At 34.3% G+C, this 71,688-nt stretch overlaps 5 protein-coding genes across 12 annotated transcripts; 3 read left to right on the top strand and 2 right to left on the bottom strand.

The window, feature by feature from the left end:
* The first annotated feature begins 23,074 nt into the window (after positions 1-23,074).
* On the top strand, positions 23,075-29,177 carry LOC112764918 (uncharacterized). 3 transcript variants are annotated; one of them, XM_072223278.1, is made up of 5 exons: positions 23,108-23,688; positions 23,819-24,891; positions 25,719-25,858; positions 26,443-26,540; positions 28,334-29,177. In XM_072223278.1, the coding sequence occupies exons 3-5, from the start codon at positions 25,742-25,744 to the stop codon at positions 28,902-28,904; spliced, it is 786 nt and encodes a 261-aa protein (XP_072079379.1). In that variant the 5' UTR covers positions 23,108-23,688; positions 23,819-24,891; positions 25,719-25,741; the 3' UTR covers positions 28,905-29,177. The 3 variants fall into 3 exon arrangements, with proteins under 3 accessions (XP_025666531.1, XP_072079379.1, XP_025666532.1); XM_025810747.3 differs by having other exon boundaries at positions 23,819-23,874; XM_025810746.3 differs by lacking the exon at positions 23,819-24,891 and having other exon boundaries at positions 23,075-23,688.
* A 7,087-nt stretch (positions 29,178-36,264) lies between these two features.
* LOC112762461 (3-isopropylmalate dehydrogenase, chloroplastic) lies at positions 36,265-39,920 on the top strand. Of its 2 annotated transcripts, none has more exons than XM_029294336.2 (5): positions 36,265-36,973; positions 37,052-37,127; positions 37,230-37,318; positions 38,655-39,057; positions 39,134-39,920. In XM_029294336.2, exons 1-4 carry the CDS (start codon positions 36,590-36,592, stop codon positions 38,679-38,681), a joined length of 576 nt encoding a protein of 191 aa, XP_029150169.1. In that variant the 5' UTR covers positions 36,265-36,589; the 3' UTR covers positions 38,682-39,057; positions 39,134-39,920. The 2 variants fall into 2 exon arrangements, with proteins under 2 accessions (XP_029150169.1, XP_029150167.1); XM_029294334.2 differs by having other exon boundaries at positions 36,462-36,973; positions 37,252-37,318.
* A 1,226-nt stretch (positions 39,921-41,146) lies between these two features.
* LOC112762459 (protein DECREASED SIZE EXCLUSION LIMIT 1) lies at positions 41,147-47,003 on the bottom strand. 5 transcript variants are annotated; one of them, XM_025808293.3, is made up of 15 exons: positions 46,798-47,003; positions 44,768-44,843; positions 44,478-44,608; positions 44,348-44,410; positions 44,198-44,269; positions 44,056-44,112; positions 43,747-43,895; positions 43,284-43,342; positions 43,109-43,199; positions 42,703-42,769; positions 42,348-42,430; positions 42,173-42,264; positions 41,758-41,864; positions 41,493-41,556; positions 41,147-41,383 (listed from the first exon to the last, which is right to left on the bottom strand). In XM_025808293.3, exons 1-15 carry the CDS (start codon positions 46,821-46,823, stop codon positions 41,285-41,287), a joined length of 1,236 nt encoding a protein of 411 aa, XP_025664078.1. In that variant the 5' UTR covers positions 46,824-47,003; the 3' UTR covers positions 41,147-41,284. The 5 variants fall into 5 exon arrangements, with proteins under 5 accessions (XP_025664078.1, XP_025664077.1, XP_072079380.1 ...); XM_025808292.3 differs by having other exon boundaries at positions 43,284-43,369; XM_072223279.1 differs by having other exon boundaries at positions 44,768-44,848; positions 46,798-46,942.
* A 558-nt stretch (positions 47,004-47,561) lies between these two features.
* On the top strand, positions 47,562-50,864 carry LOC112762460 (probable 1-acylglycerol-3-phosphate O-acyltransferase). The gene is made up of 10 exons (XM_025808297.3): positions 47,562-47,701; positions 47,783-47,941; positions 48,281-48,517; positions 48,830-48,876; positions 49,015-49,133; positions 49,239-49,399; positions 49,645-49,754; positions 49,848-49,947; positions 50,360-50,483; positions 50,564-50,864. Exons 2-10 carry the CDS (start codon positions 47,802-47,804, stop codon positions 50,687-50,689), a joined length of 1,164 nt encoding a protein of 387 aa, XP_025664082.1. The 5' UTR covers positions 47,562-47,701; positions 47,783-47,801; the 3' UTR covers positions 50,690-50,864.
* Positions 50,865-53,139: 2,275 nt separating this feature from the next.
* LOC112766710 (uncharacterized) lies at positions 53,140-56,993 on the bottom strand. Its single transcript, XM_025812603.3, has one exon. The coding sequence runs from the start codon at positions 56,819-56,821 to the stop codon at positions 53,390-53,392; it is 3,432 nt and encodes a 1,143-aa protein (XP_025668388.1). The 5' UTR covers positions 56,822-56,993; the 3' UTR covers positions 53,140-53,389.
* Positions 56,994-71,688: the final 14,695 nt, after the last annotated feature.

Below are 71,688 nucleotides of genomic sequence, written 5' to 3' on the forward strand. Positions count from 1 at the left end.
TATTTAACTAGAGTTTGTTTTGAGGTATTAGAAATAAAAATTAGAAGACTAAAATTTAATATTATGTTATTGACTTAGAAATAGATATTAAAATTTTAATTTCTATTTTTAAAATTTTAGTATTTTAGTATCTCTAAAAAGTAGAAATATAAGGTAATGTTTGTTTTGAAGTACTGAAATAGAGACTGAAAAACTGAGACTCAGTATCATATTTGTTAGTTCAGAGACTAATACTAAAATTTCTATCTCTTTCTCTAAAATTTCAATATTTCATTATTTTCAAAAAGTGGAGACACAGGAGACTAAAATTTTTAGAGATGGAGACTGAAACTTTAATAATATTTTATATCTAAAATACCCTCATTTCAATTAATTAATTCCAATTTTATTCTTTGTGCAGATTAAATTAGAGTTTCATTCTTGTTTCAATTTCTGTCTCCCATTTTGCACCAAACAGAATACTAAGATTTATTTCATTCTCTGTCTCTTAGTCTCTGTCTCTCAATCTCAACCTTTTCGTCTCAATCTTTCCATCAAACGCTACCTAAATGACTGATTTTTTTGAATGGAGACTGAAACTTTAATAACATTTTATACCTAAAATACTCTCATTTCAATTAATTAATTTTAACTTTATTCTTTGTATAAATTAAATTAGAGTTTCATTCTTATTTCAGTTTTTGTCTTTCACTTTAGACCAAATACAATACAAAAATTTATTTCAGTCTCTATCTCCCAGTTTCAGTTTCTCAATCTCTATCTCTTTTCCAAACGCTAGCTTAAAAATAGAAATAAGTCAAGTCAGGCCAGAATTCACTTTTAAAAATCTAGGATTTAATAAAATATATTGGCTTAAACTAACCTATAACCTGATATAATTTTTTTAATAAATACTAAGTTTGGTCAGTTATTAAATTTGGCCTGACTTAAAGTTTGTTAACAAATTTGAATTTTTGTAATAAATAAATAAATAAATAATACCAATATACAATATTAAAAATATCAATTAAATGATTTATATATAATTAAAAAAACAAATAATTTAATAGATAAAAATATTATAAAAGACACGAGTTCAAACTCTTATTATTAAATTTTTATTGGTATTATAAAATTTTATATATCTTTACAGGTTTAGGCTGACCTGATAAGTCTAACAAACTATTTTGTAAGCTTAGACTTGGTCTATTAAAGAATTTATACTTTTTAAATAGTCTGAACCTGGATTTATTTATTTTATCAGGCCAGGCCAAACAGGCCAAGTACATGCAAGTTGTAGGTTTATGACAAACTGTCTGACTTTTTTTCACTTTTATTCACATTTATCTCACTGAGGTGAATTTTCTCTATTTTTTTCAATAGTTTGATAAAAATGTTATTTGCATATTAAAATTAACTATTAAAATCAATTATAAAATATTTATATATAAATATATATAATTTAATTCATTTTTAATATGCATTTTATATTTTAACGCATATTCTGTTCTTAGTGACTAATTAGCTGATTTTAGTATTCAATAAACATAGTTTGATAAAGTATAATTTTATATTATTTAATATTTTTCCTTCCATATTTTCTGTCGGTCCATAGTATAAAGTAAGTTATCGAAAAGAATTAAGAAAATACATTGCCAACTTTTTTACCTCACAGTCATCAAACAACCATTGTTGGCTGCCGCTACTGCCATGCCGAAACTCTAATCCACGAGATTATTGGCGGCGCTAATGACTCCTCTGTCGAGCTCTACAACACCATCGTCCAGTTCTGCTACAACCAAAAATTTCTTTTCAGCCTCTCCTTCGACGTCTATAAGAAGATGTTTAAGTAAGAGAATTTCAAACCCACTCTTAAAATATATTCTCTTTTATTCAATTCACTTCTTAAAAAGTTTAATAAGTTTAATGTTTGTTAAGTTTACTTGTATTTTGTGAGGTTCATGACTAAGCAAATGTTTAATTTTATGGTTAGAAGTACAATTTTAACGAAAAATTTAAGCTGCTTTTGTTGTGAATTGGTAGATACATTTAGTTGTGAATTAGAATATGCTTGTTTTAATTTTAGAAGAAATTATTTTCAAAGTTAATAACAGGACGTAAACTTTAAGGTTGCGTTTATTTTTGGAGACAAGACAGAACATGACACTAAGACAGAGACACTAAAAATTATTTTTTTGTGTATTGTGTTTGCATATGATGGACAAGACACTAATATAATGTCTTGTATTATGTTTGGATAGATATGAACAGAACTATGATATTATACGAAATGACTAAAATAGCCATGTGATTCTAAATTTTTTACATCAAGTACAAATTAATTTAATAAAAAATAAGAGTAAGTAAGAGTACAGAAAATTACAAGAAGAATTGGTCAATGAACCAATAAGATAAAAATGGTATTAAAGTAACAAAATTAATAATAAATAAAGTAACATAAAGTAGAAGAGTGAATTAAGTCTCCATTAATACCGCATGCCATAGAGAAGAGAATGAACGATAAAAAAGAATAAATTAATTATCCAGTCAAGTAAGAAATTCTACCAAAAAACGAGAGTATCTGAAAAAAAAGAACGCAGAGAAAGAAGAACTACGATGTAGAGAATAAGCTAAAATTAGGAAAAACAAGGAGGGATAATAGTAGAATAATAAAAAATATCTATGGATAGAAAAGAAAAAAATTTTGATAAAAAAATTCGTGTCCACCTTCTCAAATCCCGTGTCCATCATTGTACTTCGTAAAAGAGTAGACACAAAAATATAAAATATTATCCTGAAGACAATGTGTTTTGTATCCATATCTCTGCCTCAAAACACGTTTTAAACATTCGTTATTCATGTTTATGTGTCCTGTCTTCGAAAACAAATGCTACCTAAAGGATGGATTTTATTTAGGATTTTGAAAATAAAATTTATCTATGTTATTATATATTTTGAGAATTTCTATAGGAAACATATTTTTTTTTCTTGATCTGATACAAAACATAAAAAGAAAAAGACAAAAAATCTCTAGCTCTCCCGCATTACCAAGTGAACGGATAGTTTTTTTTTTTTTGATTAAATAGAAAAGAAAGGAAAAAAAAAACAGAGACAAAACCAAATTAGTTGGCTATGTTCATATCTAAATCTATTAGATGTTGAAACTCACTCCATGGTTGACTTCAATTCCAGTGAATGTTCACGCCAGAAGCAGCTACTCTAGCCATACAATCTGCAGCACTATTTGCATTCCTCGGATTTAAAAGAATAGATACTCTCCAATTCCAATTCATAACCTCCTGTATATGCTTTGCCAAATTCCATTATGGAATATCCTTACCAAGCATTCTTTGGTTTACCAAGAAAAGAGCTTCTAAACAGTCTGTTTCACAAATAACCTCACAAAATTCACTATTCCAAGCTAGAAGTAAACCTCTCCAAATTGCATACAATTCAACAAAAAGAACACTGCACACTTCGACTTTCCCAGTGCAACCTTTCAACCAACATCCATCAGAATTGCGAATGATACAACCAAAACCATTATAGCCAAAATAAGCAAAACAACTAGCATCACAATTTAATTTAACAGAATGAATTGAAGGTGAAACCCAATGCAAAAAAAGCGAAGGAGGAGACAAAGATTGATGCATAGCAAAAATAGTGTGGAACTCCCTTATTGAACTACGAATCAAACTCAACACTTTACTAGCACTCTAAGAGTCATATGTACTAAATAAGTCATGATTCTTGCTTCTCAAAATCCACCAGATGGTCAAAAAAAAAGAAAAATATTTTCACTCCTTGTACCTCTGTAGACCCAATCAAAATAAATCCGAGTTATCTGAATACAGGCCTAAAAGGTTCCAGACCTCCTTGTGTAAGACCCAGAATCTTTGAAAAGTCTTATTATGATCAAGTCTCAAATCATATAGTTATTTATAGCCTTAATTTCGGAAATCATTTTATTAAAGATAATTAAGGCAAGTTGTGATTTATTTAATTTGAGACAAGTTATGATTTATTATCCAATTTTATAATTATTGGATTATTTCCTATATTCAAATTATAAAGTCAATAGTTGTGAAATAATAAGGATTTTATATGATTTGGACTAGATAATTAATATTTTAAATATTAATACTGCTACTTTGGAAAAATAAAGGGGTTTAATTATATTATTTCTAATTATTTTGATTTGGGCATTTTATGGAAAATAATTTGTGAAATTGATGAGCAAATAGTATTTTCTATATACATCTAGTGTTGGATTTAATTTGGGTTTCAATTACTATATTATTCTCAATTTTATGTGAACTTACTATATTGCCCCTAACCCTAATTTACACACACACCCTCCAACCTATTAACCTAGCCGCCGAAAAATCCCCTTCCCCCAAACCCAGCAGCCACACCTCTACATGTTTCCCTCTCACCCTCTCAGCGATGCCACACACACAGAAGCATGAAAGAAAGAAATGGGAAATCAGGAATGGAGACTGATCCAGAAGGAGAGAAGGAGAGGGGTAAGGGCTTAGCGCCGCCGGCTGGGTACTGCCGCCGTGACCGCCAGACTGCCGCACGCAAGGAGCGCTGCCATCGAAGCTGCCCCGTTCATCCCTGCCCGGTCGCGATTCTGCCACCCATCACCCCATTCTGTCGCTGGAGATCTCGGAGCCGCTGCTCGTTGCGTCGTCCTAGTCGCCGCCACTGCTTCCATGTCTTCCAACGGCGCTGCTATCGCCACCATGAGTCGCGGCCAAAGAGGAAGCGTTGCAGCAACTGAATCCCGAGAGGGACACGTTCACGAGACGGGAGAGAGAGCTGCGGGGAGAGGGAGGCCGTGCCTCCCGTCGCGCGTGTCACTGCACAAGGACCGCTGCTGATCCGTGCTGTGCGAAGCCAACGGCGCTGTTCCTGCCGCCGTTAGCGCCGTCGGGGTTTCGGCCATCACCGTCGTTGAGGGAACTCACCGGAGTCGTTGGAGGTTGTCACCGCTCTTTGTGGTTCTGTGTTGAGTTGTGCCGGTAAGCCTTTGCGGCCGGAAAATGCCCTTGCTGCCGTCGCCGGAAAACTCTGCCGGTAAGGGTCTTGTCATTAGCCTCCGTCCTTTTGAATTCCGAGAATATTATGGTCACTGCATGTTGGTTTCAGTTATCGTGATCAGAATTCGTCGCCGCTGCCGCTTGAGGTGGCTGCCGGGCTGCCGCCAAACCGGTTCGGAGACTGCCGCTGCTTCGGTTCAGCCGTTCCTTTTTCGGTTCGGTAAGCGTTTAGATTTGAAAGCCTTTTAGTTACCGTTCTGTTATCATACGCTGAGGTTTGTGGCGTTAATTGCTATAGGATTGAGTTTCGGTTGTTGTATGTTGCGATTCGAGTTGTTGAGACTGTTGCGAAAGTGGCTTGGAGCTGAGGTTTTGGTTGCCGTCAGTTCGGGTTGAGGCGGAAAGGACTTGATGAGGCGTTTGGGTTATGGAATTGCGTTTTGAGGTAGGGGCGCTTTCCAAAAACTGTGTTTTATGTATTGGAATTATTACATATGGATACTGGTGCGAGATATTGTGTATTTGGTGATTGTATCTGCCTTATGTATTATTTGATTGACTCGAATGACTATGGATGTTGGTTTGGTTGAATTGTGGTGCGGCTTTGTGAAATGTAATGTCTGAAGTTGATTCTTTAAAGATTTGAAATATGAGTTTAATCCGTTGAGGATTAGTTTGAATTGAGTCAATTATTTTGATGATGTGAAAGATAGAATATTCTTGAAAGTCAGCCTGGGTCGCTTTAATTGATTTGGTTTTGATAAATGATTTAATGCTGAACCGATTCTTTAAAGCTTTGAAAATGAGTTAAATCGGTTGATATTGAGTTGATTTTGAAATGGTTTTCTTGAGATATGCCACTGAGGCAACTATTGGATTTAGTTTGCTTTTGAATTGATTTCTGGTTTTGAGCTGTTGAAAAGGAAGGAGAAACGGTTTAGTTGGGACCCGAACCGGGTGGCAAAAGTCCAAGTTTTAGGGGAGGTGCTGCCGAAATTTCTGCAAAATCCTAGTCGTGTTTGAAAAGTTATTTAAAAAAAATGGCTGGAATTGGGAAATTGTATTATGTGATTTATTAAGAGAATAATTATGTTTTCAAGCTTAATTTATTTAATGAACTTTATGCGTTGAGTTCGGCCCATTTAGAAATGAACTATTTTTACCGTTTGAATCACTGAAGGAAAGAATGATGCTCTACTATTGATTTCAATATAAAAAGGGTCTTTTAGTGATTTCAAAGGAATCTGGACTTTTGATTGAGTAATTAAGCTTGAGGCATTTTGGAAGAGTTATAAAAATGGGTTCCAAAAAGAAACCTGAAAGTGGTTTGATTCAAATGAACCGGTTCTGTTTCAAATGAGTTTATTTTTGGACCGGGTTGGAACTTGTGATTTTGTATGGTCGGTTTCATAATAAATTCAGTTTTATTTACTTGGACCGAGAATCTATGATTTTAAGGAATTGATATAAGCTGACCTTCCCTAAGGACTTGGGACTCTGCCAAGGAACGTTTATTATAAAATCCCATTATTGGATGGGTGATTTTGAATATCTCAAAGAGGCTTTTAACTTACCATGATTATGGAAGTTTTGGAAAGAGGATGCCGAGAGTGGCATTGTTTTAAAAGGGGAATTTACCTTGAGTAAAAGTGGCTTATGAGCCTGAGATAATTTGAGAAATGAGATCTTTAAAGCCAAGGCTGAAAAGAGTTGAAACTTGATTTCAAAGTAAAATGAATTGAGAAAATGATTTATGGCTTAAATGCCGATTTCATGAATTTGATGATTTTGAATGTGGAAGTGCTGTTTTGTTGAGAGCCGGAATGGCTGTGTATGTTTATACATATTGATTGGTTCTGGATTGAACCGTGAGCCAGAATGGCTGTGTATGATATGAATATTGGCTGGTTCTGGAATGAACCGTGAGCCGGATGGCTGAGATGGATGTTGATCCATGGATGAGATTGATTGCATGTTTATGCTGAATCATTGATAAATGAGAATGTTGCACTTCCACTATCGGAGATAAGAGTTTCCCTGGGAGGAAGCAGTGGCTAGCCACCACGTGCTCCAGGTTGAGACTCGAAGCTCTTTTGACCCTATGTCGTAAGTGTGGCCGGGCACTGTGAAAGCCCGGATGAGCTCGCCCCCGTAAATATTCACCAGTGAGGGTGATGGATATGGATCATGATTATGATCAAGTTTATGATGAGTATAACTCGAGTTGGGGATGCACGACAGAGGGACAGTCCAATGGTTAGCTACCAGGACTTGTCGGGTTGGCTCTATAACCGACAGATGATATCATCAGCCACTAGGGACAGGCATGCATCATATGCATTTGTGTGACATTGGTTGGGTGTGCATATTATACTTGGTTTGCCTATGTGATTAATTGCTAACTGTTCTACTTGTAATAACTGTTTGTTTGTGTTTGAACTTCCTATCTGTGTTTGCATCTGGGACTCTGTTGGACTGTGGTGATTGGTTGATGGTTGGATTGTTTGGGCCTAGGGCCGTGGTTGGAATGAGATGAACCGATGGTTGATTTCGGTTTTGTGTTTCTGGTTTGGAATAAAATATGAAAGGCTATTTTGTTCAGTATAGATAAACCATTTTGAAAGGCTTTTGAGTTTTTGAGAATTGAATGGTTCCTCTTTTAGAAAGGATTCCCGACTTTACTTTTATTGGAAACTGTTGTTTTTGAAAAGAGGCAAAAGACGGTTATTAATCACTGATGCAGTTATCTTCAAGTATCCTATTACAGTAATTCCTAAAAACCCTCTACTGAGAACCCTTTCGAGGATGATGTTCTCACCCCCCTACATTTTTCCCCTTTCAGGATATGGCGCTGAAGTTACGAAGAGCTTATTTAATTGTTGTTGTGATGCTCTGTATTGTTTTAGTTATGGTTTATTGTACCCTCGCCTTTATCTTGATATAATCTGTAAGAGGGATAGGAATTGTATTGGTTAATGCTTGTAAAGTTATTTATATATATTTATGTATATATATATGGATGTACTCTTTATGAGTTTTTGTAAGTTGTATGGTATTTATGGATGTACGTTATCGAACGAAAGTATTTTTTGGAAACGGTATTGCGGTTTAAAGTTTTAAACAGGTTCATATTTTAGTATTAAATAATGTAAGTGTCGTCGTAATGTCCGAGCTATCAGAGTCGCGCAGCCGGAAGTGTGAACTTTGGTAGTTAGGGTGTTACATTATGGTATCAGAGCAGTCCTTCCTGTAGAGCCTGAGGAATGGACCAACTATGCTTCAGTTGCATACTCTGAGCGTTTGTCATGTATTAGGTCTTGTCGAATGACGAGAATTAGAGCTTAATGCACATGACAGTCTATTGATTAACGCTGTTAGTCTTGCATTGCATAATTCTTGGTATTAAGTTTGGCCGGCTTAATACTAGTGAATTATGTATATGAAAGCACTGATGGCTTATCATAGATGAAATCCGAGTTTTGAGTAAAGCGAATCGCGGGTTTTGGAAAAGTTAGAAACTTTTTCTCGAGGCTATTCAGTTGTGTGTCTTGAATTCTGTTCGAGTCGACCTGTTCTTTTATATCCTAACTTGAAGTTCTTGTTTGCTAGTCCTTTTTGAAAAGTAGTTTGATTTTTCAACTCTATTCCTCTATCCATATGCATTCTTGTTTGACCTTAAGTGCATATGCTGGTTTAAGATCCTTGTTGCATCTATCTTTCTCTATTTGAGTTCTTCTTGATTCAAGTATTCTTTGATATAGTCTTGAACTTGTCTTAATGTGCTGTGACTTTTAACTCTGGGTTCCGAGTTCATTTTTAGAGAACTTGTTGATTCAGTTTTCCTCTTATTTGACAGTGATTACAGCTAATTTTGAGATTTTTATAAAAATTGCTGTTGACTAGATATACACTTATCTATATGTGGAACTTTGGAGATTTCTTATACAGTTTAACAACTATTTATTTCTAATACATCACCTGTACTTTTACTGGTTTGCGGAACTGCATTTACTTGAAATACAATTTGACTTTCTAGTAATTTTACTATAGTGCCAACGCACATCTTCATTTGATTGTGTATTTGGGGTATTTTTCAAAATTCTGGAAAGAAAGGGAATTTCTCGCTTTTATCCCAGTTGAGTTTCATTTGATAAACCTTACTTAATTTATTTTGATTTGACCCTGATTTAGCATACTACATGGTTTACGCCATTGTTGTTCTTTTGAAAATGTTGGACTCATAGCTTTCTTCTTATGAACGGACTCGTTCCTTCTTAAGCTTTTCACCTCTATGAATGTCATACGTGACCCTGTTTTTAACTAATCTTTTACATCTTGTGAACATTACCATTGATCTTGGTTTGTCCTCTCTTGTGAATCTCATTCCTTATGTGGGTCAGTTTAATTCGTTTCAAAATAGTGCATCGTTTATCCTCTCATTATCTCTACCAGAGTTTTTAGTCAAAGATTTATTCTTGAGAAACTACTAATGATTAAGTTGCCTTTTTCTATAACTTTTGTATTCTTTTGGATCAATTGAAAGCTTGTTTGATGTCTCATACCTATTGGATCTTGTTTGAACTACTTTGATTTAAGATTCCTTCTTGTGTGGCTTGACTCCTTTTAAGTACAATGCTAATTTTCTTGAATATTCTTCTGAGATGGTGATTTCAAGAACCCTTTTGGAGTCTTGTTTTGAACTTTTTAAAGAAGTTTTGAATTCTCCTTGACGAAATATTAAACGGAATTTACTTTCTGTTGTTTGATTGAGATTAAAACCATTGTCCAATTTTGACGAAATTAATTTAAAGTTGGCATGCGCCATTTTAAATGAAGTTTTGGAAAGCTTCCTTGTTTAGTGGAAACCGGTTTGTTTGTAACACACCACTTACTTCCTTACCAGATTGTGTGCAAATTTTTACCTTGGAGTTTCTTTTCTAAAAGGAGTTTAATTTTCTCTTTCATCCTTGCTACGGATGTTATACACGCTTGTTTGAATATGAACTTTGAGAATTTTTGAACAAGCCTTTGATTTCTCTCCCGAGTTTTATGAACTGCTTTTGGTTAAGTTGTGCATCTAATTATCTCTCTAAAATATTTGAAGAAATATTTTAGCTCTTAGCCAAACTTGTGTGCATTTTGTTTTTAAAACTCTACATGATCTACTTCAACATGAAATTGTATTGAAGTAAAGTCACATTTATGCTTTTGCTACTCTCTTGAAGAATGTTTGTTGCTCAACTTTTCTTTTAGACTGCGAGGTGATTTTCCTGCAAGTTTTCGATTCTTTTATGAACAATGTATTTGGAAGTATTTTTAATCATGCTCTTGAGATCTGTGAGCTTTGCCTTGGGTTTGAAATATCCTCTTCTGTAAACCTCATGCTTCCTCGACTCAGCTTGAGTTTGCTTCAAAACAGTGCGCTGAATTTTTTTCTTATTGGTCCTGTTGGATTTCTTTGATACAAGGGTTATCTTTGAAGTTGTCAATCGATTTATTTCTAGCAAACTTCATTGGTTGAGTGTCTTTGTTTACCTGGATTGGATACATTTTCCCAAATCTATGAGTATTACTCTTGGCATATGTCTTTCCTTTCTGAATCTGGTATCCTTCTGAGTAGACTCGAGAATTGTTTTGATATCACGTGCGACTTGTAGACATAGTAACGCGATGCGTTAGTTCTTTAAGACGTGATATGGGTATACGGAAGTTGAAGCGGTAGGTGTGTAACGTTATGATGAATTGTGGGTGTTTTGTCCCTTGCAAACGAGCTTGCGGGTGTTAGGCTTATGATTGGCTATGAGGTTGTAAAGTGCTTGATGGAGTTGGAAAGTTGAAACTTTGAGGTTGATATGAGATTAGTGTGCAGATGCTAAGCACGTCGTTTTAACCCCATCATGTTTTATAGCCTTTGATGCTTTGCCCTACTATCACATGATTGACCCATGTTATCTTTTGCATTGAGCCTACCTTGTAACGTTTGCTTTGCAATCACACCCCTGCCTTTGTACCCTTATGCATATGACAATCAAAGTATTTGAAAATCGTATATATGTTTATATGATGAGATATTTTTGCTTCTTCCTTAAATGTGTTCAAGGGTGAACTGTTATGGAATTTCTTTCATTTTGTATCAATTTTCGAGGGCGAAAATTTTTATAAGATGGGTAGAATGTAAGACCCAGAATCTTTGAAAAGTCTTATTATGATCAAGTCTCAAATCATATAGTTATTTATAGCCTTAATTTCGGAAATCATTTTATTAAAGATAATTAAGGCAAGTTGTGATTTATTTAATTTGAGACAAGTTATGATTTATTATCCAATTTTATAATTATTGGATTATTTCCTATATTCAAATTATAAAGTCAATAGTTGTGAAATAATAAGGATTTTATATGATTTGGACTAGATAATTAATATTTTAAATATTAATACTGCTACTTTGGAAAAATAAAGGGGTTTAATTATATTATTTCTAATTATTTTGATTTGGGCATTTTATGGAAAATAATTTGTGAAATTGATGAGCAAATAGTATTTTCTATATACATCTAGTGTTGGATTTAATTTGGGTTTCAATTACTATATTATTCTCAATTTTATGTGAACTTACTATGTTGCCCCTAACCCTAATTTACACACACACCCTCCAACCTATTAACCTAGCCGCCGAAAAATCCCCTTCCCCCAAACCCAGCAGCCACACCTCTACATGTTTCCCTCTCACCCTCTCAGCGATGCCACACACACAGAAGCATGAAAGAAAGAAATGGGAAATCAGGAATGGAGACTGATCCAGAAGGAGAGAAGGAGAGGGGTAAGGGCTTAGCGCCGCCGGCTGGGTACTGCCGCCGTGACCGCCAGACTGCCGCACGCAAGGAGCGCTGCCATCGAAGCTGCCCCGTTCATCCCTGCCCGGTCGCGATTCTGCCACCCATCACCCCATTCTGTCGCTGGAGATCTCGGAGCCGCTGCTCGTTGCGTCGTCCTAGTCGCCGCCACTGCTTCCATGTCTTCCAACGGCGCTGCTATCGCCACCATGAGTCGCGGCCAAAGAGGAAGCGTTGCAGCAACTGAATCCCGAGAGGGACACGTTCACGAGACGGGAGAGAGAGCTGCGGGGAGAGGGAGGCCGTGCCTCCCGTCGCGCGTGTCACTGCACAAGGACCGCTGCTGATCCGTGCTGTGCGAAGCCAACGGCGCTGTTCCTGCCGCCGTTAGCGCCGTCGGGGTTTCGGCCATCACCGTCGTTGAGGGAACTCACCGGAGTCGTTGGAGGTTGTCACCGCTCTTTGTGGTTCTGTGTTGAGTTGTGCCGGTAAGCCTTTGCGGCCGGAAAATGCCCTTGCTGCCGTCGCCGGAAAACTCTGCCGGTAAGGGTCTTGTCATTAGCCTCCGTCCTTTTGAATTCCGAGAATATTATGGTCACTGCATGTTGGTTTCAGTTATCGTGATCAGAATTCGTCGCCGCTGCCGCTTGAGGTGGCTGCCGGGCTGCCGCCAAACCGGTTCGGAGACTGCCGCTGCTTCGGTTCAGCCGTTCCTTTTTCGGTTCGGTAAGCGTTTAGATTTGAAAGCCTTTTAGTTACCGTTCTGTTATCATACGCTGAGGTTTGTGGCGTTAATTGCTATAGGATTGAGTTTCGGTTGTTGTATGTTGCGATTCGAGTTGTTGAGACTGTTGCGAAAGTGGCTTGGAGCTGAGGTTTTGGTTGCCGTCAGTTCGGGTTGAGGCGGAAAGGACTTGATGAGGCGTTTGGGTTATGGAATTGCGTTTTGAGGTAGGGGCGCTTTCCAAAAACTGTGTTTTATGTATTGGAATTATTACATATGGATACTGGTGCGAGATATTGTGTATTTGGTGATTGTATCTGCCTTATGTATTATTTGATTGACTCGAATGACTATGGATGTTGGTTTGGTTGAATTGTGGTGCGGCTTTGTGAAATGTAATGTCTGAAGTTGATTCTTTAAAGATTTGAAATATGAGTTTAATCCGTTGAGGATTAGTTTGAATTGAGTCAATTATTTTGATGATGTGAAAGATAGAATATTCTTGAAAGTCAGCCTGGGTCGCTTTAATTGATTTGGTTTTGATAAATGATTTAATGCTGAACCGATTCTTTAAAGCTTTGAAAATGAGTTAAATCGGTTGATATTGAGTTGATTTTGAAATGGTTTTCTTGAGATATGCCACTGAGGCAACTATTGGATTTAGTTTGCTTTTGAATTGATTTCTGGTTTTGAGCTGTTGAAAAGGAAGGAGAAACGGTTTAGTTGGGACCCGAACCGGGTGGCAAAAGTCCAAGTTTTAGGGGAGGTGCTGCCGAAATTTCTGCAAAATCCTAGTCGTGTTTGAAAAGTTATTTAAAAAAAATGGCTGGAATTGGGAAATTGTATTATGTGATTTATTAAGAGAATAATTATGTTTTCAAGATTAATTTATTTAATGAACTTTATGCGTTGAGTTCGGCCCATTTAGAAATGAACTATTTTTACCGTTTGAATCACTGAAGGAAAGAATGATGCTCTACTATTGATTTCAATATAAAAAGGGTCTTTTAGTGATTTCAAAGGAATCTGGACTTTTGATTGAGTAATTAAGCTTGAGGCATTTTGGAAGAGTTATAAAAATGGGTTCCAAAAAGAAACCTGAAAGTGGTTTGATTCAAATGAACCGGTTCTGTTTCAAATGAGTTTATTTTTGGACCGGGTTGGAACTTGTGATTTTGTATGGTCGGTTTCATAATAAATTCAGTTTTATTTACTTGGACCGAGAATCTATGATTTTAAGGAATTGATATAAGCTGACCTTCCCTAAGGACTTGGGACTCTGCCAAGGAACGTTTGTTATAAAATCCCATTATTGGATGGGTGATTTTGAATATCTCAAAGAGGCTTTTAACTTACCATGATTATGGAAGTTTTGGAAAGAGGATGCCGAGAGTGGCATTGTTTTAAAAGGGGAATTTACCTTGAGTAAAAGTGGCTTATGAGCCTGAGATAATTTGAGAAATGAGATCTTTAAAGCCAAGGCTGAAAAGAGTTGAAACTTGATTTCAAAGTAAAATGAATTGAGAAAATGATTTATGGCTTAAATGCCGATTTCATGAATTTGATGATTTTGAATGTGGAAGTGCTGTTTTGTTGAGAGCCGGAATGGCTGTGTATGTTTATACATATTGATTGGTTCTGGATTGAACCGTGAGCCAGAATGGCTGTGTATGATATGAATATTGGCTGGTTCTGGAATGAACCGTGAGCCGGATGGCTGAGATGGATGTTGATCCATGGATGAGATTGATTGCATGTTTATGCTGAATCATTGATAAATGAGAATGTTGCACTTCCACTATCGGAGATAAGAGTTTCCCTGGGAGGAAGCAGTGGCTAGCCACCACGTGCTCCAGGTTGAGACTCGAAGCTCTTTTGACCCTATGTCGTAAGTGTGGCCGGGCACTGTGAAAGCCCGGATGAGCTCGCCCCCGTAAATATTCACCAGTGAGGGTGATGGATATGGATCATGATTATGATCAAGTTTATGATGAGTATAACTCGAGTTGGGGATGCACGACAGAGGGACAGTCCAATGGTTAGCTACCAGGACTTGTCGGGTTGGCTCTATAACCGACAGATGATATCATCAGCCACTAGGGACAGGCATGCATCATATGCATTTGTGTGACATTGGTTGGGTGTGCATATTATACTTGGTTTGCCTATGTGATTAATTGCTAACTGTTCTACTTGTAATAACTGTTTGTTTGTGTTTGAACTTCCTATCTGTGTTTGCATCTGGGACTCTGTTGGACTGTGGTGATTGGTTGATGGTTGGATTGTTTGGGCCTAGGGCCGTGGTTGGAATGAGATGAACCGATGGTTGATTTCGGTTTTGTGTTTCTGGTTTGGAATAAAATATGAAAGGCTATTTTGTTCAGTATAGATAAACCGTTTTGAAAGGCTTTTGAGTTTTTGAGAATTGAATGGTTCCTCTTTTAGAAAGGATTCCCGACTTTACTTTTATTGGAAACTGTTGTTTTTGAAAAGAGGCAAAAGACGGTTATTAATCACTGATGCGGTTATCTTCAAGTATCCTATTACAGTAATTCCTAAAAACCCTCTACTGAGAACCCTTTCGAGGATGATGTTCTCACCCCCCTACATTTTTCCCCTTTCAGGATATGGCGCTGAAGTTACGAAGAGCTTATTTAATTGTTGTTGTGATGCTCTGTATTGTTTTAGTTATGGTTTATTGTACCCTCGCCTTTATCTTGATATAATCTGTAAGAGGGATAGGAATTGTATTGGTTAATGCTTGTAAAGTTATTTATATATATTTATGTATATATATATGGATGTACTCTTTATGAGTTTTTGTAAGTTGTATGGTATTTATGGATGTACGTTATCGAACGAAAGTATTTTTTGGAAACGGTATTGCGGTTTAAAGTTTTAAACAGGTTCATATTTTAGTATTAAATAATGTAAGTGTCGTCGTAATGTCCGAGCTATCAGAGTCGCGCAGCCGGAAGTGTGAACTTTGGTAGTTAGGGTGTTACACCTTGGCACTAGGACACTCTCGAAGACAATGAAGAATAGATTCAGAACCATTCTGACACCAATGACAAGTGCTAGATAAAGTTAAGCCACGACCCAAATGAAACTCTGTCGTAGGAATAGCGTTATGAAGACTGAACCAAATAAAAAACTTGTACTTCTCAGGAATATGCAGTCATCATACCCACAACCAATTATCACGCTCATTTTAGTCAAACTTTCTTTTGGCTAGCCAACTGTATCCACTCCTAGTTGAGTAGAGTCTAGAAGATGCCACACCCTACGACCAACCCAAACTCTCTCCAGCATTCAAATCCGGATTATAAGCATTCAAATGTTATTTGACATCTTCTGAAATGTTAGAGAAAATATCATGGAGATTTCATTGACCATATTTTCAAACGTCTCTAATAGTTAAATCAGATGTCAGATATATGTACAAAAGGGACAACTTGAGCAATTGGGTCCTCAATACTCCAATTGTCAAACCAAAAAGATTGATTAAGTGACCCAACACACTAAGAGAAGGCATCTTTAAGAGCACCAAAAGCCTTTGAGATACTCTTCCAAACATGAGAAACGTTGCAAGAGACAAGGCCATCTAAAATTTTCTCATTCCTCAAATAAGTGAACGGATAGTTTGGTTTCACTATTATTATGATTGGTTTATAGAAAACTATAAAATGAAGAATAAGCTTCACAAAACAATGCATTGAGAAGCCCTTTTGGTCTCTCTTTTAATATATTATAAAGAATAAATAATCATTTTGGTTTTGGAAAGATTTTGATTTTGACAAAATGATCTTCATAAAATGATAACAACAAAATAACCAAAAAAAATATTTTGTTTGACAAAATGATTTAAATGTTAGTCAATAGTTAATTTTTTTAGTCAGCTATTAAAATTTGAGATAAATACTAAATCGTTATTTAAAAGATTCTGACACTCACAAAATAGTACCTGACTTTTGTTATTGACCAAATGTACTCTTAAGTTTGTCAAAATACATCTTCGATGAGAATGATGTTGAGGTGGCCACTGTATTTTGATAATATGGCAGCTTTGTTAATGTATAATATCTAAGTAATTAATTAAAAATTCCACCCTGAAAAATCAAAACACCAACCCCTTCTCTCTGAACCCTAATCCCCTCCCTTCCAAAATGCACTTTCTCACTCTGAAACGGCACCTTAACCTTCTCACTCTTTGTCGCCGACACCGCATGGTCGCCGTCTCGTCGTCTCGTTGCTGAGTCCTCTGTGTCTGCTAGTTCTTGCGTCATTTGTTGCCTTCATCTACATCGCGTCATCCATGCACCTCGTCTCCGTGCTTCCTTTGTCTGTGTTGAAGCTGCCATCTTGGCTCTGCCATGGCTCGCCTTCTCTGTCTCTGTCTCTGCGTCTGCTTCTGTGTGTCGTCTCTCTGCCGTCTCGATTTCGTTTTTGGGGGTCTGTGTCTCTGGTGTTGTCGATTTGTCTCCGTAATTTCGTCTCTCTCATTGAATCAATATGTCGTCTCTTCGGGCTTCGCTGCCTTCGTCTAGCCAGCATCTCCACCGTCCTCTTCTCGGAGCTCTATTTTGTGGTGTTCAATTCTTAGATTTTCATCATCTATTTTCGCTTCATCTTTCTCTTATTTTCATTCTCTTAGGGAATAAATCTGTCTTTCTCTATTTTTTATTTTCTTTCTCTAATTTTTTTAATGAATGTTGTGGTTTTGATACTAAGATTGATTGCTTGATTAGATTTGGATTTGAATATGGATTTTGATATTATTATGTTTGTATTTATCAGTATGGTTTATGATTCTGAAAGAGTGCGTTGGGAAGGGAATTTGGGAAAATAAGGGTAAACCTAGTGCATTGAGAAGGGGGATCCTTCGCTAGATTTTTCAAGTTTGGGGCAATTCTTGGTGTAAAGAGTGCGTTGGAGAGGGAGGGGACTAGGGTTCCAGAAAAGGGGGGGATTTTGGTGTTTTGATTTTTCAGGTTGGATTGGGGTGTTTAATTAAAATTCCAACTAGGTATATTCATTAATAAGGCTGCAATCTCAGCAAAATACGGTGGCCAATTCAGTAGCATTCTCTTCCGACGAGTTTAAGGACACGCTTGTCAAATTTTAAAATTATTCAGGGACTATTTTGTCAAAACAAAAGTCAGGTACTATTTTATTAATGCCAGAATCTTTTGAGTATTAATTTGGTATTTACCTCGTTAATTTTTTTTATGATTTTTCTAATATTTCCTCATCTTTTCCTCTCTCAAATACCATCAGCATCATCCTTATCCTCTTCTATTCTATCCCACTATCACCACCTTATATTGCTGCTCTCACCCACTTTCATTATCATCAACTTCTATTCCACCCAATCTCACTGTCACTACACATTATCCCATCCACCACCGCTCACCCATGGTTGGAATCATCATCATTATTATTATTACTATTACTACTAATACCATCAAACCCCATCCCATTGCCACCAATCCACTTTACTTGTTGCACCTTCATCCATGGACAATATTGTCGTCCTCATCACACTCCACCCCATCCCTTGCAGCCTCTCACCTACCACTACTGTCATCTTCAATCTCTACTATCAAGTACTTAATCCTAACTCTTCCATCACTATTATGCACCTAAAATTATCATCATTATGAATAATAATAAATTGATAAACTGAAATTGTGAGAAAGAATCTAATTGAAAATTGAAAATTGAAAGGGAGAGAAAGAATGATAAAGAAGATAGAGAAAGATAGCAAGAGAAATTTTTAAAGAAGTGGAGGTGGAAGCGGTAGTTAGTGAGGGTAATAGCAGCGATTGAAGAGGTGTGACAGTGACGGGGTTGTAGGATTAATTGTGGTAATGGGTGCAAAGCGACGACAATGAAATGGTGGCGTGGAATAGAGTGGTTCAGAGTGAGGGAATTGGTGGTGGGTGATGGTGATGAAAAGGGAAGAAAGGGATTGGTAGTGGATAATGATGATAAGAAAAAGGGGAGAGAGGAGCTTGATGATGGATGATAGTGATGAAAAGGAAGGGGGTTGAAGAAAGAAAAAGGGTAGGATAGTAATTTTATAAAAAAAAATAAAGGTAAACCGATAATTTTGTAAAAATTTTAATAGTTAATTAAGTAAAATAACTATTAACTAAAGGTGAGTTCTATGGTATAGAATGAAAGTTTTTGACTTTTTTTTACACATGTATGTTATTGCTGTCACCTAAAGATTTTGACAATTGTCTAAATAAATATTTTTTGGAGACAAACACTACAGAATAGCAGCTGACATAAACCATATTTTGTTTGTTGCTGGCATGTGATGGCTTTTGCTACACTATGGTAATTAGTTTAGTTTAGCCTTAGTTTAGCTTAAGTAATTAATTTAGAAGATATTGGGCCAGGGACGTTTGGGTTTTTTATTTTCATTGTGATTGGTTTTTACCATAGTGGTATTACTAGAAATTTGGAAGAATTAAATAAAAGAATTAAAATTAGAAAAACAAAAAAATAAAAGATTATCCATTCCCATAACAAAATAGGCTGCGTTTAGTTCTTACAACAAGATAAGATAAGACATTAAAAATAAGATATAAAGAATAGAGATACAAAAATTAATATTCTTGTATTTTGTTTGGTGATAAACTAGAATAAATTATAAAAATTTAATTTATTTTTATTTTTTTATTCAAAAATTTTAGGAAAAAATATAATAATAAAAAGTATAATTATGAAAAATTAATAAGAATAATAATAAAAAAAATAAATCGTATCTCTCGTTAGTATTATAGTGTCTTTCCTGTCAAGATGGATACAAAATATATTAATTCAGTATCTCTGGATACAATATTTCTATTTATATATGTCTCATCTACCAAATATGACTTTGTGTTTATGCGTTTCTATGTATTCTGTCCTTATAAATAAACGTAACAATAGTTACTAGAGTAGGGACTTCGAATCTCTACCACAACCATAATTTTTTAAAGCTCGTTATTTGGTAAGTGAATATGTTAAACAATTTGATTTGAAAAATTAAATAATTATATTATTGATAATAAAAATCAATTCATAACAATTTTATACGTTTAAAGGTTTAAAAAACTAAATTTTTTAAATTTATATTTTAAAATTTGTAAAATAACGTAAAAATAATAAAATGATAAAATTATATTTTTTATTGCTTTTATGTGTTTAATAACATTTTTAAAATAAAAATAAAAATATTTTAAAAAAATCAAACTAAATTACAAATTCTAATTCCTAACTTTACATCCAAAATCTTAAATTTTTAAGAACATACCTAAATTCTAACTCCAAATCCAAAATGCATCAATCCTAACTTAATTCTAAATTCTAAATCACAAATCCTACATCCTCAATCCATAATAATAATAATAATAATAATAATAATAATAATAAACTCTTCTCCTCATTCCTTGTTATTTTTTATTCATCTATTATTTAAGTGATCCTTAAATTAGTATATTTCGACATAAACAACAATATTATTTTTTGCTAACAAAATATAAAAAATAAAAGTATAACAATAAATTAAAAAGAATTGTTATCTAGAATCTATTTCTCTCTCTATCAATCTTTAAAATAATAATAAAAAAAATATTTTCATATGTTAATTTCAATTTGAAATAATTTTTATTTTAATTTTCTTTACACATTTTATTTTTAAATTATATAATTCTCTTTCTATAAATAAAATCAAATATCATTTTATTAAAAAAACTGTTTCCATATGTTCATTTATTTTGTTTTTGATTTTTTTACTGATAATGTGCCCTAAAAAAACCCTCTTTTTGTACAAAATTTTAACATATTAGATGTACTTTAAAAATAAAAAAGATTACAATATTCATTCCTCACTCAACAACCTAACATAAAACCTAATCAAAACAAAAATTGCACCCACAAAATGCCAAAAAGCCTAATCAAAACAAAAATTTTACCCACAAAATGCCAAAAAATCCAATAACTAACCAATTTTGGTTGGTCGAGTGGTCAATTTACTCGTCTGTTTAAGTAAGTGTCGGTAGTTCGAACTCCACCTTGTGCATGCAACAACTCATTGACCAGCGATAGATTTTTAAATGGAGCTCAAATTCGCGACGGATTAGTTCTTGACTTGTCGGGTTAGAGAATACAGTTTGGGTAAACAAAAAAAAACAATAATTAAACTCTCCTAATTAACTCACTCCAGACAAATCCCTTGTCTTGTCATTCACCGGTAGCAGACAATATCTATGCGTGTAGTCACGCAAACCCATGTGTCACGCAATGAGTTACACCACGCAATTTTTTTACCTGAGAAAAAAAATCACTTTCTCACCATAGCATTTACCATTCTATAAATCCCAGGATCACTCCCATCAGCATCACTTATGGCTATTGAATTATAATGTGCGTTGTTTGTTTGCTTCCTCGAAGAAGCTAACTGGTATGACTATGCTTAACTCTTTTGCAAGTTCCTGCATCCTACATTACAAAGGTTGAAACAAAAATAGAATTCACTACAGAATAACAGAGACAAACAGTTAATATAGTTTATTAATGAATCATTAAAGTTTAAAAGAATAGTGAATTTGTAAGAAAATAAAACTAATATATATATATATATAGACGGATTCAAGGGGGGCAAGTAGTGGCTTGCTTCTCCAAAATAAATTTTAAAAGCTCATATACTATTATAATAGATATCTTGTATAGAATAAAATTTAATAATATAGTGATAGTAAAAAGAGTTATTATTTTTGTTAATAAGCTATAGTTTAAATGACATAGTCTCTCTATACTCAATTAAGAGATTGTGGGTTCGAGTTTGTCTATTTTTTGTAAAAAAAAAAGAGTTATTATTCTTTATGTAATAGGGTTTAAATTTTTCTACATATATTTATATTATCTGTATTTTTTATTTAATTCGGATTTTTTTTACATTTTTTTCTTAAGATTAATTTTAACATTTATAATCATATAAAAATACTTATATTATTTATAATAATATTATTTTTTTCTAATTTTATTTAGTTATTTTTTTATTCTTTTTTAATTAATTTTAACCCTATTATTATATAAAAATATTTTAATATATTTTAAATTCACGTAACAAAATTATTAGTGCAATTAACTTATATTATTTTATGCCATATTCTTAATAATATAAAACATAAAAATATAACTTATTGTCACATAAATACTTAATAAAGTAAATTAATTAACAAAATATTTATAAAAATATAATTTTCTATTTTATTAGATATAAAACCATAAAAAAATTATAAAAATTGAGATAATTTTTTTATTTGACAAGTATTTATTAATTTTTTAAATTAAAAAATTAATTATAGTTATATCTATTATCAAATATATAGCATTATATTTGATTATACAATATTTTAATTTTCGGTCTCTCCACTCTTAGATTTTTGGATCCGTCGCTATATATATATATATAATTTAAAAATAAGGATAATTTATATTAATAAATTGATTGGAGACTAAAATTATACAGATTTTTTGAATAGAAATTGGTTTTATACATATTCTAAATAGATTTATATAAATCAAATCAGGTAAACTCAATTTTTAAGTATTTACATATGAATCGAATACATACATAATAAATAAATATGAATTAAAATAAAAAATTTATTATAATTAATTTTTTCTTTTAATTTATACATTAAAAATTTTTAATGTATTTATTAAAATAAAATTTGTATTTAAGGTTTATAATAATAATTTATAGTTGTATGACTATAAAAAATGAAAATAATAAAATATAAAAATTATTATTTATATTACAAATTCAAAAAATATATATTTAGAATCAAATTTTTATATAGACATTAAATACTTATATATTAAAAATAACATAAAAAATAATGATAAAACAAAAAATGAGACAGGAAGACAAATTCTTTTAAGGGAGGAGAGATAATAGATTTTTTTTTACTCACTTCACAAAAAGAAGTTGGGATATTTTTGGAGGTGAATTTTGTTTTAGACGAAGTCCTAACACTCACCACATCTTCAATTATTATTATTGTTGTTGTTAGAAAAATATTAGAGAATTATCAAAATTTATTATTTTTAATTATTAATTAGTTATCATTTATCAATGTTTAAAAATATAGAATAAAATATATTGTTGAATTACTAAACTAAAAAAATTGAGTTAATAACTAAATAATGACAAAAAATAATAAATTTTAATAATTTTTTAATATCATTATCATTATTATTATTATTATTATTATTATTGGATTAATTCTTTACATTACCAATCTAATGCATCTACTAACAAAAAAGTCCAACGATAACAAAAAGATTAATCCAATTCTTATAAAAGATTAAACTCTCAAATTAATACACTATTTGACATAATTATCTCCCTATACTTTGACAAACATTCTTTCCACTGATACTTCGGCTCAGTTGATGTTTCTCCTGTCATATCAAAATCAACACACGTATATTTTATATATTGTGTCCAACGCATTTTAGCAGCTGCTAAAAAAAATCATTTTAGTATCATAGCATTACCCTAATTTATAAATTTATATTGTTTGGTTGTGTATATTAGTATTGATTTTGTGTCAATTAACAATTATGCTCTTCTATAAATGTGATCTTTCTCATTACACAAGAAAATTTGGGATTAATGTGTTGAATATATCATTCTTGCTCATTAAAGATATTACAAATAATTGAGCCTAGCACTCATTAGAGTTGCCGTAGATCTGAAAAGCTTTTTCGATGATGCTGCATGACATTATTGTGCTTTTCAGTGCTGAGAAGTGAGAACTATAAACTCTATTTTGGAAAAGAAAGGGACTACCAATTGAATAAAACGACGCCGTTTTGTTTATTTGGAAAAAAAGAAAAAAAAAAAACCAAAACAGAAGCAGAACCATTCGTGAACCAACCTCCCCTTCTTCCCCAATCATTCTTGCACTCCCTGGAGATCTCTGAAGCAAAGCAAAACCCTAGCCCTTCATCGCCGCCGCCGTCCCCAGGTCCTCCGCGGCGCCGCTGCTTCCTCTTCCCCGTGTCGTTTTCATCTTCGCTGGCTTCTCGGCATGGAACCCAGGTTAGTGGCCCTGCTTTCAATTCTTCGCCTCCGCTTCTTCCTTCTAATTTCTGAATGTTCGGTGATCTTCTTCATTTGAAGTTCTGAAATTGTTCAATTTTTGTTCCATTTTTCTTGTAATGTTTTGTAGATTGTAATTGCCTGCTGCTGATGGATCTGTCTTGTATTTGCTGGTTGCTGATGGCTGTAAATTTTTTTTTTTCAAATTTACTGATGGCTCGATGGCTCTGTTAGTCTGTTGCTTTCAATTCTTTGCTCTGTTACTGATGGCTCTGTTACTGATGTCTCGATGGCTCTTAATTTTTTGGTTCAAATTTACTGATGGCTTTGTTTGTAGTTGTTGGTTTTGCTGGGTGAAGGTTTAGTCTTTTGGAATGTTTTATAATGTGCTAATATTTGTAATTGCTGGCTTTGTTTGTAATTGCTGGGTGAAGGTTTAATGTTTTTGTGATTATTGGTTAAGAGGAATGCTAGGGAGCCAGCAATTTTGGTGTTTTGTAACCATCAATTGGCCATTAATAGTGTTTTTAATGGTGTGAGATTACATCTAATGGTGGGAAATCACTCGTTTTTGTTTTGATGGTTAAGTGCTGGCCAGAAAATACAAAAATTGCTGGCCCCCTAGACTTTTCGACTGGTTAATGTTTTGGTTTAGTGTTCTCTCTTTTTCAGATTTCCCTTCTCCCTGTATTTTTGCATGTTGCTGAATTGGTAATCAATAAATTTGCCTTTTTGCTGTAAATCGGGACTTTACTAGGATTTGTTAAATTTGTTGCTGTAACTTGAATTTGTTGCTTCCCAGTCACTGATTCAGAACAGAATGCAAAGTCAGTGCTTGATTGATTGGCTTTGCTCACTGATTGTATTTGATGATAAATTTTAAATTGATAACTTTTAAATTTTAAATCTGCACTTCCTATGTTACTGATTCACTGTTCTTTAAGTGCTTTTTGTTGTTGTTAATCATTGTGATGAGCTTTGTTAAAATTTGCACTGCCTATATTACTGATTCACTGTTCCTTCAGTGCTTTTTGTTGTTGTTAATCATTGTGATGAGCTTTGTTAAAATTTGCACTGCCTATGTTACTGATTCACGGATTCATCCCTCTTGTCATCATCATCGGCATGAACTCCGAACCAAAACCCCAACTCTCTGGATAAAATTGTAATGAAAGCTGATTGGGACTTTTTCTTCTACTTAAGGTATGAATCAGAATGATGAGGCCAAGTTGTGAATACACAAGTGTCAACGGACTATAATATATATTGAGTTTGTGACATTAGAAGGGTGTAATAATAACAATAATGGAGTCATGTTATTTGAATATTGAGGTTTAACATTTAAACTCTCAGCTTTTCAGCCCTATTTGATTCTTCATCTCAGGCAATTGAATCGAATCAACCAGGCCTTCCTTTTCTTTTTCTTTTAGTTGATTCTTAATTTTTCTAATATATGTAGCTTTCTGAATCAAGTGGATCAAGATTATGTAGTTTTCTTGATTTGGGATATTTTCGGAGACGCATTAGAAGAGCTATTTTATTATTATGTTTGCTATAATAATATTCACATGTTGTGTATGCTTGTGATTGTTTCGGTGTTTACATTTTCTTTCCAAGTCACTTGCTGTCGTTGTTCTTTGAGTTAAGGCTTTGTATGTGTGTGTGAGAATATATGATAATGTTGAATGCTCTTGCATCTAATAGGAGTTCTTGGAGTATGCTCATCTTTGGCCCTTTATAATTTATTTATTATTTTATTCTAAAACAGTTTTTTCGGTTGAACCACCGGTTTGACTGGTTAGACCAATAAACCAGTGAACCAGTGACTAAAGTGGTTTGATGACCGGTCTGGTTTTCAGAACCTCTGAGAGAACAACCCATTCTCAAAAATTTATAATCCTAGTTGGAAGAATATTTCTAACTATTCTTTCTACATTTAAGTCTAACTATTCTTTCTACATTTTTTCTTTCTAATCTACTTTCACCATTTAGTCATTCTTCGTCTTATCTGGCTTCAATTGTTGTTTCAGGTTTAGATTAGTTGGACCCAACAATGGGTTCTGATTCTAATGTGGCTGGGTCATCATCGCCCAGTGCAAAGCGCACCAGAGATCCTGAAGAGGAAGTTTATGTTGACAATCTTCGCTCTCACAAGCGTTACCTTAGCGAGGTATCCATTTCGTTTTTAAATTTGGCGACTTTTTTTCTTCTTTTTTATGGTTTTGTTTTATTTTAGTGGTCTGTCTTTGACATAACTTTTAGAACATTTTCCCCACTATCTTAACTATACATTTTAACCTTTTTGTTGGTGTTTTATAAGGAAGTGGTTGAGATTATGAGCATTGTTGTTGATTTATTGCTTGTATCAGTTGTAATAGGATGATCATTTGCATCTTCTATCTTGAATAATAAGATTGCATTGCCAAATTGGTTAGCAGATATTATATGTATTTATGAATCTCAGTAATAATACATGAATAAACTCAACTAGCCCATTCCTAGTGGATTTGTTGTTTGTTTAAAAGTTGCTAGATTTGGTTAAATTACACAGTGCATTTTTGCATGACTGAGCTTAAACACAATCTCATGGGATTCCTTTTTGTTAGAAAGATATTATTTGCCTGGATCATATAGAATGTATGTTATCAGGAGGTGGTCAACGTTGATGTTTCTTTTGTTCATCTATACTCTGCAATCCAATGAAATGCACTAGAATCAAATTAGAGTCACTCAATCGATGGTTTTCCTGTTCAGATAATGGCATCCAGTCTTAATGGACTGACGGTTGGTGACTCTCTTCCGGATAATCTAATGGACTCTCCAGCCAGGTCTGAAAGCATGTTCTCTCTTAGGTAAAAATCATGGCCACTTTCTTATATAGGTACCATATTGTCCCAGCTTGGAATGTTGTCATCAACTATTTTGATGGATGAGTTTTTTTTTTTTTTTTTTTTTTTTTTTGGTAGTGTTTCATTGATGAGCAAGCTTCTACTTGCTCTTTAAACAAGTTACAGTTAATTTATATTGTTTGGCTGTGTATGCTAGTATTGATTATGTGTCAATTATGCTCTTCCATAAATGTGATCTTCCTCATTACACATGGAAATTTGGGGTTAATGTGTTGAATATATCATTCTTGCTCATCAAAGATATTGCAAATAGTTGAGCCTAGCACTCATTAGAGTTGCTGTAGACCTGGAGACCTTTTTCGATGGTGCTGCATGACATTATTGTGCTTTTCAGTGCTGAGAAGTGAGAACTATAATCTCTATTTTGGAGAAGAAAAGGATTACCAAACTTTTAATTGTTATTGTTTTGTTGGAAAATAATTAATCATGTTTATCAGTTTATATTTCTTAAACATAATCTTGTAGTTCATGTGAGTTCCTTCGTTTACATGGTCAAACACTCCCTTTTACTATGTGCCTCTAGTTTTCCATTTTGGTAGCTTTGTGGTGTAAAACAAGAAGGGAAGATAGATGGGTAGGAACTGCAATTCAAGAGCAGTTTACTCTATAGCTATAGTGTATAATCCGGAGTATTCATAGAGAGCATATTAGCATAATGAATGGATTGTTTTGAGCATGCTCTAGTAACAATTTTACGGTTTTTCTAATGAAGAATTACTATGACAAAATACTTTGCCATTCTTAGATAGACAAGAGCTTATTCTATCTACATTCAAATAAATACACATTTTTATCTGTTTTATTTACTAGGATTCGTTAGCACTTAGTCATGTCAACACATGTGGCCTGGGGCCATAGACGTTGTTTGGTCGTGTAAACACTTTATTTGTGGTGCAGTCATCTTGCAGTTATATTTATAGCAATGTTTCCTCTTGTTTATATAATTTGAAATCGCTTTATAAACTAACAACTTTAACTGCATACACATACAAAAAGGTATATTTATAACAAAATACATGTTTCATAGCCTTGGAGCAACGGTTGAGTTGTCTCTATGTGACCTCGAGGTTACGGATTCAAACCGTGGAAACAGTCACTGACGTAATTATCAGATTAGACTGCATACATTATACCTTTTGGGTGCGGCTCTTTCCTGAACCTTGTGTTAACGCGGGATGCTTGTGCACCGGGCTGCTCTGTTATATCCTATAGATTAAAAAATCGACTATGCTACGTGTACACCAAAATCATCCACTAGTATAAAATACATGTTGGAATATAAATACACATTGAAAATAAATTAAACCACACATGTATTTATACACAAATACATTAGTGGCTGATTTTGATGTACGAATAGCATTTTTGTTAAAAAATTGCTACATCCTCAATTCCTCATGTGTATAATGTCATGTATGCATTTCCGTATCTAGTGTGTTAGTTTATGATTCTCTTTTAGCTTGAAAATAAATACAACAGATATAAAGGAATCGAATTCCCTGATGCTCTAATTCTGTCTTACTATTTTGTGATGTTGTCCCACAGTGTTCTTTTTTGTTCTCTGTAGTTTACTGTAAAAACTAAAAAGGTATAAAAGTAGACATTTTTTAAAATAGAAAATGACAACTCTCTTGCAGCAACAGTGAACTACAATCAGCCTTTTGTATAAGCAAATATGTTCAATGCTCCTGTTTCTAGCAAATGTTTCAAATAAATTTTGTTTAATTTACTTTCAGGGATGATATGTCTTGGCAATATTCACCTATGTCAGAAGACTCAGATGACTTGAGGTTTTGCGAGACCCCATTGCACGCTTGCCCGACCCAACTGGACAGTCTTCCAAGCAGTCCAGTTTCTTCTCCATATAGGTACCAAAAACCACAGAATGCATCCTCTTCAGCACCTTCTAGTAGTTCAATTGCGTCGCATAGCTCAACCGTCTTGGCTGTCACATGCTCCCAGCCTCGCCAACGAGGGTCAGATTCTGAGGGCCGATTCCCATCATCTCCAAGTGATATATGCCACTCAGCTGATTTGAGAAGAGCTGCACTTTTGAGATCGGTGCAGATGAGAACACAACCTCCCGGGTCTACATCCATGGAGTTGCCGTTTGGTTCTTGCCATGAGCCTATACCTAATGTAGATACCGAGGAACGATCATGCTCGTATATGAAACCACTGGATGACGAGAGGGAATATCAGATTGAGGAGTGTTCGGCAATCAGTATATCTGAACCGGAGTTTAACCCTGATGACAATAAGTCAGGTAGGGTCTTAGGTGTGAATGCAAAATCAACTGACTCGTGAGTAGAGTTGTAGTATTCAAGTGTTGCTTTAGTCTCTGTCTTCAACATGAAGCGGGTGCTTGTGTGTTGGTTCTGAGTTCTGAGTTCTGACCATAGAAGGAAAAGTGTTTTATATCTTCAAGAGTTTTCCTTCCCCTCGACCCAATTTTTAGTTGCTTGTTGCACTTGGGGAAATTAACACACGACTAAATTCATACCAGGAAAAATGTTATTCAATCATGTAACAGTTGTCTTCTAAGTTTATGATCGAGAAATTAAATCAAATTAACTAGCACATGAAGTCTCACCTTGTTAAATTTATTTTGTATAAGGGGAAGTCTAGTATCGATAAATATCAGGGGAGTATGAATTTGTACCCGAGTTTTCTCCCAAAGTCGAAATATTTTTTATCTTTTTTGTTAATGAGCGTCCTCATTCTTAGTGCAAGGATTAAAAACAATTCAGTTAACCAACTCGAGTATCAGTAAACAATAACTAACTATTAATTGGATCGCAAATAAACAAAAAAAATATTTAAAATTATTGTAAAAAAAATCTAAAATCTAACAAAAAAACATTCAGAACGTAATAAAAATAAATATTTAAAATCATTCTAAAGAACTTTCAAAACCTAACAAAAAAAAGTTTCAAAATTTGAATGCAATAAAAGGTCTTTTAATTATGGTAAAAAAAATGCATTATTTTTAGATGTTTCTTATACATGAATTTCAAATATTTAAATTTTAGAGGTTTCAAATGTTTTTTTTGAAAATGTACGACTAAAAATAAATGAAAGCAAAATATTAAAAAAAAAGGCAAAATTTTGGATGTTTCCTATTTCTGGATTTCATATATTTAAATGTCAGATGTTTCAGGTATTTTTCTAGGAATGTATAATTAAAAGTAAATGAAAGTAAGCTATTAAAAACGAAGGCATCATCTCGGATTTTTTTTATACCTAGATTTTTTATGTTTAAATTTTAGAGATTTCAGATATTTTCTGGGAATGTACATTAAAAAGTAAATGAAAACAAACAATACCTTTAAATTTCGGATGTTTAAATGTTAGAGGTTTCAAATGTTTTTTTCTATAATTTTGGATGTTCTTTTTAACGATTTTGATTTTTTGTTAGATTTTGAATTTTTTTCAATGATTTTAGATGTTTTTCTGTTAAATTTTGGATATTATTTTTTAAAACATAAGAAATAAAATTCTAAAACTAAGAAATAGAATAATCTAAAACCTAAAAAGAAGAAACATCCAACATTATTAAAAAGAATCAAACTCCTAGTCATGTCATAGGATGCATTTTGTGTTGACAACTGAAACTTGCATTCCGGTCAAGTGTTGAGAAGTCATACTTATCTGCTGGGACATGAGCTTATTCTGTGCCAAAATGATATCCAGTGTGTCCACCTCTATGACTCCTCTCTTCTGAGTAGTCCCAGTATTTACAGGGTTCCTCTCGAAAGTGTACGTGTACTGGTTGTTGACAACCATCTCAATGATCTCGTTTGCCTCTTCAAGCATCTTTTTCATGTGTAGTGAACCACCTGCGGAGTGATCCAGTGACATATTGGCCATCTCAAAGAGGCCATCGTAAAAGATCTCCAGCCTGGTTCAATCTGAAACCATGTTGGAAGGGCATCTCCTGATCATCTGCTTGTATCTCTCCCAGGCCTCATAGAGGGACTCTCCCCCATTCTGTTTGAAGGTCTAGACATCCACTCTAAACTTACTCAACTTCTGGGGTGGAAAAAACTTGGTCAAAAATTCAGTGACCACCTTATTCCATGTGTCAAGGTTCTCCTTGAGCTGAGAATCCAGCCACAGCTTTGCTTTGTCTCTTACAGCAAAAGGGAAGAGCATGAGCTTGTAAATCTCGGGGTTCACTCCATTCGTCTTAACAATGTCACAGATCTGCAGGAAGTCGGATATGAATTTGTTGGGATCCTTCTGTGGGATTCCATGAAACTGACAGTTCTGTTGCACCAGAGTAACCAATTGAGGCTTGAACTCAAAATTGTTGGCACCAATGGCAGGTACAGATATACTGCGCCCATAGAAGTCATATGTGAGTGCAGTGTATGAGCCAAGCACCTTCCTTGCTTGCTCTTCAGCGTTCGGATTGTCTCCATTAGCTGTCATAGTGGTATGTTCAGCTTCCTTCTCAAGGTTTTCTTGGGATTTTCTCTGGCTTTGTAAGCTTTAGCTTGTTGTAAATGCCGCCTCAAGGTTCTTTCAGGTTTAGAATCAAACTTGAAAAGGGGTTCTTTATTCTTGTTCTTGCTTATAAACAAGAAACAAAGAAAAAGTGGGAGTCTCTATATCAAAATATAGAGAATTCCCAATGAGATATCCTAAAAGAACTAAAGTAAAGTAAAATAAGCAACTAACTAAAAAAAATTCAAAAACAAAGATAAACAAATAACCTAAAAGATTTTTGAAAATAAATTAAAATAAATAAAAAAAATTTTGAAAAGAAAAGACAAGACCTAAAGGGACACCAAACTTAAAATTCAAAATTAAATGAAAATAAAATAACTAAAACAAAATTCGAAAATAAAGAGAAAAATAAATAAGATAAAATTGAAAATTAAGGAGAATAAACAAAAGGGGAATTGAAAATTAAAAAGAGAAATAAATAAACAAAAACTAATAAAAAATACTTAATCTAAGCAACAAGACAACTGGTAGTTGTCAATCACAAACAATCCCCGGCAACGGCGCCAAAAACATGGTGCGCGAAATTAGAACTCGCACAACTTAACCGGCAAGTGCACCGGGTCATCCAAGTAATATCTCAGGTGAGTAAGGGTCGATCTCACGAGAATTGTCGGACTGAGCAAGCAATGGTTATCCTGTTAGACTTAGTCAGACAAACAGTAAAAAGGGAGTTGTTGTTGTAAATGCATAAAACAATAAAATAGCAAATAAAGAAAGCAAATAAGAATTTGGTGTAAAACAATAATGAGAAAACAGTTAAGGTCTTGGAGATGTTTATCTTTTCGGATTAAAACGTCTTACCAACTATTTTAACAATGAATGATTCATTCTATGGCAAACCATGAGTGATTAAACCCTAATCTCTTAGTGGTTTAATTTTTCCTAACCTTCATCAAACGCCACTCTTGTGGTCACTCAATTCGGATTAGAGGGTTAGTTTAGAAAACTGGTTTAACGCCACAAAAACCCTAATTACCCAAAGCTAACAGGATTTTATGTCACATATCCCAATTAGTTAATGTTATTAGCAATTTAGGAGGAGTGTTTTCAAGCTGTAGTTCAAGCAAGATAACTCTCTCGAGAATCACAAGAACTCATGTAGAAAAGGGTCATACTCTCGTCCCACCCAGTTCATAAGATTAAAAGCGAAAACAACACCTTAGAATTGAATCAAACATAAATTAAAATAGAAGAATAATAATCTTAATCCATAGAAATAAACAGAGCTCATAACCTTAACTAGGAGGTTTAGTTGCTCATAACTTACAGAGATAACAGAGTTCTAAAAAGTGCGAAAGGAAGAAGATTATGTTCGAACCCCCTATTAGGGTTAATCTTTTTCTTTAAATACTAACCTCATAATAAATTCTAGACCTAAAAGATATTATTTGTAAATAAATATTACAAAAAGAAAATAAAATAAAACTAATAAGTGTTAAATCTACTTAGAGGCCCAAAGAGGTGTGAAACGGGCTGCTGCTGGCGTTCAACTTCAGGAATGGGCGTTGAACGCCAATGGGGGAAGCGTGCGTCTCTGGCTTGTGCTCCCTACTGGCGCCAAATGCCAGGTGGGTGTTTAGCGCTCAGGGAGGGTGCTGCCAGCATTTTCCTTTCTTACTCCACGCTTCTCCAAACTGCTCCGAATTTCACCTATAATCATAAAAACACAAGAAAAACTCAAAGTAGCATCCAAATGTGGTTTTTGCACAAGAAAAACTCAAACTTAGAATTCACATACTATTTTTCCTAATATCACAAACTAATAAACTCACTTCATTTTAGTGATTATTATCTCATTCCAACAATATATTATTCCTTGTCTTCAAATTTACTCGTCTTACTATATTCTTTTTTATATTTTTCAGGATGAGTTATCATAAGCAAAAAAGAAAGTAGAAGAAGAAAAATGCTACGATAGATAGAGAAGGGAGAAACCTCTTCCTCCTCCACAACAGCATGAAGATCCACCAGCTGAAGTTGGTAATTTGTTCAAGTTTTCGCGTTCCTAATCGTAGAAAGCCCACAGAGGACTGTGCAAAATTCAAGTGTGGGAGTGGCTTAGAACGGCAATTGTGGTTGTAAAGACGCTTTTTTTAAACACTTTCATATTTTATTTTTCTTATTGCTATGTCTTTTAGATTTTTTGTTAATTATTTGGTTACTTTAAATTTTCTTTTAGTAGTTGTATTTTACTTGTTTTGTATATAATTTAGAGCTTTATTTGTATTTTTATTTAGCATGGTTTGTATATATCTTTTTATTGTTATTTTAGTTGTGTATAGATGAACATGTGATAATGTAATCTTGGTAATTTTCTCTATATGCATGAAATGATTGAGATTTGTATAGAATAGGAAAAAGAACTTAGAATTTTAATTTTCATCCAACCAACTCTTTAAAAAAAAATTAGGGTACTAGATTAAAATAATAAACTTCCAAGATAATTTTTTTTATAGGAGCATCCCATTTGATTTGAGTTGAAACTTTCTTTTGAACTTACTTAAACTATAATTGTGGAACATAGATAAAAACTAGAACACACAAGTTAATACTACAAAAAATGTTGGTAAAAATGGCATTAATTTTATGACAGATTTAAAGAACTGTCATTATGTTTGTTAACTTCAGTGGCGCTAACTTATGCCATAATGCTCATGGTTTTTGTGGCTTTTGTTAATTGTGGCGGTTTGGAACTTCCATAGAATTTTTTTTATTTCTTAACTTGAGTGATGTTGCATATGACTATATGAGAGTGTGATTAGTATTGTTGGCTTGTTGCATATGAGAAAGTGCGGATGATGTCAATGATGAACCCTAATTTTTTGCAATTGTTCATCTTCCACTGATTTGTCATTCAACTCCTCGCTGTCGCTCATTCCTTCGTTGCAGCTCATCTCCTCATTGCTGCAAGTAATGCCGTTGTCGCTGCCTTCAGTGAGCTTCTACGATCCGGCTTCAATCTGAAGATTTGTCAGCATTCGTCTCATCACCATCGTTCATCTCCTCGCCATCGCAAGAAATACCATTGTCGCTGCCTTCAACGAGCTTCTAGGATCTAGTTCTCAATCTAGCTCATCTCCTCGCCGCCACAAGCAATTCCATTGTTGTTGCCTTCAGTAAGCTTCAACAATTTGGCTTCGATATGAAGATTTGTCACCGCTCATCTCACTGCCGTCATTCATCTATGCACTATCGCAAGCAACACCATTGTCGCTGCCTTCTAGGATATGATTTTCAATCTGGCTCATCTCCTCACCTCAGAAAGCAACGCCGTTGTTGCTGCCTTCAGCAAGCTTCAACAATTTAGTTTTGCCATCTCTGTCACTTCTAATAGGTAATCTACTTAATCTTCTTAGATTTTTTCTTCCTCTTTGTACTTTTAGATCTAGTTCATGCTCTAATGGGAAGAAACAAAGAATGCTGGTTCTTTTTTTGTTATTGTGTATTTTGATTTTCATTGATCTTTTGTGATGTTGTTGTTGTTGTTAGCTTGTTACTGCTGCATTTTCTGTTGTGTTGTTGTTTTTTTGCTTTTGATTTTGTTTAGTTTGAGACCTAATCTGTTCTATTAAACTGATAATCTCATAATCTGCATCATTTGTCCGAAATTAGTACAACACAATACTTTACTTTTTCATCAACAAAAGTCATGCCATTATAGAGGAACTGATTGGGTTTGGAGCAAGAGTGCACGCGTGTGCAAAGAACGAAGCTGAGCTTACTAAGGGTGTGTTTGGCAAACACGTTGGGGCGGAGAGAAGCACGTTTGAGCTTCTTGAAAGTTTCACTCTTATGTTTGGCCATTTTTATCTTTGTGAACGCAGAATTGATTCTGCCTCTGAACCCACGTTTAGGAGAAGCTCAAATTTGTAGCTTCTGCGTTTCACGTTTTGACGTTCACGTTTAGGAGAAGCTCAAATATTTCTTTTTTACCAACCATACCCTTCATTTTCTTCTATAAAAATGATACTAGTAACTATTATCTTCACAGTCATTCTTTGTAGTTCTTCCTACTTCTTCATAATTTTTTAGTTCTATTTTTTTCATCAAAATCGTTCAGATTTATTTCAATCACTAACAAATTGAAATTTTTTTATTTTTATTTGATTTTATTCATATAAATTTTATTTACGTTTTATGGTATTTTTTTGTTCATATAATATATGTTGTTAGTTTTATAGAATTTTTATTATTTCTTATCTGTATAATTTTTTTCTATTCTTTGATGTACTCTATTTTTGTTTTGTATTAATTTTTTTATTTTTTATTCTGAATTTGTAAAATTTGTAATTGTAATTATTATATATTACGTTTATTATCAAAATTTTGAATAATATAAATTATGATCCTATAAAAAAATGACAAAATAAATAAAAAATTAATTATAAGTAACAATAGAGTCATGAATAATAAAAATTTATAGTCTAAAATAATACTAAATTAAAGAGTACTGACGATACTAAAAAAAATTATAGAATATTTTCTTTTTGTGTGACATTATAAAATTTATAGTACTCTCTTTTATATTTTTATTTTTTATTATATTTATTTTATTTATATGATAAATATTTTTTATAGTATTCTGATTTTGCAGGTATATAAAATTGATGTCTATTTTAGTAATTTTTTATCTAAAAGTAATTTTGAGTAGTATAATCCAAACAATATTTATTTTACTATAATCAATTTTAATACAAAGATTACCAAACATAAATCACATTAACCTAAACTAACTTATCATCAAAATCAATTTTACAAAATCAATTTTATGTAAACTCTGGTTTTTAAACTGTAATCCAAACACACACTAAGTCTCTTATCTAATAAAATGATTATGGTTTTAAGGTTATTGGCTCTGTTTGTGATGTCTCTGTTCCTCATAAGATGGAGAAGCTGATGGACTCTGCGTGTTTTCAATTCCAAGAAAAACTCAACATCCTTGTAAGCTCTCTTCTTTCTCTGCATTTCATCTATTTGATATTATTCTCCAACTAACACTATTGTGTATGTTTTGAATTAACATTAACTGATACTTCAATACCGGTATAGATAAACAATGTAGGGACAAATATTAGGAAACCAATGAGAAAACTCACTGCTTTAGAGCTTTCCAGACTAATGGGATATATATGTGTAAACAAAGAGGAAAATATGTGTAAAGGTAAACGTATGTACATAATTCGAGTCTATAACAGCCTTGTTTAGAATGCATCTGATTTGAAATTATAAATGAATTGAATTCTATTTCTTGTTTTGGAATAGAAAAAAACATGAAGTTTAATTTCGATGAGAATTCCAATTCTTATTTTACCCCATTTACAAATTAGATCTACTTTAATCTGATTTCAAAATCAATTTTCACCTAAATCTCACTTAAACTGTGCAATATCAAAAATACCCCTGTCCAAATTATAATATTCCATAATCTCTTCGTAATCAAGAGAGTGGGAGAAGAGTCGAGCTCGAAACCCAGAAAAATAATGGCGCCTTCTCTGCAGTTGTTCCATCCTCCGAAGCCCCTCACGCACTTCAATCGCTTCTCATCCACCTCCTCAAGGCCTGCTTCCGTAAGGTGTTCTGCAGCCGCCGCTCCTGCTTCCGTTCCCCCCCTTATTGCGTCAGGGATCACATACGAGTTCCGAGAGATGCTTCTGGGTGGCGCTGCATTGGACGCCACCGGAGTCCCCATGCCCAACGAGACCCTTTCTGTTTCGAAGCAATCCGATGCCGTTCTTCTTGGTGCCATTGGAGGCTATAAATGGGATAAAAACGAGAAACATCTGAAGCCAGAGACTGGGTTGCTTCATCTCCGGCCTGGCCTTCAAGTTTTTGCAAATCTCAGACCAGCCACTGTCTTCCCACAGGTATTAATCAGCTCTTGCTGCTTCTTCTCACATGGAAATAATCTGCATGCCTTTTAATTTGTGCTGGTTATCCTCTAGTTGGTGGATGCTTCAACCCTTAAGAAAGAGGTTGCTGAAGGTGTTGATCTCATGGTTGTGAGGGAACTCAATGGCGGTCAGTCCTCCTTCGGTTCCCCGCTCATTATACTGAATTTCTAGTTGCTGTCCCCTGATTCGTAGGGTTAAATCTTCTTGTCCGTGCTCTCTGCTTATTCAGGTATATATTTTGGAAAACCCAGGGGCTTTGGAACCAATGAAAATGGCCAGGAGACTGGATTTAACATTGAGATTTACTCTGCTCATGAGGTATCTTACTAATTGGACATGCTTCTCTGCATGAATTATAACATGCTTGTGATTTGTGAGTGAAATATAAACAAAAGCTTTGGTTGCAATAGAATTTGTCAAGGTTGTTGACCTTGGTTGAATACTTAAGTGGAAGAGAATTCATGTGCACTATTTGATTACAGATTTTATTATTATACAATGATTCAGAATAGTCGATTGAGCCAACACATGTTGTGAAAAATATATCCAATGATTCAGAACTTTCACAATTGTTTGATGTGAGATTATGTTGGAGGGGTTTCTTTCATAAAGAAGGATGGAAAAAAGATTGTGTGGAAGGGACATCTAAGTTAATGTGTTGCTTACAGTTTTCACTTTTTTTTTTCTTGGTTTCTCTGAAGTAGCTTGTAGTTTTCTTATGGTGAGAAGTTGTTCCTTTCTTGTCTCTATAACTATTTTGTACATTCTCAATGGATCTATGATCCTCTAATTTATTGTTTTTTAATAAAAACATGATCATATCAAATGAGTGTCATAATCACACACAAATAAGATTATAGAAAAAAAATGAAAAAGTTATCAGATGTTGATTTTTTTTAAAAATAATTTAAATTTCTCATTTTTAAAAAAATTTCCCCTATCATAATTTCATGGGTGAGATGGATCTAACTGGTGAGGTTGTGTTAGACCAATTTTACTTATAAGTGATTTATATAATTATATTATCTAATTTAATTGATAAATAAAATTATACTTAATATTTATTGAGGGGTAAAAATGTCTTAGAGAAATAATGTAATTCATCAACAAGTCATTTCAAACAATGGAATTCAATTCTATCTCATTAAATGAGTTAGTTGTTCCAAACTATGGAATTGAATTCCATTTCTTTAGGAATTCATTTCTTGATGGAATTGAATTCTAATTCCATCATTTAAAGGTGTCCAAACAGGCTGTAAAATTTCAAACAATAATAGGGAAAAAAATTTAATATTCTTATAGTTGAAACCTTCAATCTGCACTATAATTTGAAGGTGCAAGAGGATGACTTTGTTGGTTTAGTTTGAAATGTTGTTGGTTTCAGTCCTGGTCATATTGCTTGCTTATTAAGTATAGGATTAGACCGCAAATTATGTACAATAAATGTATGTATAGAATTTGCTTTTTTATTATTATTTTCTCAATACTAATAGTAACAAAAATTAATTAAGGACAAAATAAACTAATAGTTAAAGCATTCACAATGCACCATATTCGGTTGGCTTATGAGGATGTTTTTGAAAATATACTTTTGTATGTTATTGTTCTTTCCAAAATAGTTTGTAAAGAAGAATCTAAATTGTAAGTGCTGCAGGGAATGTTCAAGGATGTTAATGTATAAAAAATTAATCATGATATGGGGCATCCAACGAAATAGGACCAAGATGATATGCAACTCTTGCGACCATCTCCTTGGCTACATCTACGATGACGACCCTCCATTCACTGATACTCCCAATGTAACACCCTAACTTTTAGCACCTCATGATCGTACTAAAAGTTTAGGTGTTACTTACCTCTAACCCTTTTTATTTTATACTATATTTATTTAATATTGAGCCTTCGTGAATACGAATCGGAATTTTAATCAAGAAAACGGAAGGTCTTTACTGTAAAACTCTTAATCACAAAAATATACTGAGTAGGCACAGGAAGGTGGCAACACCACCAATGTCAATGAAAATACCACTGAAGGAGGGACAGTATTAAATTCCGTGGTGAGTCCAATGTATAAGAATAGATATGTTATATTATTTTGTTGTTTGCTCTCTGTAACTCTTTAATTTGTCACAGACCAGGGCATGAAAAGCCAAGAAGAAATTGCCAAAAATTCTATAAGAGTTGGAGCAGTGGCCCAAACTCAGAGTGAAGAAATTCCATTGTCACAATTTGCACCCCAAGCTGAGAGGGTCATTTTTAAAACATCTGTTTGATGCTGTATATTATTGCATATCAATTTCATAGACACATTCAGTTAATTAATTTAGTAAACTTGTAACAAGCTGTAGGAGAAAACTCCAATAGCAATCCTAGACCATTTAGAGAGAAACACCAAATTGTTAGGCCCATAGCTCCATGTATTGTACCCCCACCTGTACCAGCACCTGTACCAACATTATGGTTCAAATCTCAACCTTCACAAGCTTCAAACCTGAGGCTTCACAACTCACAGAATTAATGCACTGGGCTAATAGCTGATATGACAACTCCAAGAAACACAAATGGTGCAATTTCTGCAGAGACGATGGCTACTACATCACGACTTCTTAAATTTGCGCCAACACCCGACTTTAGGCCTCCAGGACTTAGGCTTCTTAAGCACCATTGATAATGTTAATAGGGTTATAGAAATGTGAATTGTTGTTTTGGTATTTTGGATGTCTAATTTGCATCTTTAAGACTTGAAGTGATACAATGGTATTTTGGCTGTTTAGTTTTTTTATTTAGGGCCATGTTGCTGCCCATGCTATGCTATTTAAACTATGAATAGATAAATAGCTTGTTAAGTATCAGTATGAATATAACATATGAACTTGTATGCTTTATATGAAATTAGTTAAATCCATGCTACATGTACAAATATTTACTGTCATAATTTTGAATTAAGTTCAGCGAAGAAACTTTGAACATTAATAACAATAATTCATTTTCATTTAACTTCAAGAGTGTTTAACACATGATTTTATCCCATTACAAAAAACTCTTGGCTAATCTAAAATTATTCATCAAGTTCTCCACAAAATTGGCGTGAACAAGCAGGTAATCACAACTCCACCAAAAAATACAAAAACACTACATCCTAAACCCAGACATGTACTTTCACCTATTTTTAATCTACATTTTTCCAATTGATTTTCTAATCCAATCAACCTATCATCTAGTTCTTTCACCTTATTATTCACCACATTACTTAGGTCTTCAAATCGATTCTGCTTCTTCATCAATACCCCCTTTGAGATTGTCTTCACAACATACTCATTAAATGAAGAAACATAATCATCTAACAACATACTCATTAAATGAAGAAACATAATCATCTAACTAAGCAAAGAATGAGCAATGAGCTTCTACTGCAATTTGAATGAACTTTGTGAGACTAATAGTGAGTACAGAATTGAACTAACCAAAACATTAATACCATAAATATATATATCTTGAAGGGCAACGAAAGAATAACCTATCTAGATTATTTTCAGTCCCAAACATAAATAGAATAGCATGAAATCCGCAATAGCACTTTGGGAGGACCCATCTCTTCTTTCTCCGAGCCCCAATACTCTCACTAGAGTTCATGCTGCAAGTCAAATTATTGCCTCCAATTCACAAGTTCGAGGATGAACAACGTTCTCCACTCCCAATCATGGTGCCCTAGGATTTGCCTTTTGTTGTTTCACATACGAATGAGTAAAGAGATTAGGGGTGCAAAGAATCATCCAAATTAAGTTTTTATTCTGCTGTTACTAAAATGACAACATTTTTGGAGGCAGAGGGACAAATCAACCCTGTCCGTTCTTCCTAATCCAACATGACACTTCACTCTGAATAAATGTCCACATCAACGTCAATAACTATCACATAGGATCTTTCCATCAATTTTAGTCAAGGGATACAATGGAGGGACCAAAATGACTCACTTTAGAGACGGACAAAGGCCAACATGGATGTCTTGTTTTAACAGAAATCGCCTTGTCCTAATTTAGAATGGACAAGAACCAGACTCGATGTTCACCCTAATATATGTAAATATAAAATACATATTGAGAATATGTAAAACAACATATATAAATATACATAAATACATAGGGATTAAATTAATAATTGATTTTTATTGTCCACGTTATCAACATAAATAAGTGGAGAATAGTAATGAAATTACTAAGATAGCATCACTCATTCATTCACATGATATAATTACAGGCATCGAATAGATTCATAAAAATTATTTCATGTTCGAGGAGGATATAATTCCCAAAGCCCCACCGTTGTGTCTTCGGAGGCAGAGGCCATAAGCTTACAATCATATGAGTAAGTTACAGCATTGCACTGCACCATTGACATTTCATGCAAATAAAAAAAATGCATGTTAAATAAATAAATAAAATATAGTCTAATCTGCATCAGATATATAATGTAACAAACAACAATGACATACCGTTGCATGGTGATACTTTAGTATTGCTAAAGCATTTCCTTTGCGGTAATTATATATCCTTACTCTGCCAATAAGTGGTCAAAGACATATTAAACAGCATTGTTTTATAAAAAATATGGAATAGTAATGTGGCAAACAAATTATTACAAATCATCCTTAGCTTGTATAAAATGGAATAATTTTCGGAGCGTGGAGGAGTTTAAATGATATCAAGACAAGTAAAATTATAGATCAAGTAAAAGAAAAGAGTAAATGAATTCAAAACCTGTGGTCCCAACCGGCAGTTGCAGCAATTTTTTCATCAGGACGAATTGAAGTGCCTGATATGCCAGGTCGCTCCAAATTGATTTCTTTCTTGATTACACATATACCCTTAAATCAAAATGATACACAAATAAATAAGAAAAAGAAAGACTAACTGAAAGTGTCATAGAAAATAACCATAGAATACAATCATGTGAAGTGTCATCTCATCATCTCATTTCTAATATCACATTTCCGCTTGACCGAATTATAGTTACTCTGATATTTGTACTGATCATACATACCATCACATTAACAGCAAATCCATATTTCATTGTGTTGCTACTTAATACTTACAAGTAGTTTACTTAGAATAATTGATTGTAGAACATGTGTTTTAGCAGAAGAAGAAAATATAAGAAAATGAATGAATTTACCGAAGAGTGGTCCAAGCTATACATTACAATCTTGTCATCTGCAGCTCCTGAGATGCCCCCACTGCATGACCCATCAATACAGATGCTCAAAACTGCAAAATTGACCAGTTATTAACTAAACTTTGTTAAACAAAATTCAAAGGAGAGAAGAGTACAAGGACACTGAATTAAGTACCTGGTTCAGAATGGAGCTTTACAGCGGTTACTGGAACTCCAGGATTTCGTACATCCCACCAAAGCATGGAACCATCCTCATAACTAGGAACATTCGGAATACAAGTATGAGATGGTCGTCAATTTCAAAGGAGTTAACTTGGATTTTTGGCAAATTAAAAATTGAAATCCAATGTTTAAATTTCCATAGTTCTAAAGCAAAACAACATTGGTTCAATGATCATAACAATTTAAAATCATAGCTTTGAACAATACATAAATTTAATCGTTGAGTTCAACATAGTCCCAACAACTTAGTGAAAGAACCACACACATGCAACCAGAGAGGGAGAGAAGAAAGAGCATCAAGAGTATACCCGGCCAAGACATTTAGAGATCCCTGTGATTCAGATGGTAAAAACAATTGAAGTGCCATGCACATCCCTGAGAAGAAAAGTTTGTTTTAATATCCAAAATGAGAATAAAAAAGAGAGAGCAAAGCATAAGAAATACTGTAAGGGCTTAACTACCAATTATATGCAAAAAATGATGGAAATAAAGGATGCAATAGCACATTAGCAGGAGAAAACGTAAACAATGATGAAAGCTTTAGCACTTGTCTACTTTCCTCTAGTAAAATGCCAAAGTTTAATCGGCATCTTACTTGAATCATATATTGAAAATCATAATTATATTACAGCACAATCTAGCCTGAGAAATAAGTGTTTACAAAATTGATGGCAGAAAGATGAACCACAAAAATCATATAGGCCAAAAACTAACCTCTATCTTTGTTGCAAACTGAAGAGCTACTAGGGTTGCTTGAAGGGAGTCGTACAAATCTTTCAGCTGATTTGAGATCCCAAATTTCGACCTTCAAAGAGTAAAAAACCAATGAGCATCAAAGTACGTACTTTGGGAAATGAAGGTAATACATATATGAGGAAGACATACAAACCTCAGAAGGGTTCTCCCCTGCTAAAGCCACATACTGTAGCCCGTCAGCATACATATTTTCTGTGACGTAATGAGGTTTCTTCAATGCTAGTATGTTACATATAAAATATAAAGTTTATTTAAGTAATGTAGGGAAAAACATTTAGGAGAACACAAAAGGAAATGAAAGAGACTGAATCTAAAGACAAGGAATTTGGTTCATCAAGGAAGCATCTCCAAAGTCTTTTTGAATAAGTTAAAGGACACAGGAAATTGTTCAAAATGAAAGTAAATAAATAAATCCAAATCTAATCGAATTTGAATTTGATTTATTAGAGCAGAAATGAAGTCACAGCTTACTATGTGTTAATGTTCTAGAGTTCTGGTATTGTAAAAGGATAGTAGAAATTCCAACAATAGGTTCCAGAATGGCAAAAGCATCACCAAATTTATCAAAGATTCATTATAGACAAATGCTTGCATACCTTCAGAGCTTTGAGAAGAACTTCTATCGTCAAGAATTTCTATATGAGAAGGTCGCCCTAGTTCTTTTGTAGGGAAACATTTAGGATACTTGACAGTGGAAAGCTTGCAAAAGTGATAAGTGTTGGTATTGATGGTAAGCAGTGGACTCCTGAAAATTCCAAAAAATAGTAACACGAAGTGATTATTCAGGAACATCTGTGTAGCCTTATATTACAATTTCAGAAAAAGCTATAGCTCTATGAATTTAAAAAAAAAAGGGAAAAGAGAAAAGAGGAATATTTGAAAATAAAGGTGAGTGAGTTGAGTACCTAGACAAAGCAGCATGAGCAAAGTCCCAAACTTTAACAGTTCCATCCCTACCCTGGCTACATGCATAGCATACAAAATCATATGAATGAATGAAATGAATTCCTATGAAGCAACAGAAAGAGTTTCAATGAGGAAGAGCACCTAACGAGTTTATTGGTTCCAAGGGAAGCACTAGTGGTGACAGCAACAATCCCGTGGGCAGCACTGTGTATCCTGCAATACATACAAAAATAACCCAGAATCAGAATCAGAGATGTACATAGTAATGATTTGTAAAGATTGATAGAATACCAAGAAGAAGAGAGAGTTCGATGCTGAAGGGTATCCCAAATGCGAACTTCACCGTCAACAGAACTGCAACAACAACATCTTCAGCTGAAGCCACTCAAGTTAACTAAGGAGTGGATGAATAAATAGCTACCCAGAGAAGAGAATGCGATCAGAGGGATGAAAACAAATGTCCGTCACGGAAGCACGGTGGCCCCGTAGCACCGCCACCGGATCAGGTGCTGCTGTCGCCTTCTTGCTCATTCTGCCACTGGGATGTTTTTGCTGTGACAAGATATAACAAAAAGAAAAGAGATGGTCATGGGAAAAAGTAGTGTTGGAATTAACTAATTTTTACTTGGGATTGGGTCTGAGATACATTGGGCCCAAAGTCTGACCCAACAGCAAGAAAAGCATAAACACAACCCATTTTAGTGTGCTTACCTGTTTATAGAGAAAGACCAAATACAGCGTTCGAGTTTGTGATGTAATCCCTGGGATGGGAGGCTGTACAATCCATCTAACCTAAAAAAAAAAAAAAATCAAAAACAGTATCGAGAAACTTTTGCAAGGTTCTGAAAACCGAATTAATCATTAAACCATTCTAATTATTAATTTACTGATTCAACTATAATTCAATCGAAATAATTATTTTATAATAAAATAATAAATAAAATATAAAAAATATAAGTATTTCTAACCATCAAAGATTTATGCCGTGGCAAAATTAACCACGAAAAAATTAAACTAACAAAATGACCATGAAAGATAAGTTTTCTGTTCGACAAAAATACTTGATTGTTAAATTTAAAGCTAATTATGTTAAAAATCCTCTACAATTTCCAAATTACCCATTTTTTTAATCATCTTCAACCTTTTAATTACTCCACTCATCTCATTCCTTCAATCTCTTCCACCGCCATTACTCCTTTTCTCCTTTTATTTTTTTGGTTGAACCATATTCAATATTCAAATTGCATAGTTTAGAATCCCACTTTCTTTTCTCTAACTATCACGAGCCTCCCTTCTCCACTCTCACCCACACCCACATCCACCCTCACTTGTTGCAAATCTTGGCAAACCACCGCTGACCAAACACAACTCTACCACGTAGTCTTCGGGATTGCAGACTCGTCGAAGCTTTTGGAGTAGAGGAGGAACTACATCAAACTATGGACAAGGCGAGCGAGATGTTCGACGTGGTATGGCTTGACAACAAGGTTGGCTCCTGTGGGAAGGGAGAGCGGCTGCCGCCGGGGAGAATCTCGGACAACACTTCAAAGTTTTCGCACACGAACCGTCAGAGACACCATTCAGCGACCAGTCAGAGACGTCGGCACTGGAAATGGGGAACGCGCGGACAACCTTGATTCTTAGGGTTCCAGCTTGTTCAGATTATTCCATTGATTTTGGTAATGGGGTGGCTGAAAGTTTGTATTTTTCAATTGTTTTCAACTTGTGTTATTTCTTTGGTTTTTACTGAAAAATGAGAAGACTAGATTAAGAGTGAAAAAGTTCTTGCATGTTGATTAATCACTAATAAGCTAAACATAGGATTTATTGAACTTGGGAGCCCAATGTTTTGATTGCAGTGATTGAGGTTGTGAAATTTGTGGATATTGAAGATGTGCATTGATTTAGAGGAGGGTGGGTTTGAACTTTTATAGCGTATAGTCTCTAGTTCTGGTAAGAGAAATTCATAGGACGAGGATTTCCATGATGATTTTGGGTTTATGGGTTGTTGAGAGTAATTTTTGAAAATGGGTTCAATCGTCATAGTGGTCATGATCAGAGTTGGGAGGGACCGAGGGAAGCTCTAAAAATCTTTGGTTGGGAGAGGCATAGCTTGAAGGAGGAAGAAAAAAGCATGGATTGAGAATTCATCTTTCATGGTGGTGGAAGAGGCTGAAGGAATCACAAGAGTGGAGGAGTTAAAAGGTTGGAGATGATAAAAAAGTGTAATTTGGAAATTTTAGCGGATTTTTAACAGAGTTAACTTTAAAAGTAACAATTTGATATTTTTGTCAAACAGAACTCATTTTTCATAGTCATTTCGTTAGTTTAATTTTTTAAAACATAAGTATATTCTAATATAAACTCTAAAATATCATCTAAACTAATACTAAGATCAAAACAATATAAAGAAATCCAATGTCAAGAACAATGAATTAAGATAACAACATAAACTAAGATCAAATCGACAATAATAAGATTAAGATAAAAAATAATTTATCAAATTAACAAGGTATCAAAATGTCAAGAACAGCACCACAACAACAATTTATCAAATTAACAACTTAATAAGATCAAGAATATAACAAAACAAGTTAATAATCAAAACAAGTTATAATCAAAACAAGTTAATCCAGCAAACCAACAACAAAACAAGAACTGGAATAGCAACCAAATTAAAGCAACAACCAACTAACAATAACTGAAAATCAACAGAGGAGCGAGAGGGAGCTGGAGCTTACCTGAGACTTTCACACGTTCTGAACATCAACAGAGGAGGGAGAGGGAGCTGGAGCTTTATAACTCAACGGAGATGGCTAAACAGCGGCGGAACGGAGGCTGAACAGAGGCTAGAAGACGAGGGTTGGAGCACGGCGGAACAGAGGCTGCACGGCGGCGGGAGCACGGCGTAACGGCGGCGGAAGCACGGCGAAACAGAGGGGAAGCTCGTCAAAATAGGCGGAATAGAGGCGTTGCGACGAGTTGGAGCGACACGGACGGCATCGGTGGCTGGACAGGTTGAAGAACGGCGACAAGATGGAAGTTGCAACTTCCTCTGCTGCCTTCAGAGATGGAGGTCTTCTAGAGTTGAGAGAGAGGCCAGGGAACTGGGAACTGGGGACTGGGAGTTAGGGCTTTTTTGTTTTTTTTTCCCCTGATTGGCGTAAAACGGTGCCAAAGCTTTTCTTCAAAAACTGGTCAGGTACCGGTTCGGTTCGACCGACTGGTTCCTGTCCGGTTTAAATCCGATTTTTTGTGATGGCGGTTTTTCCTATTACCCGAACCGCTACAGACACCGTTTCTCGGTTCGAACCAGTTTCCAGAATCTTGAACTTTTGAGAAATGAGAATAATAGCCGATATTGACCGGCAGGGAATAGAACTGCATGAATGTGCGTCACTGCGCGCGTAAGCAGCAGCAGTTGTTAAGCAATAAGCATGTTTTGACGCTCCCCAAAAGTCTTCTGTTGCCTTCCCTTCAAAAGGGAAGATTCATACAAGGCTCGTTCCAGTTGCTGCTAAGTGCTAAGTTGCTAAATAATTTGTAGACAGACTATTCAATATATTTTCCTCATTGCGTGGAGCGTAATCAACCGCTAATTGCTTTGCACTCTTTGACATTATTTAATCAATTTTGAAACCGAAGGTATCAATCATCGACCTTACCTTGCTTCGAACAGAGACTGAGGAGATTCTTACTTCTTAATTCGTTAAAACACACAATTAGGCTCTGTTGGTCTGCAAAAATGGCCGGAGAGAATAGCAAGAACGACGTCGCAGTGTATCCTCCCAAAACAAGACGGTTGTGGCCTTCTCTTCTCCGTTGGATTCCGACTTCAACGGAACACATCATCGCTGCCGAGAAGCGACTCCTTTCTCTCGTCAAGTTAGTATTTTTATCCATATTTCCCCTCTTTCATTATTTTTACGCTCCTAATTCCGAACCCTAAATTTCAATCAAGTAATTTGGTTGCATACTATAATATTTGTTATGACTTATGATTTATGAGTTACGACCATATCAATATGCACCATCAAACTTTATTGAAAATCATGATCAATTTTCAGGTGAAATGACAATCATTGCTGAACTGTTTTTCATTAGATGAAGATGCTATCGTTAAATTTATGCTCCTTTGGACTTTTGTTTGACTTAGCATATATCTGGTATGAAATTTTCTGTCTGATTCACACATTAAAGTTACATTTTTATTTTGATTGGCAGGACTCCCTATGTTCAAGAACATGTTAATATTGGCTCTGGTCCTCCTGGCTCTAAAGTTAGATGGTTCCGTTCATCAAGCGACGAGCCACGGTTTCTTAACACTATTACGTTTGATAGTAAAGATGACTCCCCTACGCTTGTAATGGTCCATGGATATGCAGCTTCCCAGGGTTTCTTTTTTCGCAATTTCGATGCTCTTGCAAATCATTTTAGAGTCATTGCTGTTGATCAACTTGGGTGAGTTTGACTTTCTTTTATGGTCTAAAACTACATTTCTGAGTTATTGCTTGCTTTGCCTGGTCTCATGCTCCATTGTGATGTAAAAATAGATTTCTAATTGAATATAGACTGCTTAATTCAGTTAATTTAGCATTTTACATTGCACCCTATTTGTTAAGCAAAAACGACATGAAACGGTGATGGTGTTATTTTCATTATCTATTATTACCTGTTCTTATTTTTATTTTATACATTTTGAGGTTAGAGGAAGAGTCAAAGTGAGGTTTACAACTTTTCCCTTACTCGCTGTCTTGCATCTGTTTATTGTAGCTGGGGTGGATCAAGCAGACCTGATTTTACATGTAGGAGCACTGAAGGTTAGTTAAGTATTATGTGTATATTGTCACTAGATAAAATGCAATTTTGTGGTTAATTTGGAATTGAAAGGTTTTACTTAGTTACTTATCTTAAAAGTTAATGGAACACCAACTTATGATTTGTTGCTGATACTACAGAAACTGAGACATGGTTCATAGATTCTTTTGAAGAATGGAGGAAAGCCAAAAATCTGAGCAATTTTATACTGCTTGGACATTCTTTTGGTGGTTATGTTGCTGCCAAATATGCACTCAAGGTGAATCCCTTCCCACATTTTATTTAAATGCTACAGTCATGTCTCTTTTTTTTTTTACTTCTTTATTTAACTTTGCTAATGTCTGTTTCAAAAATTTTTATATAGCACCCTGAGCATGTAAAGCAATTGATTCTGGTGGGACCCGCTGGATTTACATCAGAATCAGATCCAAAGGCTGAGTTCATTATGAAGTTTCGAGCAACGTGGAAAGGAGCAGTTATGAACCATCTATGGGAATCTAATTTTACGCCTCTAAAAATTGTCAGGTGAAACCACTTTGTTCCATAACATTTTCTTTTAGGAAGTTTAGGTTGCTTTGCCATGCTTTATTAAATCTCGGAGCTCTCTAATTGTAAGGAGTTTATGTTCTCTTCATATACATTCGGGGATTATGCAGTATGGATATGGAACACCTTGATTTAAATACTTGTTTTTGTTTCATATGTTAATCATTTTTTATTTTATTTAGTTGCTTCTTCTTTTAAGAATATTATTCCTGTTCTTGTGGCAGAGGTTTAGGTCCTTGGGGTCCTAATATGGTCCGCCGATATACAGATATGAGGTTTGGTACGCGTGCACAAGGGGAAATACTGACTGAAGAGGAATCAAGATTGCTCACAGGTATGGCAAGATAACACATTGATATGTGGATCTGGTTTAGAAGTAATTCACATAAAGACTAAACTCTAATTTCCATTTTCCTCTCTATTATAGATTATATGTACCATGTATCAGCGGCCAAAGCTAGTGGGGAGCTGTGCTTAAAGTACATTTTTAAATTTGGTGCATTTCCTAGGATCCCCCTCTTTCACAGGTTTTATGATCATTCTCCTCCCTGTTTATAATTTATTATTCATCTTTAGCTAGCTATATATTTACTATTTAGAAATGATAAAGCTGCTGGCTTACCTGTGGGGGTTGTGTGTAATTGCATCTAATGAATTGTATATATCTAATACGTTTCATCAAGAAAAACACATTTGCACTGTGACAACACTAAGGGGGAAAACAAAACATAAAAGAAGAAAAGAAAGAGTAAATGGGATAATGACATTATCAAGATAATTTGTTGGTAAATTTCCAAACTTTCTAAGAATAATGTGTATGATTATGGCCTTAAACGAAGGTCTTGTTGAGTATTTATCTTAGGTTCAAATGCGAAGTCCTGTTTTAGTGTGCACTAGGCTTAAGGGTAATGCTTTAACTGGAGTTCTTTGGTGTTACAGTGCCTCAGAGTGGAAAGTACCCACCACATTCATATATGGTTTTGACGACTGGATGAATTATGAAGGGGCCCAAGAAGCTCGCAAGGATATGAAGGTTCCATGTGAAATCATTAGGGTCCCCCAGGTATAACATTCTCCAATTTTTCTGAAAGCTATTTTTCAATGATACTGTTGGGCATTAACAAAAATAGTTACTTGTTACAGGGAGGGCACTTTGTGTTCATTGACAACCCAAGTGGTTTCCATTCTGCTGTGCTTTATGCTTGTCGAAAATTTCTTAGACCTAATACAGACAATGAATCTCTTCCTGAAGGGCTAACCTCTGCATAGAGTACAATTTTGTGCCAATCGTGTCTATATTATTTATTTCGTTGTTTCACAGGACCAATGCATGTGGTGGATGTGGTAAATTTGTTCTGTCAAAGCAAAATTAGGATAAACTTTGTTATTCTTTACAGATGATTATTATTTAAACAATTCAACCACGTGAACAGAGGTGTTGAGAGATCCATTCTTTTACAATTTAAAGCATATATTATATTGATTGAACCAAAATAATTCCAAGAGTTGCAACATCCATAAATTGGGTTATCAACTTTTAGGTAGCGTTTGTTTTGAGGTACTGAGACAGAGACTGAGAGACTGAGACTCAGTATCGTGTTTGTTAATTCAGAGACTGGTACTAAAATTTCTGTCTTTGTCTCTAAAATTTCAGTATTTCAGTACCTCCAAAAAGTAGGGACACAGAAGACTGAAATTTTTAGAGATGGAGACTGAAACTTTAATAACATTTTATATCTAAAATACTTTCATTTCAATTAATTAATTCTAATTTTACCCTTTGTGTAAATTAAATTAGAGTATCAATATTGTTTTAATTCCTGTCTCCCATTTTGCACCAAATAGAATACTGAGATTTATTTCAATCCCTGTCTCTTAGTCTCTGTCTCTCAGTCTTAGTCTTTCGGTCTCTGTATCTCCACCAAACGCTACCTAAGTATTCTAAACTAGCATAATGCTTCCGCGATCCAATACATTAGTTCCTATTTAAGGAGTTTCTCCTAACTAAGGAAATGAGTTCAAGAGAGGAGCACTGTTGCAATTATTTTTGAAGATCAAACATAAGCTTGTAAGAGGAGGGAAAAAAAACAATGAAATGTGCTTGGTTCCCTACACTTTCCAGTTTTCAGTTTAGTCTTTGCCATCATATCTTACGTAAGATGTCATTAATTGAAGTTAAGAGTGACAACGACCCATCAATATTACTCTTCTTTTCTTTGGTTACAAATCTATCAATCTTTCAATACACTTAACTAAATACGTAGAGTCTGCAAAATGTCATGAGCTAATAAATTCCGGGTTTGAAGTTGTGGGCCATTATTTTATCAGACGTTTGGTGTTTCCTGCCTGAAAACAAAAGGAGGAAGGAGGAATTCACAATAGCACATTAACGCAGTTCTGTTAGTTTTTGTTGGCCAGGGCCATTGCCATGCCATGCACCCTGCATGCACCTGCACCACCCACTATTCATTCATTTTAATTTTAATTACAACATGTTGCTGTTGTCGTTTACAACCCGAATCTGTCAGTGACTTGAATTGGATTCTTCATTTTATTGGTCCCGTGACTTTGCCTGTGACAGTGGACATGCATATATCTTTCGTGCTAACATAAAATTTCTTCACAAAATTATATGACTGCTATTATGCACTAGAGTCCACGTGCAACCTAGCCCTACCCCTGTCAAAATCACATAATCCTCTTTATTCTTCCACACATTTTTTCATTTTTAAGAGAATATTTTTTTCCCTCTTTGTATAAATTTTTTTATACGTTACAATTTTTTTCTCACGTGGACGTCGTCCCTTTTATTCTATTTTTCTTTTTTTTTTTCCAACACATGAATTGAATGATATTCTTGTGATCGTTGGTGAAATATCAAATATCAAATGGCAAAATTACACATATAAAGTGTTGGTGGTACCGGTTCGCAGAGAAAATAGCGAAAAATACTCTATCTCTATATAAGTATTTTAGTACAGGAAGAATTTTAGATGTATGATGTATCAAATATACTGGTATTTCAATAAATATAATTTATAATTAAAAAAGGTTCAGAATCCAAATATAAAATTTTATAAAATTACTATTTGTATATTAAAATTAGTTGTTAAAATCAATCATCAATATATTTATATTTTATTATATATTTTATACTGATAATTAATTTTAATAAATAATTTTGATATACACATACCTGTGTTCCTTTATCAATATTCAATAGCATTTTTTAAACTATTTAATAAGGTTTTCCCTGGCTCGCTGCTTCCTAGAAAATAAGAAAATTACTTCTTAGAACCAGAATTTTCACAAAATATAAAAAAAAAAAGGAATTAACGGTTACTGACTTACTGCACTGGACAAGGTTTTTCTGTATATATTTTTTTCCATAATAAATCAAAATCATACTAATAAATTAATAAGTGAAAAACAAAATCTGATTTGGACAAACTGAGAGGTCCCATTCGCCAGTTTTGATGAGTATTTGTCTGTTTCTGTTCCATATTATGCCAAGCTCCATGTTAGATTAACGGTTACTTTCCAATAGCTTCCCAGATTGACACGTGTCAACATAGCTTTCTCCAATCCATGACAACAATACAAAATCCATTATATTATATATATACTAAAATTAATCATTAATATAAAATATATATTAAAATATAAATACATATTAAAAATAAATTAAATCATACATATATTTAAATATAAATATATTTGCTAACTATTTTTAGAAACTGATTTTAATGTTTAAATAATATTTTGATACAAAAAAGCTTCTCCTTTTGGCGGGATAAGGCTCTCTCCCGCTTTGACCATAAGTCAACATGCGGATAAAAATGAACAACAATCGTAATCATAATAACCGAACAACAAAGAAAAAAGAATGATTAGAAACTACAAAGCAAATTTCTACAACAACAATTAACGAGAATAATGATTAGATTTGATTGGATAATTAAAAAAGAATCATGCAGGGGAAGGCAGCGTTGTAGGATCGGCGGAGGAAGGTATTTCGGGTCCGACGCGACAACCTTCTAGCATGAAAACAATGTCAGGCATGGAAGGGCGATCAAGAGGGTCAGGTGATGTGCACAATAGAGCCACCTTTATACCCAACAAGAACTCTTCCCACTCGGAAGATTCAGGATCAATCTCAAGCAAACCAGGTTCCAACAACTCCGAAATCTGACCCCTTTGTAACTGCTTCTTCACCCACTTCACTATGTCCTCATCTTGCGTAAACATCACTGGTTTCTTCCCAGTCAGAATCTCCAACAACACGATCCCAAAGCTGTATACATCTGCTTCCTTCGTTGCTTGCCCCGTTAATGCTGCTTCCGGTGACACATAACCTAAGCTACCAACTGGGGTTGAAGACGATGAAGCTTCTGCTGCTGCTGCTCCTGCTATGGTTAATCTCTCTAACCCGAATTCGGACAAATGGGCCTCGAAATCTGCATCAAAGAGAACATTTTGAGGCTTCACATCACCATGAACAATTGGCACCGAGTGCAAGAAACTTAGCCCTCGAGCAATGCCCAGTGCAATGAGGTGCCGCATTGGCCAATTCAGCACATGTCCGTCTTGTTGCGAAGCTTCTTGAAGCAATGTTCCTAAGTTCCCGTTTGGCATGTAATCATACACAAGGAGCCTCACATCTGGTGCTCCTGCGTAGTATCCACGAAGAACAGTTAGATTTCGGTGCTTTACTTTTCCTAGTGACTCTGCTTCTTTGCGAAACGTGGCCTCGTTGATGGATCCGTCAGTGAGGCGGCGAATGGAGAGAACCATGCCGTCTTGGTAGGAGGCTTTGAAGACAAGACCGTGTCTCCCTCTGCTCAGCACATTCTCCTCATCAAAGTTTCTTGTTGCTTCCAATGTCTCCGCATATGTGATTTTGTTGTTGAACATTACTAGCTTTGGTCCTCCATTTTCACCGCTTCCTCTGCCTCTTTCTCCTCCCGTGCTTGTGCTTGTGGGGCTTCTTTTCTTCTCTCCGGTTACCCCTTGCCGGAGCTTGTTTCTCCATCTCCAGAGGCTGTAAACATAGCCGCAACAACACAGTGCCAAAATGATTAGTCCAGCCACAGCCACGCCTATGAAGATTATTAGTCTTCTCCTCTTTCTCCTTCTTACGTTTGCGCATTCTCTATGCAGAGGCTTGCCGCATAAGTTTTGGTTCATTGCAAACACGGAAGGGTCATTGAATCTTGAACCAAGCATTTGTGGAATCTCACCCTCAAGTTCATTGTTGGACAGATTTAGATTCTTCAAACCATTAATTTGAGAGAGGCTAACTGGAATTTCTCCATTCAATTGATTCGAGGAGAGATCCAATGAGGACAAGTTTGATAATTTGGCCAGGGATTCTGGTATATGACCTGTGAATTGATTATCATCCAACAAGAGTGAAATCAGAGCAGAACATTGTGATATTTCATTTGGTATATCACCCTTCAATCTATTGTGTCCCAAATTAAGCTCCTTCAAATGTGAAAGGAGCGAGATATCATCAGGAATGTTACCATCCAAACGATTTAAATGCAGCTCCAACACTTGAAGTTGAGAACAATCACCAATCTCAGGAGGTATTGAACCTGAAATGCTGTTGTGAGACAAAGATAGAACACTCAAGGAATCCAGGAATCCATAGGTTGGTGGAATTTCCCCAAAGAATGCATTATGAGTGAGATTAAGATACTGAAGACTAACAATGCTGCTGAAACCCTCGGGAACAGAACCACTCAATTGATTCTCTTGAAACGCAACAACTTGCAAACTTGGCAGACCAAAAAGTTCAATTGGCAATTCACCTGAAAGGTTCTGCTTGCTCAAATCCAACACAGTTAGCTTCATCAAGCTTCCTAGCGTAGCAGGAACCTTTCCATAGAATCCACATCGACTTAAATTAAGAATCTCCAAAGCTTTCAAGTCCCCAATGATATCAGGTAAAACTTGGCTGGAGAATCTGTTGTTGCTGAGATTCAGAGCACTCACATTCCCTAAATGCATTATCTCAGGGGGCACAGTGCCAGTCAGATTATTATTGCTTAAATTCAAAGTCTCAAGCGCAGAGAGTGTCCCATAACTGGCGGGAATAAAACCGGTGAACACGTTTCCAGCGAGTGATAGCATCTTCAAGTTACCAAGTTCGGCAAGAAAGGAAGGAATAGAGCCAGAGAATCGGTTCCCCTGAAGATCAAGAACCCTTAAAAACCTACAATTCACAATGCCGCTCGGAACTTCTCCGTGTAAAGAATTATTCGCCACTCTTAGTTCCTCCAGCATGAAGAGGTTTCCGATATCCGAAGGTAGAGTGCCGGAAAACGAGTTTCCAGAGAGATCTAGAACTTTCAGTGACGTGGCACTAGTTAACCAAGAAGGAAACTCAGCGTGAACAACGTGATTCTGTTGAATGTCAAAAACTTCCAAGACGCTGTTGATGACGCAGTTCTTTGTACTTTGCGGCTCGGAAACTCCCGTGAGAAAATTAAAGCCAAGCTTAACGATTCGAAGGGACGAAGAACCGCACAACAACGAAGTGGGGACCGAACCTGAAAGGTTATTCGTTGAAAGGGACAGAACCTGAAGCTTCGGCATCGTCCCCATTGTTGAAGGGATTAACCCTCCGATGGCATTCTTCTCGGCGCTGACGTGGACGAGGTTGGTGCAGTTTGCGAGAGCTGAAGGTAAGGTCCCATGCAAGTTGTTGGAGTCAAGCCAGAGATACTCCAGCTTCTTTAGAGCTCCGATGGTGACCGGAATCCCGCCGGAGAAGCCATTGTAGGACAAGTTGATTAGCTGGAGCTGAGATTTGGAGGAGAAGTTCGCCGGAATGTCGCCGGAGAATGTGTTGGATGACAAGTCGAGGTACCGGAGCGAGTCCGTTATGTCGCCGATGAGCGTTCCGGAGAGGAGGTTGTGGGCGAGGTTAAGTACCTGGAGGTTGGTGAGGTTGAGGAGCGGCGGAGGGAGGTGGCCGGAGAGGGAGTTGTTGTGGAGGTAGACTGCGCGGAGGAGGAGACAGTCGGAGAGGGAGTGAGGGATAGGACCGTTGAGGTTGTTGGAGTGGAGGCTGAGCCTCCTGAGCTGAGTGAGTTTGGAGAGCGAGTTAGTGAGTTGGCCACCGAGTTCGAGACGTGGTAAGCGTAGGTCGAAGACTCGGTGATTGTAACAGAGGACGCCACGCCAGTCGCACGGCGCTGACGGCGTTGAAGGGTCCCAGCCGTCAAGGGAGCCCATTGGATCCCGGAGGTTCATCTTAAACGCCGTTAAGGCCTCGATCTCGGCGATGGTTACGGTGCTCCTAGTTTGTTGGGCGCACGTTAAGGTGATGGTTATTGTGGTGAAGTACGCCACAGCCGTGAAGATGAGGAATGTAGCCGTTGTTAGTGCCATTGGAAGGAAGAACAATGTGGGAGCTGGCAACTCAGTAGCAAAATACAGTGCTAAGGTCTGAGACTGGCGTCTCTTGTATTTTTTATTTCTTTTATTATTACTTTGGGAGCGTTGCTAATTGCATTTTTGTTCCCTGTTCCCCACAAACCACAATATCAGTGTGTGCGCTCTTTTCTCTTTTTCACGTTGCTTCGGTTAAATTTGCTTTGCTTGCTCGCTCGCTCTATTCCCGAAACGGTTCTCAGAAGGCTTTTGTTGGCCTTTTTTCTACTATGAAAATGTGATGTTGGGTGAAAAGACCATCTTATATATCCGTAACCGTAAGGAACGAAGAAAGGTTTCTTTATGCTTTTAGAGCCGTGGTATTATTATATAATTATATTTCTTGTGAATATATCTTAAGAAAAAAGTTTAGAAAGTCAATAATTTTATTAAATTTTAGTCAGCATGTAACCAACAAAAAAAAGTGAGTTATTAGATGAAATTTTATACAAATTTTACACTATTAAAATAATTTTAATAACTATTTAATGGCTACAAATTATAGAAATTGATGTGTAGCATTCCTCATATCTTAATATCTATTTGTATTTTTTGGTGTTAGGCCCACCATCCATATTTATTGTTTGGTGGCTGTTTCTCTGTACTCTGCTGTTATTAAGTTTATGGTCATTGGTGCTGTCATGACTTTTGACTGAAAAAAGTGAAAATCCTCATACGAGATAATAAAGGACCAAAAAAAAATTAATAGAGAGAGAGAGAGAGAGAGAGAGAGAGAGAGAGAGAGAGAGAGAGAGAGAGAGAGAGAGAGAGAGAGAGAGAGAGAGAGAGAGAGAGAGTTGGGTGACTAATTTTTTTTATATATTGTTTTAGTGTTGATGTAATTTAATATTTAACAAATTTCTGAGAATATTTGTGACACAAATAATTTGTGGAGGGTATATTATAAAAAAGAATATTTTTTAATTTAAAAATTACAATTCGCAAAAGGCAAATTATAAATCACAAGATATTTTTTATTTATAAACACAATTTATAAGAGTATATTGGCATTCTATAAAAGGCGTATTATCGATTCTCAAATTTCTATTTAACATCGTTCTATTTAATGTATATTATTATGTAATATCAGAATAAAAAATGGGGGGTTTGGACAGGTATAGAATAAAATGGTATGTCTAAAATTAGCATAATAATTATGTGTTTATTGGATGTGCCATATTTATATAGGCTATTAAAATTTATTAAATAAAAATTAAAGACTAAAATAAAAGAAGAGTATTGATGAACTCTAATGAATACAGAATATCTTAGTACATAAATAAATATTTTAAATAATAATACTTTAATACATAATTCTTTAAATGGTAATAGAATTTTTTATTCTTAAATAATTAAATATAAAATATATAAATACAAAAAATATGAGTATCTTTTTATTAAAATTAATTATTATGTAAGAAATTTTTATAATATTAAAAAATTATATTAAAATAATATTTTAAAATATAACATAAAAATATAAAATAATTAAAATTTTATTTTGTATTACTTGACAAATTATTAAATTATTATATTCAAAATTTATTAACTAACTATTTTTGTTAAAGATATTATTATATAATATAATTTTTTATCAAAATATTTTAAAAATATAATTTATTTAAAATATTATATATAATACATGAAAATATTAACTTTTTTTCAATTTAAAAAAAATGGAATAAATAATATAATTCTAAATACATGCTTATCACATTATATATTTATTTATATTAGTAAGACCTAAACTAATCAAACTTACATAATTAAAAATATAAATATATAAATACAAAAAATATAAATATTTTTTATTCATTAAAATTAATTATTATGCAAAAAATATTTTATAATATAAAAGAATTATAGTAAAATGATATTTTAAACTATAACATAAAAATATAAAATAAGTAAATTTTATTTTATATTATTTGATAAATAATTAGACTATTATATTCAATGCTTATTAACTAATTATTTTTATTAAAAATATTATTATATAATATAATTTTTTATCAAATATTTGTCAAAATATATTTATTTAATATAATACATGGAAGTATATTTTTAATATTTTTTAGAAAAACTAAATAAATAATATGTATCAACTACATATATGTATAATATGTGTGTATGTAATAGTGACTGATATAGAACTGATATATATTCTTTTATTCTTTAAACTCTCTAATATATATGTCACCTCTTAGTTCTTCCTTCTAGTTTTTCTTATTCATATTTATTTTGTGGTAATATTAAGTAGATGATAATTTTAAATTATTTTTTAGATTTAACATTTATAGTTTCATATATATAATATTTATAATAAGATAATTTTTTTATTTTTTATTATTTCTAAATATCTTTTTATTTTTTTAGTTAAATTTTTATTCTCTAACTCGACCAAACTTTTATATATATATATATATATATATATGAAAAATTGGTGTACAAATATCTTTTACAAAATATTTTTTATCATATATAATTTATTAAAAATATATTTTGCTAAAACCAAGAGTAAAATATATAATTTTTTAATTTTAATGTAATAAATTTAATATGTTATCTGATTTTAATGTTATTATATTATTATAATTATTTAATATATAAAAAATTAATAGATAGCATATATATATATATATATATATATTAAGAAGATTATCACTTATTTCATTATATAAAGGTAGAAATTTTTTATTCTAAAAAATATAAAATAGATAAATACAAAAAATATAAGTATTTTTTATTCAGAATTAATTATTATGCAAGAAAATATTTATAATATTAAAAAATTATATTAAAATAATATTTTAAACTACAATATAAAAATATAAAATAATTAAAATTTATTTTATATTAATTGACAAATAATTAAATTATTATATTTAAAATTTATTAACTAATTATTTTGTTAAATATATTATTATATAATATAAATTTTTATCAAAATATTTGTAAAATTAAAATTTATTTAAAAAATTATATATAATACATAGAAATATTAACTTTTTTGTTTTTTCAAATTTTTTTAAAAAAATTAAATAAATAATATAATTTATTTTTTTCAATTTTTTTAGACAAGTCTATATATATAGGTGTAATTACATATAACAACTTATCTGCATTTTAATTCAGATAGTATATATATATATATTATTTTGGAAAAAGTATAAAAAAAAACAGTGTATTTATGTGATTATATTTCTGCAATAGCCTAACTTTATATACAATTTTAATATTTTTAATTGTGTAATATTGATTAGTTTAGGTCTTACTAATATAAGTAAATATATAATGTGATAGGCATGTATTTAGAATTATATTATTTATTCTATTTTTTTAAAAAAATTTTTAAAAATAAAAAAATTAATATTTTCATGTATTATATTTTAAATAAATTATATTTTTAAAATATTTTGATAAAAAATTATATTATATAATAATATTTTTAACAAAAATAGTTAATTAATAAATTTTGAATATAATAATCTAATTATTTGTCAAGTATATAAAATAAAATTTTAGTTATTTTATATTTTTATGTTACAGTTTAAAATATTATTTTAATATAATTTTTTAATATTTTATAAAAAATTATTACATAATAACTAATCTTAATAAATAAAGAATATTTATATTTTTTATATTTATATATTTTATATTTAATTATTTAAAATAAAAGATTTCATTGTTATTTAAAATATTATGTATTAAAATATTATTATTTAAAATATTTATTTATATGTTAAAAAATTCTGTATTTATTTATAGTCCATCAATACTCTTTTTTTATATTAATTTTTAATTTTTATCTAATAAAATCTAATAATTTATATAAATATGACATATTCAATAAATATATAATTATTGTGCTCATTTTAGACCTACTCTAAAAATATTCCTATATTAAAAAATTATCCACTTAAATTTGTATAACAAATGTAAGAAAACTACTAGGTAGGCAGTAGCAGTGTAGCAGCCACTTCTAATTTTTGAGCCGCTCTACTTTAAACAAAACAAATGGTGTTCGCAAATCACGTTACTCCCAAGTCCCAGGTCAATGAATTGGTTTTTAACCTTTTATCATTAATTAATCGTAGTATGTGAGTTGCCACTGGCAAAGCTAGTCAGAAATTAATGAGTAATAATTAGTTTTTTTCCTTTTTAGTTAACAAGAGAAAATGGAAGGAGATGGAGAAAAATGGGCTAAATTGCATTAGAAAAAAATTGGTTCCCAAAAGCAATTCAAATATATCGTACTCATGTTATTATTTTCGATTGGAAATAATGGTATACTTTTTAAAGTTTAGTATTAAAAAAATTGTACATTAAAAACTAAATAATATTGTGTTTATCAATAATAATGTTATCATTCAAGATGAAAAACGGTGCAAAACAATTATTGTAATGAAAATACAAAATATATCTGGCGTTCCAGACAAATAATCACATGAAAAAATAGTCATTAAACGAAAATTTAATGTTACATAATGGCATCCGATTCTAACACAAATGAAAATGATATTAAGATGAAAAATTACCATATTGCAACATTAAGATTACGACATAAAAAAAATAAATTTTATGTAGCAGCAATTCCAAAAGGTAGGAATAAAAGGAAAAGACATTTAATAAGTAAATTTCGAATTACTCATACTACTCAAACATTTAGTTAATTTTAGTATTGAAGTGTCTTATAGGTTGTTCTTTCGGCTTAATTCTGCACATGCCGAAGATAGGATCTCCGACCTCTAACCCTCAATTCGTGAACTCGCTCCATATACGAATATTTGGCGCCGTTTGTGGAGATCCTATTTTACCAAGAATCATGGCTGAACACAGAATTCACTCCACGGTCAACTTAGAAACTTCTTTGAAGGATCAACATCGGAAAGACGGGCGTGAAATCGATGTCACTTCCAGCTACGAGGAAGTTCCCCCTAGGTATGTGAACCAAGGGGAATCTAATCCAGAAGCCCGTAACACGGAAGCTTGCCATTTCACTAGATTAGGGAATGATTAACATTACCCTATGCAGGAAATACGACATTGGGTACAAAAATTGGAATGCCACCATTTGAAACTAGAACGGCGGTTGGCTGAACGCTCGTTATCTAGGCAATCATGCTCCCGGAGTCACCCAGCCAAGAAACATGATGAGCGTAACCCCGGAATCTCTGAACAAGGGCAGGATCTTAATCGGTGGGACTCGTGTTCACCACAACATCAAAGGGAAGAAATTAAAGGAGGTCACTCCGACGATGTGGCGATTCTCGGGAAGCAGATAGGTGGGCAAGGAAAAAGTCACAATCTGTCCAGTCTAAAAGGCGGCAGATTTCGCAGAGAAGTCTAAGTCCTAAAAGGCATAGAAAAATCTGAGAACACGTGATAATGGGGCAAACCCCATTTGCTTCTCATGTCCTTCAGGTACAGTTGCCAAAATATTTTGACAAGCCTACCGACTTGAAGTATGATGGAAAGACAGATCCTCAAGAGCACATTGATGCTTTGAGGCAAGAATGAATTTAGAAGGAGTCGGTGACGCGATCCGATGTAAAGTCTTTCTGGTGACCTTGTCAGGACCAGCTATGGCGTGGTTTAATACACTACCTTTCGGATCAATTTCCTCCTTTGTCAACATTAAAGTTAAATTCTTAGCTCATTTTAGTACTAGGAGAACTCAGGCTAAGCACCCAATTTCTTTGCTGGGGATGGAGCAAAGGGTAGGGGATAGCATACGAGATTATCTGGACTGCTTTAATAAAGCACTCCTAGAAGTAAACATGTAAACCCCAACAGTCATGTCCTTATGCTTGATTGCTGGCTTGTTGGAAGGAGACTTCGGAAGGTATTTAACTTCCAAGGATGTGAAGTCAATGCAAGAAATTCATCAGATCTCTTGAATACATGCGAGATGAAGACGTTTCAAAGGTGGTCTCAATGAAAAGGAAAAATTTGGCGCCGTCACCTAACAAAACCGGGAGTTCAGGACAAACCTCATCCCTAAATCCACCAACTCCACGAGTTGGGAATTTTTCCTCCTACATACTTTTGGTGGCCTCACTTACCGTGATATATCAACAAGTCTCCCATCGGAGTTTACCACCCTTCACGGGTTCTCTCAATTCAACCTCAACCCAACAAAATCAGCATTTCAAATCAACATTTTCAAATTCGTCATTCAAAATCAATTATCAATTTCAATCTAGAAATCGAAATTAACATATTCAATTATTTTTACCAGATTCAGAAATCAACCAATCACAACCGAAAAATCGTTTACATTACAGACATTCATTTATTTGATTTAATTCACTAAACTCATTTTCAATCCCAGAATATTTTAATTTCAAAATAATTCTCTACCTTAATTAGCCGCACTTTGCATAATTAAACGTAATAAATCCTTTTTTGCCCGTCACTTCTATATTCTCTTAAACTCTCTTCCTATTTTTATATTTTCAACTTTCTTTTTCTATTCCTTGTCTAATAGTCATCTTCTTTTCACCAAAAGATAAATTTTAAATTCTCTATTTTTTTATATAACTCTCCATAATTTTATGTGTCTTCCAATTTCATTGTTTCTCTTTTTGATATTTTTAATTGCAAAGTTTAATTCAAATTATTATAGTTTACGTATCAATCTAATGTTTTATTCTCTTCATGATTTTATATATTTTATTTTATTCTCAATTTATTCATCCTTATTACTTATATTTTTATCTTTTGTTCTATTATATGTACTTATGTTGTATATAAAATTTTAAAATGAGTTGATTAATTTACTAATTTAAAATATATTTTTTGTTTTTATAAATAATAAAAAATATTTTAATTACAATATATAATTAAATAAATGATTAAAATCTTTCATCTAACATTATATTAAAATTAAATTAAAAATATATAACAAATTTAATTATTTTGAAAAGAAAGAAAGAAAGAAAGAATAGTAAATTAAGTTTTTATTATTTTATATAAACGTACTTTTCATATACAGATTTAATTTTTCTAGTATTTATATATAATTTTAGTTTTAAATTATAAATATTAGTGTATTATTAAGCGTTAATGTGCTAATTGATTCAGTCTTTTATTATTAAATGTGTATAAAAAATTAGTTAGGATAATAAATTATCTATAATTTGATTAAAATGTTTTAAGTTCAAGTTTTAGAAATAAAAAAATATTTTTATAAATTATATATAATAAATAGTATTTTAAGAATGAAAATATTCACTAACTTTTTAAATTTTTATATCTTCATATAATTAATAATGTTTAACAAAATTTATTTTTGTATATATATTTTTGCCCCCATTCCTAAAATTTTCTTGGATCGTCACTGCTTTTTTTCCTCGTCCGGCAATAGCGGCAGCTGCATCCACAACTTTGTTACTTCCACAACAATAGCAACAACCTTTATTTCAACTATGAAATTACCGGAACTCGACCCTAGAACATTAACATCGCGAAATTCTCAACAATAGATAACCAGAATGCTAGCAGTGATAATTTTAGAACAGGGTTAACTTACTGCAACAAAAGAACGAAGCAGTAGCCTTCGAACTGACTCGACAACAGCTCTGATAACTACCAAAAGCTCCGATAGTTCAGCCGCAACCTTAATTTCAACATGAAATCATCGAAACTCAACCTGCAGTAAGGAAGAACGACAGAACAGAAATACAGTAGCTCCGACGGTAACCCCCCAATGGCAAGAACTGCGGCGAGAAGCTCGACAACGATGGCTGGCCTCAGCAGCGGCGGCAGAAATCAAAACGGGACACAACTCCAGCAACTAAGGAATAGCCCAACGGTGACGGCAACATCTTCTGATGGCGACAAAGGCTCCGGTGGCAACGCAAGTGGCTTCCTTCCTTTCCCGTCGCGTCATTTTGCTCTCCTCGGGCTTCTCCTTCGACACCAGTAACTTGAACGATAGTGGTGATGGGGGCTCAGCGTTGTTTCCCTCTCGCATGCCTTCTTCTTCCGCGACAGCGATGGTGAAACGGCGACCAAGGTGACACTTAGCAGCTCCTCTCGGCGATGGCAACGCGGACCTCACGATGACGATGATGACGGAATAGGACACGACAGAACGGCGACGATGAAGGCTTCTCCATCCTTGCGTTTAGTCTCTCTCGCATGTCTCCCTCTCCCCTCTGCAACAGTGACAGCGACGTCGACACCCATCCCCGTCAGTGCCGTCCTCTTCCTTCGCCTCTCCTTTCTTCCCCGATTCTGATTCTCCCTTTCTTTTCTTTTTCTCTGCGGTAGGGGGTATGTGTTTAGGGTGAGGGAATGTTAGGATTAGGATTAGGGTTTTAATTTTTGGAGAAAAGGGTAGTATAAGTATTTCCAATAGAATTGGGGGTAGGGTAATTGAAAACTAAATATAATACAATTTACTTATCTTTAAAAAATACTATTTATTTGTTAACTTGCAAATTATTTTCAATTGAGTATTCTAATTTAAAATTAGAGATAAATAAATTAATTTGTCTTCAATTCATAAAATCAAACTAAATTCCCAATTATTCAAATTTGAATAGTCAAAACCTCATTATTTTTAAATTTCTAAAACTTTAAATTGTGAATGAAAAAAATACTCCATAATTATAAAATTAGATAAGACCTTAATTTATTTCAAACTCAATTGATCAAAACCTGATTCAATCATCCTTAATAAATAATTTTTTAAAATCGAGCTTTAACCCATTAAAATATATCAAAACTAGTTCTTAATCTAACTTCAAAAAGTTTGGGTCTTATACTATGTACCCGACAATTACCACAGAAGTACACCATGATCAACAAGGAATTTCCTTACCTCTTGAAGTCGGAACTTTAGAATTTCTTGAGAGATAACATAGATTTATTTGCTTGAAAATCTTCCGATATGCATGGAATAGACACAATGTTCATGTCCTATTAGTTGGCTGTTAAGCTTGAGTTCAAGCCGGTTGCTCAGCAACGTCGTAAGATGTTGCCTGGCTGAGCTATCTAGGTTAAAAAGCAAGTCCATGGATTACTGAATGTTAGGTTTATTCGAGAATTAACTTACTCAACATGGTTGTCCAACGTGGTCATGGTGAAAAAGTCTAATGGAAAGTGGTGAATGTGTGTGGATTACATGGATTTAAATAAAGCTTGCCCAAAAGACTTTTTTTTACCTAACATTGACAACATGATTGATTCGTACTCGGGATATCGGATATTAAGTTTTTTAGATGTCTATAGTGGTTATAACTAGATTCCGATGCATAAAGCTGACGAAGATAAAATAACTTTGATCACCCCCTAAGCGAATTTAATACTACATTGTAGTGCCCTTTGGTCTAAAAAATGTAGGGGCAACTTATCAAAGGTTAATGGCAAAAGTTTTCAAGCAGAAGATTGGGAAGAATATGGAGGTTTAAATCAACGATATGTTGATAAAGACAAAGGATGATTCCAGTCTGATTGCTGACTTGCAGGAAGTTTTTAACTGCCTCCGACTTTACTGGATGAGGTTGAACCCAGAAAAGTGTGCAACTGTGCATTTGGAGTTTGGAGAAGTAAATTTTTAGGGTTTATGGTTACTCAAAGGGAAATTGAAGCTAACCCTGAGAAATGCAAAGCAGTTATAAACATGTCGAGTCCTCAGAATCTTAGAGAGGTTCAAAGGCTCACAGGTCAGTTGGCCGCATTATCAAGGTTCCTAGGGGCTTCTGTAGTAAAGGCCAAACCATTTTTTAAATTGATGAGGAAGAATGTGGAATTTGCATGGACAGAGGAATGTGAAGTAACTTTTCAATATTTTAAGAACTTGCTCTCATTTCCTCCTATCTTAGCAAAGCCAGAACATGGGCAACCCTTGTTCTTGTACCTATCCGTGACCAAAGAGACTCTGGCTTTGGCTTTGGTTTTAGAGGATAAGGATAAGCACCAACGTCCTGTGTATTTTGTTAGTAAAGTTCTTCAAGGGCCCAAACTACGATATTCAAATATGGAAAAACTTGCATTTGCTTTACTCACATCGGCTCGTCGGTTGTACCAATACTTCCAAAGTTATTTGGTAATAGTGCAAACTGACCAACTGATCAAGAAAGTTTTACAAAAACCTGACTTGGCAGGTTGAATGATGAGTTGGTCCATAGAACTATTTCAGTTTGATGTACGTTATGAACCACGATCCGCCATTAAGGCTCAAGCGATGGTAGATTTTTTGGCCAAAATGATACACCTAAACTCCAACATACCGATATGGGAGCTTCATGTGGATGGAACCCCCAATTTTAGGTATGGAGGGGCTGGTCTCATCCTAACCAAGGGTAAAGACATGGTGATTGAGGCCTCTATCAAATTTGATTTCCCCATCTCGAACAATCAGACTGAGTATGAGGATTTGCTTGTAGGATTAGCGTTAGCTCGGGATGTTGGAGCTACATAAATGACCATTTTCAGTGATTCACAGTTGGTGACATCCCAAGTTAATGGAGAATACTAGGCACGGGATCCATTATTGCAATAGTACTTGAAAAAAGTACATCAAGAGGTACAATTTTTTTATTTCTTTTTAATTAAACATACCTAGGGAACATAACACACGAGATGATGTGTTGTCCAAACTAGCAAGTACTAAGCCCAGAATAGGAAATTGTAGTCTGATACAAGAGGTACTTATAGAATCTACTGTAACAAAGCCCGACGTCATGATTTCCCATTCGTCTGGTCTTAGTATTTGGATGGATCCAATATGCACATATCTAGAACACAGGATCTTGCCCGGTGATCCTAAAGAAGCAAGGAAGTTGTGACTTAAAGTAGCCAAGTATACCATGATAAATGGTAGCTGTATAAAAGGGGTGTGTCCTAACCATTATTGAAATGTTTAAATAACCAACAAATAATATATGTGTTGCAAGAAGTTCATGAGAGATGATGTGGATATCATTTGCGAGAAAAGTCATTAGCTCAAAATGTTATTCGAGCAGGATACTACTGACCCATTCTCTTCAAGGATGCCATGGAATATGTGAAGAAATGTGACAAATGTCTTCTACACAGCAACCTCTACCAAGCACTTCCTCACAAGCTTGTGTCCGTCATCCCGACAAAACCATTTGCTAAGTGGGGCTTAGATTTATTGGGGCCCTTCCCATAGGGATCGAACCAGGTAAAATTTCTTATAGTTGCTATAGATTATTTTACTAAATAAATTGAAGCCATGCCCCTGTCTAGTATCAGTTCTGCTCAATGCCAGAAGTTCGTTTGGAGAGAAATCATTGCAAAGTTTGGGATTTCTGAAACTATAGTCACAGATAATGGGACTCAGTTCACGGATTTGAAATTTTGGAAACTATTGATTGGTTTGGGAATTCGTAAAATATTTACCTCGGTTGAACACCCATAAGCAAACGGACAAGCCGAAGCTGCTAGTAAAGTGATTTTAAATGGGTTAAAAAAGAGATTGGATGAGCGTCTGGGTTCCTGGGTAGACGAGGTATGGTCAGTTTTATGGTCATATGGAACTATAGTCCAATCTACCAGAAAAATAAAAAATACATTTCAGACTCACTTATGGTGAAGAAGCAGTAATCCTAGTAGAACTCGGGGAGCCGAGTCCAAGAATGCTTCTGGGAATCGCAGGAACTCATGAAAGCATGAACCTAATTGATGAAATTAGAAATATGGCTAACTTAGCTGAGCAGGCTCTGAAGCAAAGGGTGGCCAAGAAATACAATACCAAGGTCCAATCCAGAAGTTTCCAACCTAGGGATCTAGTGTTAAGATAGGCTGATGCCGGGACTCCAGGAATGCGAGGTAAGCTAGCTCCGACATGGAAAGGGCCTTTCAAAGTAAAAAGAAGTATTGGATAAAAGGAGAATACAAGCTAGAAACATTGGATGATTATGAGGTCCCGAGAAATTGGAATACAACTCACATAAAGAGGTATTACTCTTAAAAAAATGGTATTACGCTAAGAAATTTTTATTAGTAGAATAAAGTCACTCTTTTCCTACACACTTAGGTTTTTAATTAGGCTTCTCTTGTATTTGGTAAAGTGAGATTTTCTTGCGAATCTATGCTATGAATAACTGTGGGTTTCTTCTATAAAACCTTATATTATGTTTAAGTAATTATATTAGAATTTCAGAATATCTCCTTGACAATCGAATTTGAGTTGAAATTAAAGCTCGAAAGAATAACGGTTTGAATACTAGACGAAAACCAATGTTGCAAAAATATTAAGCGACAAAAACGTTAAGTTAATCTCGAAGACGATGGAAACACATAAAGTTAAATCCCGATAACAATAGGAAGAGTACTACCAAAAGTACTAAAGTTCCTAAGTGACAAGTTCTAAACACTTACACAAATATTATAAAAATTACTAGATGGAAACAACCTTTCCATCCACTACCTTCTTGAAGGCATCGACTTCGAAGACGTTCAAGTTGGGAACCCTCAGTTTAATCTGATAAAGTATGTTGCATTCAGCATAAAAAACTTCATCCATAGCCGCTTGCTTCACCTTTTTTACCGAAAGCTTGAGTTCCTCAATCCTTCTTATCAACTCAGAAACCTACTTATTCAACGTTTCTTCCCTTAAATCGGAAGCAGCCTTCGTCTCTTTAAGGACTTTGAGCTCATTTTCAAGGGAGGTTTGCTTTTCTTGAAAACTGGTAACCAAGGTATTCAACTTCTGGATCTGGGCGTTGGCATCAGCTATTACCTTATCCTTTAATAGGAAGTCTGAGCGGAGGCTTGAGATTTCTACCTCGGCATCACGTACATAAGTGGCCGAGCGGAGGAGCATTCTCTGACCTCAAGGAAAGGTGTCTTCCAAAGGCATCTTGGCAAGCACCACCTTCGTGTCTTCATCCATGAAATGATGATCCACGAAGTTGGGAGCTCGAAAACCTTTATCTAGCACATGCTTAAAGGAGGTAGGGACTCAAAAAACATCATCACCTTGTCCAACACTTTTTAATTTTTTTTTAGTTGAAGAGTTGGCAGGGGAATCTTCTTCCAGGATCTGGACCTTAAGATCTTGCCCTTTCCCACTTTCCTCAATCATCTGAGATTGTGGTTGGGGATTGATAGTGACGGAGGAGGAGACTCTGTCACCACTTACATTGATAGAAGGTTGGGCAGATAACCTTCTCTTCATCTCGGCAATGGCAACAAGTCCCCAGCCATATTAACTGAAACATGAGCAATAGAAACTCATGAGATCAAGAAACTAAACAAATGTACAAAATCATGAGTACAAAAGAACAAAGCTTACTGATAGCAGTCTGAATAGCTTGCTCATTTATTAATATATCCCTTAAAACAAGGGGATGTTCATTCCACAACATCATTAGTAAATTGATGCTCCGAAGTTCGGAAGCGTTAATGTTGCCGACTTGGATTTTTGGGGAGGAAACATTATAATTCCAATACAAATTAAATTTTTCCCACCTTCCAAGGTCATGAAAAAAGGGGTTGTACCCTCTATCCCTTCAATCTTAAAGAATTTTTTCTTATACCCATGGTATGACTCTTTAAACAAAGTAAAAAATTTTCTATTTGGGACACCTCGGAAGGAGATGAACCCACGACCTTGCGATTTGAAGGGAATAGTCAAAGTAAAAAAAAAATAAAAGAAGACTCTAAGACAGAGCTCGATATCTAAAAACAAATATAAAAGCTCGAACACCACGAATAATGACCCAACTATTTGGATGGAGCTGGGAAGGAGCATACCTAGAGTGAGTTAGCACGCTTAATTGGAAGTCGAAAAAAGACAACCAAACCCTAATTCGCAAGAACAAGGTAGCGTACATTCATAACCAGTTTAGAACACTGTCGGCATGCTCGTTGATATGGCATAACCGGTCCCCAGACTAGGGACGAAACAAATGTATAAGTCGCTCAAGTCGGAGTTAAATATAATCCTAGCCTCCCTCAAATTGTCAAGCTCCTCTTGGATTATGGTGGAAGGGGTAGCCTTAACCTCCTCGAAAATCCAGGAATAGATATTCACCTCAAGTTTGCTATTCATTCGCGGAAGAGAGGCAGGTTGGGGTCTCGGCTAGCTGGCAACACCATTGCATCCACAGTTCACGATGACATTTTTCCTCGCCATCACGGAAAAACCTACAGGGGACACCACCACTACGTTACCACCACTATGTTACCAAAGGCCAGAAAATTCTAATGCTTACTTAGATAATACAAATTCATCACAATTTTGGAAAATGCAGAAGAATGTGGAAAATGGGGGCAAAACAAAAATCGTCACACTGTTTGGGAAAACTTAAATTAGTGGTGTCCCTACTACATCGATCCTAATCAAAGATAGCAAATGCAGAAAAATGCAAGGAAGTTTTGAACAAATAGTACCAGGAATAACAAAATACACAAAGCAATAAAAGACTTGAGGAAAATCCACCAACAAAATAATAGAGGATAAAAACTTCACTAGCCTTATCAAATTAATTCGACGGATAGTGCAATGAAAGAAGGAGACCAAACAGCACCGAAAAGAACAAATAGTTTCTTCTGGTGTGACGGAGAGTGCGACGAAGAAGAACAGAACGGGAGGAAGTTTACAGAGAGAAAGAAAAAATACTCTCGTTTGGAAGATGATTAGGAAGGTGAAATATTTTTTTGTTGAAAGGGAAAGTGAAAGATTATTTAATCTTAAGTTAATGTTGTATTCATTGCTGGAGAGAGAAATTGAAAGCGGGTTGACGGTTCGTAAAACGAGAAAAACTATAACCGCGCTAAAGAAGACTAAAAGAAAGTTCAGTTTCCTTAATAAACTCCTTAGAGTGCATTTGTTTCATGTG

Source organism: Arachis hypogaea, chromosome 17, assembly GCF_003086295.3.
Source record: "Arachis hypogaea cultivar Tifrunner chromosome 17, arahy.Tifrunner.gnm2.J5K5, whole genome shotgun sequence".
NCBI classification, from domain to species: domain Eukaryota; kingdom Viridiplantae; phylum Streptophyta; class Magnoliopsida; order Fabales; family Fabaceae; genus Arachis; species Arachis hypogaea.

Excerpts from the sequence above, each read along its gene's own strand:
- LOC112764918 (XM_025810746.3), top strand. The coding sequence starts at position 25,742 with ATGGGTTCTGATTCTAATGTGGCTGGGTCATCATCGCCCAGTGCAAAG. Across the intron at positions 25,859-26,442 it reads ACAAGCGTTACCTTAGCGAG|ATAATGGCATCCAGTCTTAA; the intron begins GTATCCATTTCG and ends TTTCCTGTTCAG. Across the intron at positions 26,541-28,333 it reads GAAAGCATGTTCTCTCTTAG|GGATGATATGTCTTGGCAAT; the intron begins GTAAAAATCATG and ends ATTTACTTTCAG.
- LOC112762461 (XM_029294334.2), top strand. The coding sequence starts at position 36,590 with ATGGCGCCTTCTCTGCAGTTGTTCCATCCTCCGAAGCCCCTCACGCAC. Across the intron at positions 36,974-37,051 it reads CAGCCACTGTCTTCCCACAG|TTGGTGGATGCTTCAACCCT; the intron begins GTATTAATCAGC and ends GTTATCCTCTAG. Across the intron at positions 37,319-38,654 it reads AGATTTACTCTGCTCATGAG|GGAATGTTCAAGGATGTTAA; the intron begins GTATCTTACTAA and ends TAAGTGCTGCAG.
- LOC112762459 (XM_025808292.3), bottom strand. The coding sequence starts at position 46,823 with ATGTTCAGAACGTGTGAAAGTCTCAG. Across the intron at positions 44,609-44,767 it reads TGGTCTTTCTCTATAAACAG|CAAAAACATCCCAGTGGCAG; the intron begins GTAAGCACACTA and ends ATCTTGTCACAG. Across the intron at positions 42,770-43,108 it reads AGTTTGCAACAAAGATAGAG|GGATGTGCATGGCACTTCAA; the intron begins GTTAGTTTTTGG and ends TTTTCTTCTCAG.
- LOC112762460 (XM_025808297.3), top strand. The coding sequence starts at position 47,802 with ATGGCCGGAGAGAATAGCAAGAACGACGTCGCAGTGTATCCTCCCAAA. Across the intron at positions 49,134-49,238 it reads CTGCCAAATATGCACTCAAG|CACCCTGAGCATGTAAAGCA; the intron begins GTGAATCCCTTC and ends ATTTTTATATAG. Across the intron at positions 49,400-49,644 it reads ACGCCTCTAAAAATTGTCAG|AGGTTTAGGTCCTTGGGGTC; the intron begins GTGAAACCACTT and ends TTCTTGTGGCAG.
- LOC112766710 (XM_025812603.3), bottom strand. The coding sequence starts at position 56,821 with ATGGCACTAACAACGGCTACATTCCTCATCTTCACGGCTGTGGCGTAC.